This window comes from Pogona vitticeps, chromosome 5 (assembly GCF_051106095.1).
Source record: "Pogona vitticeps strain Pit_001003342236 chromosome 5, PviZW2.1, whole genome shotgun sequence".
NCBI lineage: Eukaryota > Metazoa > Chordata > Lepidosauria > Squamata > Agamidae > Pogona > Pogona vitticeps.
In genome coordinates this window covers 167,993,495-168,065,583 of record NC_135787.1, presented here as the reverse complement: position 1 = coordinate 168,065,583, position 72,089 = coordinate 167,993,495, and the positions used below count along the sequence as shown (strand labels likewise).

General features: G+C 41.7%; 4 long non-coding RNA genes across 4 annotated transcripts; all 4 read right to left on the bottom strand.

The window, feature by feature from the left end:
- Positions 1 to 4,711: 4,711 nt before the first annotated feature.
- LOC140707308 (uncharacterized) lies at positions 4,712 to 16,769 on the bottom strand. Its single transcript, XR_012087252.2, has 3 exons — positions 16,637 to 16,769; positions 6,232 to 6,404; positions 4,712 to 5,094 (listed from the first exon to the last, which is right to left on the bottom strand). It is a non-coding gene; the product is annotated as an uncharacterized LOC140707308 (long non-coding RNA).
- A 429-nt stretch (positions 16,770 to 17,198) lies between these two features.
- On the bottom strand, positions 17,199 to 18,909 carry LOC144583103 (uncharacterized). Its single transcript, XR_013536698.1, has 2 exons — positions 18,813 to 18,909; positions 17,199 to 17,506 (listed from the first exon to the last, which is right to left on the bottom strand). It is a non-coding gene; the product is annotated as an uncharacterized LOC144583103 (long non-coding RNA).
- Positions 18,910 to 33,883: 14,974 nt separating this feature from the next.
- LOC144583102 (uncharacterized) lies at positions 33,884 to 40,233 on the bottom strand. Its single transcript, XR_013536697.1, has 2 exons — positions 40,007 to 40,233; positions 33,884 to 34,030 (listed from the first exon to the last, which is right to left on the bottom strand). It is a non-coding gene; the product is annotated as an uncharacterized LOC144583102 (long non-coding RNA).
- An 8,192-nt stretch (positions 40,234 to 48,425) lies between these two features.
- On the bottom strand, positions 48,426 to 58,021 carry LOC140707702 (uncharacterized). Its single transcript, XR_012087886.2, has 2 exons — positions 57,889 to 58,021; positions 48,426 to 48,465 (listed from the first exon to the last, which is right to left on the bottom strand). It is a non-coding gene; the product is annotated as an uncharacterized LOC140707702 (long non-coding RNA).
- Positions 58,022 to 72,089: the final 14,068 nt, after the last annotated feature.

The following is a 72,089-nucleotide window of genomic DNA, read 5'->3' as shown; positions in this document are numbered from 1 at the left end:
AAAAATGATTAAAGGGACAGAAAGTATTGATTGATGAAGGGAAAAATTAAGAGCACGCTTAGCTCGGATGAACAGCAACTAAGGGGAGATTAGCAGATCACCTTCTCGAAGTGCTTGAAGGGTAAAGATGAGAGAAAAGAGATGTGGTGGATATTGAGGGTTGGTCCATAGCAGCCAAAATGAAGACTAATGAGATTAAACCGAGCAGAAGGGAAATTTAGGCTGGCTATCAAGGAGGGCTGGCTAGCTTTTGACGGCAAGATTGATTAGATTGTGGAGCAATTTCCCAAGAAGAAGGGGCAAGAGCACTTAGGATGAGTTATTAAGACAAGTGCGAAGAATGGGCAGGACAGTCTGGGGTCATAAACCATCCACCACTTGATAAAGGCATTCTCAGCCAAACTTCTCCAGTGTGTTCTCTGCAAGACTTTGATCCAATGCAGATTGCACAGAAGAACGTCCTCTTTACTCACTTTTTCCTCGCTCACTGCCAGATGGAAGTGATTTTGTAAAGTATTCTTTTGTCATGAAGGAGCCTCATGATCTGCAAGTGCAAGGAACTTCCAATCAAATTCCTTCACACTGCCCAAGTTTAATTAAAAAATCACATGGCAAATACCTGCAAACATAAGACCTTCTCTTACCATGTAGTCTGTGTGATTAGGTTCCCTCTGTTGATGTGACAAAGTCCAGGGAAATGCCCATTCTAGCTACACCCCGGGGTCCATACTTTTACATTAAAATACCCAAATAGGAGATTGGACACCTGCCACCTGGTGTGCCCTTTGAGGGTATCCCATAGCAATTTTAAAATCAGCTGTTTTGGCCTCCTCGGATACAATATGTGCTCTGGGGGAGCTTACAGCAACAAAAATTGCAATGAATGGGTGAGAGCTAGAAAGGTATTCCTTTCGTTTCTCTGTGAGCATCTACGTGCAGGTAGAGGCAGGAGTTTGGCTTCAGAGAGAAATGTGAGGATAGAAAACATGAAACACATATGGGTCTTTTATCCTTTAATCCAGTGTTCTATGAAAGACTATGTGACTTCTGTCAATGTAACTTATAACTTGGTTTGTGTGGTTTAGTTTGTAGCTAAAAGTACAAGTGCAGAATTATACATTTTGAAATGTTCAGCTGTCTGTTTTGAAAAGCAAGGTTTTAGCACTTACATCTGTGGTGTTAAGACTGAAAGTTTACTGCATATCTATTTGTGTCTTCCATACTGTTTGTAGAAATGATGCAGAATAAACCCAAAGCATGCTAATATGCTAAACCTGTGTGATTTAGATGGAGGATCTCTGTTTTAAAAGCTTGGTACAAATGTTCGGATACCCATGTGAAAAATTTAGATTTTCTTACATAAAGACTATTAAGGATGTTCTATAACCTGGCCCAATCACCAGTCAAAATGGACATTAAGGCCAAGAAATTCACCAGAAGATTGAGACTTCAAGGGCAGTCCTGACCGAACTGAAAAAAAGATCTTCAGGATGCATCTCTGTAAACCAAGGTCAAGGTAATCCAAACTTCCGTGTCTTTGATTAAGTGGCTAAAATCCAGTTGGCACACCTGCACCACATAAATGGTGATTATGTCATTACCAAGCAACAGAAATCTTTAATTCAATTAAATTTAATACTTGCTTTTCCTCCTGATCAGGTTCCAAAGCTCTCTAAGGATTCTTTTGCCCTAGAGAAGCCTTTGGGGGTCTCAGGACAGAGTACGGAAGCTCACCCATTAGCTGCCTGCCAGCCAGATCCCCAAAGGGGAGAATAAGCCACCCACCAGCTGGAATCTCATTTGGAAGCATCCATTATATGTATGTGCCTTGTTTTTGCTTGAGCAGCTTTTATCCTGTATTTCATTACACATAAAGGAGAAAACTGACAAAAGCAGCCTGAATACAAAGGGTATGCCCCCATACAGAATTTTGATCACATTGAGCTCTAATGATGCAAGACAACACATAATCTTCTAAAGTATACTTAATTATGTCACCATCCTTCTTCTCAACAGACATCTCTTTGCTATTTAAGAGGGCACAATATGGGGAATCAACCTTAATCAACGGAAATGTTCTAGGCCATTCAGAAGAAGGTACAGTGATCAGGGCCAAAAGAAATAACCTGATCAGAACTAAAGAATCAACCACAGTCTTGTTATTTGGGTCTCTAAAGTGTATGCCTTCAGTTAAAATAATTCTGACTTATGGTGATCCTCTTCAGGGTTTTCCAGGTACAGAGTACTCATAAGTGTTTAATATTCCCCTCTTCTGGGGGCATCCTGGGACTGTGCAGCTTGCCCAAGGCCACAAAGACTGGCTCTTCTCCTCAGAGGTTCAGTGGGGAACTGAACTACCAATGTCTGGCTCCAGAACCAGGTACCTAAACCACCAAGCTATTCAGCTGATTATATTTTCAATCATTGGCATTCTCATTTTGAGATAAGATACTGGGGCATGTGATGAGCATCCTTTAAAGCTCCGTTGTGGTCAGCATTCCTTCCATGACATCAAAGTCATACAAAAATTTAGCAGAAGCTAAGATTAATGGAAAGTTTTAGGCTAGCAATCCTTGCTTGGCTTGGTTTTGTCCTGCCATAAAGCAGCACATTAGCCCTAAACAAATTAAGAAGCCAAAAAAGAGCAATGGTGAAAGAGTTGCACCATGCTCTTTTCTAGTTTAGTTTTCTGGAATAAAAAGGATCTCCCCGCTCCCTGCTGTAACAAGCATGGGTTGATTGAAAAAGATCTCGAACAATCCATCTATGTTTGAGGCTAGGTGCTATGGCCACTAGCTCGTCATTACTTTCACAAATGTGCTTATTATGTACTTCTGTGCCCTGGGACTAGCATACATTAAAATCTTGGTACAGCAAAATAAGCTTGGTCAGGAAGCAAAGGTGCTTTTTAGTTTTTAAAATAAAAATAAATATGACTCCTACCTAGAGCCTGATCGTCCACAGAAATGGATCTGTCATTGGGCAGAGTGAAGCTACTGACTCAGGCAGCAGATGTGGGATGTCATGAAAGGGCAATAAACTGTTGCTGAATTTTTAATATTATATTTTTAATTCCTGGTGTTATGGACAGGTGGTTGTGGGATTTCCAGCCTCACATGCAAAAATAACTTGGCTGTCTTTGGATATTTCGTGCAAGGTGCTTCTGCTGCTCACATCAGGAGGCAACATGCTTTCAGCTGACAATGATGCTCAAGCAATTAAGAAATAAATAATTTAGCTTCATTTCTATGTTGCTGGTGATGGCCTAGAGCTTGGGAAACCTACATTTTGGATCAGAGCTCTCTAAATCCCCCAGAACAATGATTTCCAACCATGGGTCTCCAGAGGTTTTAGTCCAAAAACCTTCACCACTAACCATGCTGGCCAGTGTTCCTGGGAGTTGCAGCCCAAGAACATCTGGGAACCCAAGGTTGGAAATCACTGCCCTAGAAAGCTTGGTTTACAAAAGTCTTCAAGAAAGTAACCGCTCAGAAGATACCTGAAATGTTTTTATTATTCTCATCCCACTTGACTGAAAAATCCTGCATGTTTAGTCCTTCCCCAGCTTATTTTCTCTTGAATAGAAGGCTTCTGAGTCTTGACACTTTCTGGCATTCTGCAAGAGGTATACAGGTTGAACACAGGTAGAGGGAGTAGCATAAACTCATTGGCAGCCAAAGTCTCCTTTTCCCACTTTAGGGAACTTCATAGAAACAGCCAGAAGTATCCTCAAAGCCCAAACCGTGAGTTACTGATAGCAGGGGTGAAATTGACTGGTCTTGCCCCCAAACAGCTGTATGTAATACCTCTGGAGGAGAGCCTTTACAATTGAGACTTCCCTATCTCCTAAGAACTACATATACTAGACAAGAGTAAGAACAAGCTGGAGACTGTTATACGGCGAAAGGATTGCTCAAATATGGAAGAGAAGACCGTAGTCCCAGGATGTAGAAAATGTAATGCTCTTTGTTCCAGTATAAAATGCCCAACTCGTTTCGGCCTATCAACCTTCATCATCTTCTTTATTTAACTCAAATATGTCTGTGACTAGCTTCGTTAAATCAGTTATAATACCAGTTTCGGAATGCAAAAAAGGTTTGAAGATAATGCAAGACCAAAAAACTTCCCAGACTACTATATGTTAAAAGAGGCCACTCCAGAACTATGGAGCCCAAAATCATTTTGACATCTAAATGGTAACATTATCAACATCAAATATAGCTGATTGAATGACGTATAATCAATTGGTGAACCCAAATGGCTTAATGACCATTCTAAGCTTCATCCTGCTGCTGCTCCAGAATCCAAAAGATCAGAAGTCCAGTGGACAGCAGCAAAAGAAATCTGGGGCTGGTGACTTTTTTTTTTAGAATGACAAATAGCAGTTCCATTTACTTTTTCCCTCATCCATTTCTTTTTATCCTTTCTTCCTTTTACGTCAATTATCTATTATGGAATTTTTGAGTTAACCATGAGTCTTGCCAATAAATATATCGAAACACACCAGATTCTGAAGCAACATAGCCTTTGGGGGACTATACCATATGCTGTTTCTCCAGGATTAGATCATTGTTGGAGTTTGCCTTGATGAACATTCCCCAAGTCCGAACAATCCTGAAAGTTTCTCGTCCATCATCAGAATACAGCACAGGAAGGAAGGCAACAGCCATTGAAATACCATACATTTCATTATAATGTTTTTTTCTTTACCTTTGTTTGGACTGATAAGCTATTTGTAGGATTATACGAAGTTCCCTTGATGTTCTTACTTTAATTACATCTCCTTGCAAAGTCTTTTGATTCTTTTTTAAAATACTGGTTTCCCCATATGAAAACTTCTTACCATAGGGATTTCAAGAAGTCCTTTCCATCTTAATTTGTGGATTGAAGATAAATGTCAATACACATTTGGTTGTGTTCCCTGATGTCTTCACAGCCATCAAAGAAATGTGGCTTCAGGCAACTCAAAATTGATTTCACATCTTGCATTTCCCCCTTTTTCCCCTTCCCTATCACATCTTCTCATAGCAGACACAGTTGGATTTGCTGTTTTAAGGCTTGTAGTTTCTCAACAAGGCTAAAGTTGAAACATGGCTGTGGGAAAAAGCAGATATAAAATACTTGCAAGCAGATTATCTGTGCAAGGGAAAGTTCAGTCTAATATCACCTTAAACGAGTTGATTGGTTCTGCTGAGTAACGTTAGTATGATGCTGAAATATTTTTAAATACTGCTGCTACAATTTCACATTTATTTAAAGCCAATGTATGCCGAGAGCACTGTGCAATAATCCAAAAGGAGAACAGTTTATCCTCTCTCTTTCTGTAGAAGCTGAGCAGTTACATCCAATTGCATTGATCTCAGGACAGACAAAAACCATCATTTGTTCACCTAGCAATCAGTTATTTTTATGAAGAGTAGTTTCAATGCATGTGTTTTATGTTTGCATTTTTAATATATATTGTGGGCTTCGTAGTCTTTGGGCTTCATAAAATTTTAGGGAGCCAAAAGCTGGAATGAAAAGAATGCTCATTAAATGCTATGTTCTCACTGATTTTGGCTGTCTTTATCCAAGGGCTGAAATCCAGTAGAACAACTTATAATGCATATGTTGATGAGGAGCCTTGTGGTATAGTAGTTAAACTGCAGTACTGCAGACAAGACTCTGCTCACCATCTGAGTTCAATCCCAATGGATTCAAGTAGATATCTTGAGGCTGACTCCATCCTTCGCAGGTTAGTAAATTGAGTATCCAGCTCACTGGGTATGGGCAATGTGTAGCCTGCATAATTATGCTGGAAATCACCCAGAGTTCTTCAAGCACTAAGTGGTAGTATAGAAGTATCATACTTCGCTTTGTTCTGCTCTTTTATGCTGTCATTAGCCACGGCAATTTTTCAGAAATTTAAATGTTCTAATCTCCCCGCAAAAGTCCTAAGTTCCGTTGGGATCCTTTTTATCATAGAGATGCCATTGGGGGCTACAGGATGGCAGGGGAGTCCTCCATTTCAGAAAATCATCAGTGAAAAAATAGCTGCAGCTAATGACTTAATCAGCCTTATGCACTGATATGGTTTATTGGATATCAGCTCAAGACAAATATAGAAAACTTGCGTCTTCTCTGTACTTGGCAATAAATGCCTCAGTGTCCTTTCCTTTTGAGAAACAAAGAATATAAACACAGAGTAAGAACAGGACCACTTGATAGTTGAGAAAGATACAAAGAACCCACCTAGTGTTTCAGATTCTTAAACAAAACAACGTCCTAGTTACAATTTTGTGCAGTTCGCCCAATTGCACATACAAAACTGTGCAATTTTTCCACAAAAAAGGTCATTTCTCTGTTGAGAGCATAGGAAAGTCCTCACCAGCAATGAGAAGAATGTAGGAATTCACAGTCATTGCCTAAAAAGGAGAGACAAATAACAATTTACATCCCTAGCCAAGTTTGCCAGCAAATATGTGAATGTTTATCTCTGATGACTGTGCAACACTTATACCAGGGGTGAGGCACCTCTGGCTCTCTGGCCAAATCTGGCCCTCCTAGGATTATTATCTGGTCCTCTGGCATTCTTCAGAAATCTGTGCCTCCTTTCCTATAGCACCATTATTTGGTGCTTTCCCAGATTTTGAAAAAATCCACCCCTGCAACATTCTGACAGTTTGAAATGTCTGTCCTGAGGCTGTTATATGCAATAAAAAGATGTCAGTTAAAATTGGTTGGCAATTTGGACCTATTTGTTTGCTACCACCCACCAGAGAACAATATTGACATCACATTTGGCCTTCTGGCTGAAAGCAGTTCCTCATCCTTGCATTGCGGATATGGCACATCCAATACTGGGGGAAAGGAAGTTTTCCAAAGCACAGAGTATAACAATTGCCAAAACAAAAGAGCTGTGACACCTTAAAGACTAGTGGATTTATTTCAGTGTGAATAACTAGGGATTATAATCCTCCTTCATGGATTGCTGCCTTGTCGTGGCAAAGGGGCTTGAGTAATTTAGAGAAGCTATGGGCTATGCCGTGCAGGGACACCCAAGACGGACAGGACATAGTGGAGAGTTCCGACTAAACGCAATCCACCTGGAGTAGGAAATGGCAAGCCACTCCAGTATCTTTGCCAAGAACGCCCCATGATCAGAAACAAAAGGCTAAAAGATATGACGCTGGAAGATGGGCCCCTCAGGTCGGAAGGCGTCCAACATGCTACTGAGGAAGAGTGGAGGACAAGTACAAGTAGCTCCAGAGCTAATGAAGTGGTTGGGCCAAAGCCGAAAGGACGCTCAGCTGTGGACGTGCCTGGAAGTGAAAGGAAAATCCAATGCTGCAAAGAAAAATACTGCATAGGAACCTGGAATGTAAGATCTATGAATGTTGGGAAGCTGGAGGTGGTCAAACAGGAGATGGCAAGAATAAACATTGACATCCTGGGCATCAGTGAACTAAAATGGACAGGAATGGGCGAATTCAGCTCAGATGATTATCATATCTACTATTGTGGGCAAGAATCCCATAGAAGGAATGGAGTAGCCCTCATAGTCAACAAAAGAGTGGGAAAAGCTGTAATGGGATACAATCTCAAAAATGATAGAATGATGTCAATACGAATCCAAGGCAGACCATTCAACATCACAATAATCCAAGTTTATGCACTGATGTTACCTGTCTGTCATGGGTTTGGAGGGAAAGTTCCATCCTATGGGGAGTGGAAGGCGGGACATCAGGAGGAGGGGCTGTACTGTATATAAATGTGAAGCCTGTGTGGTGGAGGGAGACGCTGGGATGTGAAGAAGCAGCAGCTGGGAAGAAGAAGCTGGTGTGGGAGTCTGTGTGTCAGACAGGGTACTACTGTGTGTCAGAGTACCAACCTGATAGGTTCAGGTGTCTGTTGGTTAGCCAGAACTGATAGGTTCAGGGTCTGTGCTTCAAGTTAAGGGTTCTGTGTGAACCAAACTGTATGCATGTATGAATGAGAATAAGCCACGTTACTTTATCTTATTCACCTGATTATTTTATTTTCCCTGTGTGTTGTAGTTAAATAAACCTTATTCTTTTATGTGTTTAAAAATCCATCCCTGGTCTGTGTGACTTCTTATAGGGAATGGTTGGTGGCAGCTTAGTTAAAGTGTGGCAGATCCCAGTAGGTCTGGGTTTGTCACATTGATTGGTGTCCAGCGTGTGGGATACGACTGGTCCAGTTGTCCAGCGGTCCAGCAAAGCCTTGGCAAGTGTGCCCAGAGCAAGGGGGGTCTAGTCAGGGACAATCTGAGAGCACGTAGGTAATCTTCTAGGTGTACCTCACGGGGGGGTGCACTAGTGGAAGAACGTGCCAACTGGGGAGACTAGATTAGGGTGCTCTGAGGCGGCCTGGTTTTGGCGGGAAAAAAGCTGAGGCAAAACTGTGTAGTAACAGTGATTTAGCCTGCCTGCTGAGAGGCCTAGCAGAGGGGGGTAGGCTCTGGCTCGCAACTGTTGCAAGTTACAGTAGTGCTGAAGAACAGCAGTAATCTATAGAAAGCTGGTTCTGAGGCAAAAAAAAAAAAGTGGTCGTTTTATTTTGAGGCTTGACTTTTTAAAGCAGCCTGTTCTGAGGGGGGATTATGCCCTTGACTCGAAGCCAAGTGGCAGAAATGGGTGAAGTGAAAGACCCCCAGATTGACCAAGGTTCTGAGGATGAATTTGGCTCAGTGCAAGGTGACAGCACAGGAGAGCAGAACCCAGAACTCAGAAAATTGCTCATAGCCCAACAGCATGAACTGAGGGTGAGGGAAATGGAGGAAAGATTAGAGAGAGAAAGAAGGGAGGAAAGGGAGAAACAGAGACAATTTGAATTGGCATTGGAGAGAGAGAAAATGGCGTTTGAATTAAGAAAACTGGAACTGATGAATCAGAACAATAATAACAATAGGGATTCTGAGGGAGGCCAATTGTCTAAGGCTGACCTGAAGAAATTCCCTGTGTACCACAAGGGAGATTGTCCTGAGGTGTTCTTTTCCTTAGTGGAAAGAGCGTTTGTGGACTTCTCAGTGAGGGAAACTGAGAAGATGACCATCATGCGATCTTTAATCAGTGGTAGCCTGGCTGAGGTCTATGCTGAGATGCCAGAGGAACTGATGAGAGATTTTGCAGAATTTAAAAAACTGGTGTTTGCAAGACATGGGATAAATGCAGAACAGCTGAGACAAAGATTCAGGTCCCTCACAAAAAAACCAGAGCAGACTTTTACCCAAGTGGGGGCCCAATTGGTGAGGCTGCTTGAGAAATGGCTATCTCAGGAGGGGACAGAGACCTTTCAACAGCTTAAAGATTTGATAGCGCTGGAACAGTTCTATTCAGTCCTGCATGGGGAATTGAAATTCCAGGTGAGGGAAAGGAAACCAAAATCTGTGGTGGAAGCTGCCGAGATCGCAGATTTTATTTCGCAAATAAGAAAGCCCTTGGGTGAGGGGAAATCTGTAGGTAAACCCAAAGAAACCTACAGCAAGTACTCTCAGGGACCAGGGAAAAGCCAGCAAGGGGGAGGGGCCCATGGTGAAGGGAAGCCCTCAGACATGAAACCAAGACCTCAGATTTTGGAGGGAAAACCAAAACAAGATGAGAAAGACTCAAAATACACCAAAAAATGTTATTTCTGTCAGGGAAAGGGCCATCTAATCTCAGAGTGTGAGAAATTAAAGCAGCTAAAAGGAATTGTGCCTCAGGATTCTAGTGGAACCAAGCCAAAAGCTGTGTTCTGTGTCCAGAGAGAGCAAGGCTCATTGTCACTGAGGGAGCCTGTTGCCATGGCTGCTCAGTCTGGAACGGCTGCATCTGCTGATCAGGCTGAGGAAGGTGGTCCTCTTGTGGAGGTCAAGCGATGCTTGCTCGTGAGAACAGATTCTCAGTTGTTTGAGACAGCAGGGGTGGACGTAGGAATACTTGACCGTCAGTATAGGGGGCTGCGGGACACTTGTTCCCAGGTGACCCTGTGCCATCCAGATATTATTCCTAGGGAGTATGTAATCCCAAATGAGAGCATGAAGGTGGCAGGGATTGAGGGGCAGATAATCTCACTGCCAGTCGCGGAGGTACCTGTCAACTTTCAAGGCTGGAGGGGAGTTTGGCGGCTAGCAATTTCATCGACTCTGCCAGCAGCCGTGCTCGTGGGAAATGACCTGGCTGAACATGTGAAAAGGGTGCTAGTGATTACACGCTCACAAGCCACCACGGGGACAGTTCAGGGGGGTAATGATGAGCCAGCGACGGAAGCAGAGGGGAGTTCAGAAGCTGTGGTGGAAACCTTAACCACAGACAGCAGATTTGGACAAGAGCAAAAGGCAGACGCCACTCTCCAAAAGTGTTTTGAACAGGTGACTGACGCCCAGCTAACACCTGAAACCCCAGTGAGATTTCTGGAGAAAAAGGGGATTTTATATAGAGAAACCCTGAGGAATATCTCAAAAGGGGGAGATGGGATCAGAAGTCAGCTAGTGGTACCTGAAAAGTATCGCCCCATGATCTTACAAAGGGGGCACTCTGACATGTTTGCTGCACACTTAGGGGTGAACAAAACACAGCAGAGAATCACACAGAATTTTTACTGGCCTGACATAGGGAAGCAGATCAGGGAGTTCTGTAAACAATGTGATGTGTGTCAAAGGCAGGGGAATAACCGCGACAGGACCAAAGCAAAGTTGTGCCCTTTGCCTGTGATTGACACTCCGTTCAAATGCATAGGGGTGGATATTGTGGGACCTTTGCCCAAGGCCACAAAGAGGGGGAACAGGTTCATTCTCACAATTGTGGACCATGCCACAAGGTACCCTGAAGCCATACCCTTGACTAACATTGAAACTAACACAGTGGCAGATGCCTTGGTGGGGTATATGTCCAGGATGGAATTTGCCTCAGAAATAATCACAGATTTGGGCGCATCGTTCACATCAAAGCTCATGAAACGCTTATGGCAAATCTGTGGAATTAAGCACAAGGAAACCACTGCCTATCATCCAGAAAGTAATGGGTTAACTGAGAAGTTCAATGGGACTCTAATGCGCATGATTAGGGCTTACTTGGCAGAGAATCCAAACAATTGGGACCAGAAGCTGCAATCCCTTTTGTTTGCTTATCGATCAGTGCCACAAGCCAGTACCGGGTTCAGTCCATTTGAACTTTTATTTGGGAGAAGGGTGAAAGGGCCCCTTGATTTGATCAAACAAAATTGGGAGCAGATCACCCAGGATGACCCACAAGACGTTGTGACATACATAGACTCTTTAAGGAATGACCTAAAGAGAAACCTAGAGCTAGCAGCAGGGACCCTGCAAGCTCAAAAGGTCAGAAAGAAAGCTTGGGATGACCAGGAAGGCAGGGAGAGGCACTTTAACCCAGGGGAGGGAGTACTTTGGCCTGGGCTCTGTAAAGAGAACAAACTGCAGCTGGGTAGCCCAGAAATAAAATACTTGGGTCACATGGTAGGGGGAGGAGTGATAAAACCCCTAGAGGCCAAAATAGAAGCAGTTCGTGATTGGCCCAGACCCAACACCAAGAAAAAAGTCAAATCATTTCTTGGGTTGGTGGGCTACTACAGAAAGTTCATCCCGAGGTTTAGCGAGATTGCGGCTCCGCTGACCGATCTGACGAGGAAGAAGGCTGATGACCGCATCCCGTGGACCAGCGACTGTGAGGCGGCGTTCCAGAGGTTGAAGGAGGCGCTCGTCCAGTATCCAGTGCTGCGTGCTCCAGACTTCGACCGGGAGTTCATCATCTACACCGATGCGTCTAACAGCGGGGTAGGAGCAGTTCTGTGCCAGGAGGATGAGAATGGTGACCAGCATCCAGTGTCCTACCTGAGTAGGAAACTTCAAAAAGGTGAGAGACATTTGGCAACCGTGGAGAAGGAGTTTTTGGCCATAGTCTACGCGATCCAGAAGGCCAAGCCTTACATCTGGGGAAGACATTTTGTTTTGTGCACTGACCATTCACCACTGCAATGGTTAAAGACAATGAAAACCCACAATAGCAAACTTATGAGGTGGGCTTTAAACCTACAGGACTATGACTTTGAAGTGAAGGTGGTCAGAGGGTCAGTGAACTGTGTTGCTGACGCCTTGTCAAGAAGACCTGAAGAATGAAGACGGCGAAAGAAACATGGACTATGTATATATGTTGATGACAAAAAGCCAAATGTGTCTGTTTATTAAACATGTTGGTTTGTATAAATAAAGGTAACTTGATGTATTGTTAATGGTAAATGTTTAAATGCCTAATAGAGTGTAAGTATAAGTAAGTATGGTATTGTATGTTATTATATGACTGTTTTTGTTCGTTTTGGGACCAGGTTGTTTTTTGGTGAAAAGCACCTTAGCTTTCCCCCTACAAAACAACTTATAAAGAGGGGAGGTGTTACATACAGCACTGATGTTACCTGTCTGTCATGGGTTTGGAGGGAAAGTTCCATCCTATGGGGAGTGGAAGGCGGGACATCAGGAGGAGGGGCTGTACTGTATATAAATGTGAAGCCTGTGTGGTGGAGGGAGACGCTGGGATGTGAAGAAGCAGCAGCTGGGAAGAAGAAGCTGGTGTGGGAGTCTGTGTGTCAGACAGGGTACTACTGTGTGTCAGAGTACCAACCTGATAGGTTCAGGTGTCTGTTGGTTAGCCAGAACTGATAGGTTCAGGGTCTGTGCTTCAAGTTAAGGGTTCTGTGTGAACCAAACTGTATGCATGTATGAATGAGAATAAGCCACGTTACTTTATCTTATTCACCTGATTATTTTATTTTCCCTGTGTGTTGTAGTTAAATAAACCTTATTCTTTTATGTGTTTAAAAATCCATCCCTGGTCTGTGTGACTTCTTATAGGGAATGGTTGGTGGCAGCTTAGTTAAAGTGTGGCAGATCCCAGTAGGTCTGGGTTTGTCACAGCCCTCATAGTCAACAAAAGAGTGGGAAAAGCTGTAATGGGATACAATCTCAAAAATGATAGAATGATGTCAATACGAATCCAAGGCAGACCATTCAACATCACAATAATCCAAGTTTATGCACCAACCAGCATTGCTGAGGAGACTGAAATTGAACAATTCTATGAAGATTTACAACACCTTCTAGAACTGACACCAAAGAAAGATGTTCTTCTCATTCTAGGGGACTGGAATGCTAAAGTAGGGAGCCAAGAGATAAAAGGAACAACAGGGAAGTTTGGCCTTGGAGTTCAGAACGAAGCAGGACAAAGGCTAATAGAGTTTTGTCAAGAGAATAAGCTGGTCATCACAAACACTCTTTTCCAACAACACAAGAGGCGACTCTATACATGGAAATCACCAGATGGGCAATATCGAAATCAGATTGATTATATTCTCTGCAGCCAAAGATGGAGAAGCTCTATACAGTCAGCAAAAACAAGACCTGGAGCTGACTGCGGTTCTGATCATCAGCTTCTCATAGCAAAATTCAAGCTTAGACTGAAGAGATTAGGAAAAACCACTGGGCCACTCAGGTATAATCTAAACCAAATCCCTTATGAATACACAGTGGAAGTAAAGAACAGATTTAAGGAACTAGATTTGGTGGACAGAGTGCCTGAAGAACTTTGGATAGAGGCTCGTAACATTGTCCAGGAGGCAGCAACGAAAACCATCCCAAAGAAAAGGAAATGCAAGAAAGCAAAGTGGCTGTCCAACGAGGCCTTAGAAATAGCAGAGAGGAGAAGGGAAGCAAAATGCAAGGGAGATAGGGAAAGTTACAGAAACTTGAATGCAGACTTCCAAAGAATAGCAAGGAGAGACAAGAGGGCCTTCTTAAATGAACAATGCAAAGAAAAAGAGGAAGATAACAGAAAAGGAAAGACCAGAGATCTGTTCAGGAAAATTGGACATATTAGAGGAACATTTTGCGCAAAGATGAACATGATAAAAGACAAAAATGGGAGGGACCTAACAGAAGCAGAAGACGTCAAGAAGAGGTGGCAAGAATACACAGAGGAATTATATCAGAAAGATTTGGATATCCCGGACAACCCAGACAATGTAGTTGCTGACCTTGAGCCAGACATCCTGGAGAGCGAAGTCAAGTGGGCCTTAGAAAGCCTGGCTAACAACAAGGCCAGTGGAGGTGATGGCATTCCAGTTGAACTATTTAAAATCTTGAAAGACGATGCTGTTAAGGTGCTACATTCAATATGCCAGCAAGTTTGGAAAACCCAACAGTGGCCAGAGGATTGGAAAAGATCAGTCTACATCCCAATCCCAAAGAAAGGCAGTGCCAAAGAATGCTCCAACTACCGTACAATTGCACTCATTTCGCACGCTAGCAAGGTTATGCTCAAAATCCTACAAGGTAGGCTTCAGCAGTATGTGGACCGAGAACTCCCAGAAGTACAAGCTGGATTCCGAAGAGGCAGAGGAACTCGAGACCAAATTGCTAACTTGCGCTGGATTATGGAGAAAGCCAGAGAGTTCCAGAAAAATATCTACTTCTGCTTCATTGACTATGCGAAAGCCTTTGACTGTGTGGACCACAGCAAACTATGGCAAGTTCTTAAAGAAATGGGAGTGCCTGACCACTTTATCTGTCTCCTGTGAAACCTATATGTGGGACAGGAAGCAACAGTTAGAACTGGTCATGGAACAACTGAGTGGTTCAAAATTGGGAAAGGAGTACGGCAAGGCTGTATATTGTCCCCCAGCTTGTTTAACTTATATGCAGAATACATCATGCGGAAGGCTGGACTGGAAGAAACCCAAGCCGGAATTAAGATTGCCGGAAGAAATATCAACAACCTCCGATATGCAGATGATACCACTCTGATGGCAGAAAGTGAGGAGGAATTAAAGAACCTTGTAATGAGAGTGAAAGAGGAGAGTGCAAAAAACAGTCTGAAACTCAACATCAAAAAAACTAAGATCATGGCCACTGGTCCCATCACCTCCTGGGAAATAGAAGGGGAAGATATGGAGGCAGTGTCAAATTTTATCTTCCTGGGCTCCATGATCACTGCAGATGGAGACAGCAGCCCTGAAATTAAAAGGCACCTTCTTCTTGGGAGGAAAGCGATGACAAATCTTGACAGCATCTTGAAAAGCAGAGACATCACCTTGCCAACAAAAGTCCGAATAGTCAAAGCTATGGTTTTTCCTGTCATGATGTATGGAAGTGAGAGCTGGACCATAAAGAAAGCAGACCGCCGAAGAATTGATGCCTTTGAATTGTGGTGCTGGAGGAGGCTCTTGAGAGTCCCCTGGACTGCAAGGAGAACAAACCTATCAGTTCTAAAGGAAATCAACCCTGAATGCTCACTTGAAGGACAGATCCTGAAGCTGAGGCTCCAGTACTTTGGCCATCTCATGAGAAGAAAAGAGTCCTTGGAAAAAACCTTGATGTTAGGAAGGTGTGATGGCAAGAGGAGAAGGGGACGACCGAGGATGAGATGGCTGGACAGTGTCTGCGAAGCAACCAACATGAACCTGACACAACTCCGGGAGGCAGTAGAAGACAGGAGGGCCTGGCGTGCTCGGGTCCATGGGGTCACGAAGAGTCGGACACGACTAAACGACTAAACACACACACAACACATAATCCACTTTCTCAGGAATATCAAGCAGAGGGTTATATACACAGATTTAAAATGGGTATCGCTGCACTGCCAAGAAAGGAGGAAAAATGAGGATTGCCACAAAGGAGGATATTTTCACTAAAGAGGAGGACACTTTTGCCCTAAATTTGCAAACACGGATTTCATCTAATATATATGCTTAGTCAAAAGTGCCCATAACTATTGTAATCGAAGTAAAAATACAATAGTACTTACTAAAGGTGGAAGCAAGTATGGCATGAAACCTTGTAAATACTTAATAGAGTGTAATCCTCATTGAATATACTGGGTTTACTCTGATGTTAACATACATTAAAAGGTGGTATGGCTCATTCATATTGTTTTACACATAAACCAGATGATGCCATCATCCAGGAATGGGAATATTTAATTTAAATTAATGGAAAGCTTCCTATCCCCCCCCCACACACACACACACCTTTTCAGGTTTTGGGGCTCCCTGGGGCTCCCTTTTGCCTTGCAGAAACCTTTGGGTTTCTTTGCAGTCAGAATTCTATTGGTGGTTGTGTAAGATTTGCGTAACGTGTCGAGGCTCATTCACAAGGTGTCATGGAGCATCCACAGGAATGTAAGTACACCTTACATAAATACCATTACGATTCTAGCCATAGTGTGGTTTACAGGTAAATTTGAGGGTTTGCACTTGCAAGTTATTTTGCTTTGCTTTGCTCTTACAGCTCTGATGGGGAGAGCTGAGGAGGGAATTTGGTTTCTCCTGGCAGTTGGCCAGGTCCTTGCAGGAAGTCCATCTCACACTCAGGGAACCACCATGAGGAGGAGCCGGATTTACTGATCTACAGCATTTTAAATACCAGTAAGCATTCACACCTATGGTTTTTCTAAATGTGTTTTTAAAAGCCATTAAAGCTGTTTTATTCCATGCATAAACACCCCCGACACATACAAAACTCCCTAGTACTCTTACAAATAAATATTTTACAAGTCCTTTCTGAAGAGTGCAATGTATTTCTTTTGCATTTTAACAGCTGCCTGCTGCTGGTTAATTTCATATCGTTTCATTTCAAACATTTATACTTAACCTTTAGACAAAAAGTCTGTTGCTGCTTGAAGAGGAAGGATATTCACCAGATTCTTCCTTCTTCTTGATTTTCACTGTTTTAACCCACTGAGACACCTCCACAAGGAATTTGGTGGCCAGTGGAGAATCCTCACCTGTTAAGAGTGAAACAAAGGTCTTTTGTTTTCTTTAGAAGCTGTCTTTTGCAGAATCCTTTCCTTTAGGAAGCAAAGTAAGAACACACTGCAATCACAGAAGGCTGGGCTAATTGGACAGAGAGAGGCAACCAGCCCAATGCAAGGCTTTAAATTGCCTGACATCTCTAAAGCTGAGATGGGGCGCTCCCAAGTTTTTTGACTGTGTAGATGGAGGATTTTGTGCAAAAGATCGTCCTCAGAGTTATGTGGATGATAGCATCTGTTCTCACTGGCAAAGAGAAGCATGCGCTGGTTCTTTATCCTTGTCTGTAAGAATGAGACAAGCGAGAATTTATATTCCTATGCCAGGGCAGCTCACAAAGATAAGTAGCAGAACAGTTCGTGCCCTTTGTTTTATAATCTAAAGCTTATTGTATGACACTAAAGGAGTAAGGGGAGGGAGGAGAGAGGGAAAAACAAGATCAGTTTTTGTGACACAAAGCAGCATTACATCAAATGGAAAAGCGTGGCACATACCTAGATCTGAGATCAGATCCCCATAAACTGATTAGGGCCAATCCAGACTGGCTGTTTTGGATGTGGGTGGATTGAGTTAATAATTATTTTTTACATCACTCATTTCTCCTTCTGTTGGTGTCTGTCACAATTCCACATGGCTCCAGTTTGTTTCACCAAACAAAGGAGCTCACGCTACGTGCCCCTCAGCTGCCACCAGTTAATTTCATCAACAATATCTATCATTAATAATAAAGATCCAGTCCATACATCATTTTAAAAGAACTAAACAGAAATTGTTTATTGATACAGGTGTTGACAGAACAAGCAATGTTGTTAACTCTTAAACAAACATTCTCCTTTATCCACTCTCAACCACCACTCTCCTGCCCAAACTCCGAAACTCTCTCTATCTATCTCCCAAAACCCTATCTCTCCATCTCAAAACTCCCTATCTAAACTCTATCTCCTCCTGCTGAGTCTTTTATCCCTTGTGACTCCACCCCTCCAGCACTTCCATTGATCTATGCAAATAGCATGTGAATATTCATGACCTGGGCAAACGCCACAGTGTCATTTCTTTTTCACCCTTCCACCCTCTCTGCTTCCCTTCCTTCATTCTTCACTCTCTCACTCCTTCTTTGGAATCTGCAGCCATAATGGCAGCAGTTTCTGGAGGCTGCTATCTCCAGGCTAAACAAGGAGCATGCCAAAAAGAATGCATGCCTTACTTCTTTGTCCGAAAAGTGCACGACAGCTCTTAAAGGAGGAGGATGGATCATTCTAAGTAGAAACATTTGTAGACAAGGTCTTTTTTAAAAATCCAAACTGTGCCATCAGAGATCCATATACCATATCTATATGCTAGTGGGGACAGCTCTGTCACTCATGGAAAATGGGGGAAAGCATTCATTGTGCATCCCAGCAAGTTGCAAATAGAAAGTTCAACACCTGTTGCCTACATCTGGCTGCTACAGAGACAAATGTCAATGCACCCAATGAGATTTCTGAACTATATCTTCACCCCCTAATTTTTGCCCATACCATCCAATGCAATATTCTGAAGAACCCAAACATTCATGTCATCTGTCTGCCATTTTTGTTATCCTAGAAAGACTGTTTCCTTAACCCTAAATTTGCTGCCACTTGAGGACCACCCTTCATTCCTTTTCTACAACTAGCAGAGTATGCTCTGCCTGCCAATCAAATATGGGTCAGTTCACTGTAAAATACAGCACATTGGCTGCTCCAAACTAAAAAAAGTGGCATGGTTTTGTCACTTTTCTCCAAACTGGAACCATTCCAGCCGAATCAAGAAAGCAGCACATTCTGTCTTAGGGCCAGGCAGCTTGCTAATCCTAGATGCCTTGCCAAATGTGCAAGATATGAGAAAACAAAGCAATTATGAGAAACAGTATCAAACAAGAAAAGAAGGAAGACCAAGAAGCAAATAATAAAAAAGGTAGTATATGCAACTCCCCAAGGAAGGTGTGATTCTCTACATCTCCACAACACTAATCAAGTCCTGCAGATTCTAATCTTCACCGTAATTAACTTTATCCAAACGAGCAGCAGGCTGAATGGCATTGTTTTGGAATCCTTCTGGCAATTTAATGTGTCTTGAAAATGACTTGGCAACTTCCTGTAGGAAGAAAAGGGAAAGGGTGGAAGATTAATGGAATGCCAAGTGTTTATTCCTACTAATGAAAAGGAACTATGAAGGCGGTTTTATTGCGCTCAAATCCAGAATGAAGCAACAAGAAACTGGGGTGGCAGTAAGCTAGACCTGCACATTTATTAAACTTTGACATGACAAACATTGTGGCAAATGTGTGATTTTGTGGGGTAAATGAAAGAAGTTACTTTTTTTCAGGTCAGAGACAGAGCAGGTCAAAACTCCTGTACAAATCAGTAGTGGGACAGTCCTGATGAATAGCTAGTGCGTTGAAGCCTAAGCAAGATAATGGAAGTTACTTTTCTGGATCATAATTCTTGGAATCCCCCAGCCAATACAGCTGGATTTTTCTTTTAATAAATAGGAAATGCAAAAGAGGTTAGGGGGGTTAAATTGAAATTTGTCATTACAATGATACTTAACTGTGTGAAAGGAAGGTTTGGGACAAAACCTGTAAATAATTCATGGAAAAAGAATATGTCCTATGCTCTGTTTTCCCATCAGCCACAGACAGGCTTCTAATCTAGTTGCTCTTTGGCTCAAATGGGTGAGAGTTCCTCCCCTGAAATTCGGGGATAGGACACAAATGAGAAGCATCTCCTCATTCTGGGTTGCTAACCAGACCAGCAGAGTTTTCAGTCCCCTTGCAAGGTATATGTCCTTAATATCATAACAGGGCATAAGGATACAAAGCCCTTACATGAGTTCAAAAAGCATCGCAGAAGCTGAAGCAGGTAATTGCAGCTAATCAATCTGGGGCCAGGTGTGTGCCAGGTGTGTGACTGAGCACATGATGAGACATGCAACCAATATGCATCCAGCACTTTGTCAATCAGGTGCTGGAACTTCTGGGGATCCTCTTGTGAGCATGTAAAGAGTCTACAGAATTTATATTATAGTCTCTGAGTTAGACTCTACCACTAATTCTGAAATTCTAAAGGCCCCTGAAATGGCAGTGAAGGCTGTGACAAGAAACATTTCCATGTCTTTCTGTCATGAAAGGCCTTAAGCAGATTGCCATCAACCCTTTCAGAATCTCTGAAGAAATTAGTTATTTTTCCTTGAATATGGCATTCATCTGCTGTCTCAAGGATACAAAAATCCTCCATAGCATCCTCTAAACCAGTGGTCCCCAACCTTGGGTCTCCAGATGTTCTTGGACTACAACTCCCAGAAGCCTTCACCATCACCTCTGCTGGCCAGAATTTCTCGGAGTTGAAGTCTAAGAACATCTGGAGGCCCAAGGTTGGGGACCACTGCTCTAATCCAGCCATTCTCACCTCTCTTTTTTTGGCCACGGCCATAAAATTGTTTTCAATCTGTGGCCCCCTTTAAAAGTGCCAGGGCCCCCAGAGGGCCGTATGTGCCCTGTTGAGAATGGCTGCTCTAAACTTCCAAGGTTGCTGGAGCCACACATCCTTGAGGTACTAGTACCCCTCTCTACTCAGCACTGATTGAGCCACATATTGAGTACTGTGTTCAGTTCTGGACACCACACTTCAAGAAGGACGCTGATAAATTGGAACAAGTTCAGAGGCGGGCAACAAAGATGACCAGGGGGCTGGAAACCAAGCCCTATGAGGAAAGGCTGAAAGAACTGGGCGTGTTTGGCCTTCATAAAAGAAGACTGAGCAGAACTATAACAACACTTTTCAAATATGTGAAAGGCTGTCATACAGAGGAGGGGTAGGATCTGTTCTTGATCATCCCAAAGTGCAGAACCTACAACATTGGCTCAGGTTACAGGAAGGGAGATTTTGGTTGAATCTCAGGAAAACTTCCTAACTGTTAGAACAGTATGGCAATGGAACCAATTACCACAGGATGTGGTGAGTGCTCTGCCACTAGAAGCATTCAAGAGAAATTGAGACAACCATCTAGCAACTATCCTTTGATTTCTATTTCTGAATTGAGCAGGGGGTTGGACTTGATGGCCTTATAGGCTGCTTCCAACTTCATTGTTCTATGAAAGCGTGAGAGGGCAATTTCTCTATGCATTGTCTAGCCTGTCTTAGGTCTGGGGGAGTGCTATCTCAAACCCAGAAGGGAATGGAAATCACTTCCATTTTGGGAAAAATAAAAACAAAACAATCCCTCTGGGTCTAAAAGAGTACTGTGAGCAAACACAGCAAATCATTGAGAAAGGTGGGTGTTTAAGATTCTTGGGGCCCACAGATTGTACTTTTTCCCACCTCACGCTAAATTTGTTACTTTAACCTGAAATGCTCCAGATGGCAATCTTCCCCCAGCCAGCATGATTGGTAGGAGTTGTACTTTTATTTTATTGTTTAGCTTTTCCAAGATGTTGTACTAAATCCTATTTCCCAGATGGACCAAACAACAGTAGACAGACGTCTACTCTAAATTTCAGCTTCATTCCTGCAAGCTCATATGTTGCTATTGGCACAGCTGGCTCCTATCACAATGGCCAACAGCAGAAATCTGTCCAACTGATGAGGCAGCAGGGTACCCATAGTGACATTGTCCTTGTCAGGCACACAATGTGTGTGGGGAAAAAGGCTACTGGTGTAAGGCATTGCAAGGGAATGTTCCAATTAAAGCCCATAATTCTGCTTGGCTGGGAGAGGAGTGAATTTATCCTTTGGTCATCACACCAGAAACACACAGATGAATTAGCTCACACAAAGTCTACACAAAGATTGCTACACCTGCTAGCAAATCATAATCTCCAGAATTAATGGGAAATTCTTAGCTGAGTAGCAGAACACATGTTTTGCATGCTAAAGGTTCCAGACTCATCCTCTAGTTCCCCATCTAGGGCAGAGAAACAGCCTGGCTGAGTCAGGTGAACCAGTGTTCTCTGACTCTGTATAAGGAAGCTTTCTAGATTTCTAATGCCTGCAGGGTGATAAGCTATGTTCCTTTACATTTTCTCCCATTTGTGCTATGAACAGAATACATTTATCTTCAACTCTTGAAGTGTCATGTCCATTTGCCTCAGAAACTTAAGGGAACCTTAAAAAAATATAGGCCCAGACATATTCCTTCCAACACATACTGACTATACCGAACTATGAATAGTACCTGGTTCACACATAGGAGTGAAACCATGTCATATTTAAGTGAAGTCAATTCGCACATTCAGCAGCCAGTCAAAATGTGCTAATTTACCAGGGGATGCCCAAGTGGCGCCTTGACTCTCAGAACCTGCAAATGTTCGTTGGAGTGTAGTTCCCAGAAGCCCCCAGCCAGTACATGCTGGCTGGAGGATTTTGGAAACTGGAATTCTAAAATACATCCCAGTTATATATACTTCTATACAAATGTCAAACTGCATTAGAATCTGACAATGCAGATGTTAACCATGCTTCCATAAATAATCCCATGGAAGTATCTTATACAATTCACCACTGTTGTGCAGCATGAATACCAAAAGCACATATTTTTTTTAAATGTTATGTCTTTAGATCCAAGGTGTGGAGAGAGAGAGAGAGAGAGAGAGAGAGAGAGAGAGAGAGAGAGAGAGAGAGAGAAGAGCACAAAATCAAACATATCCCACAAATAATGAGATTTACTGGAAAATAACATCAGGGGGAGAGCTTTTCAAGTTTTGATGACCCTTTTCACATTTTCAAGCTTTGATCAGCAAGTAATGTGCTAAGATCCTTTGAAAAGAAAGCTGAAGTGTCAAGACTCAGGGGCTTGCCTGCAGACCAGTTCATGTCAAAATGTCATTGCTTTCCATTTCCCCTCTATTTGCAGTTCCATAGCGTATGAAATAATAGGTCAGGTTAAGATGCTTTGGCTTTTTGCATGTGTGCTTTCTTTCTTTCATATTATCCTGCCCTGTGGTGTATCTTTCAATAATATTACGTTGGTCACCGTATACTGAATGTACATTATCAGTGCAAAAAGTATTGATATATGTTCAGTTATGCATATGCACACTTCTATCTTGATTTGCAAAGGTCCAAACAACATAATTTTTGTTATACACAAAGTTTTAAAATAAATAAATACATACGTATTTTTGAATAAATAAATATTTTTTCAATAAATAAATAAATATTCAATAAATACTGTGATGTTATTTCTTTCCAGGAAGTAGCCTAAGAAAAGTGGGTCATGGACTTCCTAGGGTCTCTCTTGTTCACAGCATGGCGACCCCAAGTACCCCCTCTTAGCATGACAGCTCCATGATGCAGGTCAGGGAAGGGGTATGTGTATGCGTATCTCTGTGGACATCCTCACTCAGAAGTTTTCAGGCAAGGAGAGGAGGCTACTGTAACTGTAAAAAATTAATGAAAGAAGAGACTCTGTCTGGCTTTGTAATTATGTTTGTGGGAGCATAAGAGGTATCCATGGATTTTGAACCAGTTGGGAGTCCAGCACCCGAATCTTAGTTTTGTTGAAGGAAGAAGTGTATTGAAATTTTATTCCACCTCTCTCCTAAAAATACCACTTTAAGTAGCTCACATGCATCAATAAAAAGTTTCAGACAATAGAACCATTAAAATCTTTATAAGCAAAGCAATTTAAAGGTCAGGTTAGAAATACACATTGCAATGCCTTTTGTGAAAGCAGAGTTTATATTTGTTTATTTGTTTCTTCAAAATATTTTTGCCCTGCCTTTCTCCTTAAAAGGACCCAAGCTTACATCATTAAAAAGACCATTTTGAAAAACTAAAAACAGTAGATATAGAAATATTTTAAAAGAACTAAAGAAGCAATATGTTAAAAATGGTAAATAAAATCAATAGTAAATAACACATTGAAAAATAGCAGAGCAGAACAATCAATTAAAAAAACAACCCTCTCAGACAGCCAGTCACGCAGGGAAAGGCTGCCTAAAGAGAAAGGTCTTCCAGTCACTGTGGAAGCTACTCTCCCCACACACAGTATGAGTTGGGTGGTGAAACATCTTATTTTAGGGAGGACTGCTTTCCGTTGGAAGGTCTGTCAGAGAAGAATGTTCCTTTTAAAGGGGGTTCTTCATTTGAAGGATTATCTGGTCCAAGGCTGACTTAAAAATATAGAACCTTAAGGATAGAGATCGTGCACTCACAGTTAAGCACCTGGCCAGGAGACTCAGCAGTAGACACACATGCAACCTGGTCACTGCCTTTCTTACAAAAATAAAGCCCTAAATGGTTTAGGGCCTCGATATTTGACGGGACGCTTCCTCCCACCCAAATCTACTCATATCACTCGATCTAGTCAAGAGGTGAGGCTGAGGAGCCTAACGCCGAGGGAGGCCCGGAAGGAAAAAACCAAGAAACCGGGCCTTCTCAGCAGTGGCTCCTCACCTTTGGAATAGCCTCTCTTCTGAGATTCATCTGGCCCCTTCGCTGGGCATTTTCAAAGGCCAACTGAAAACCTGGCTATTTCCGTAAGGCTTCCCTCCAGCCACTTCTTGATTTATTTTATTCTTTTATCTTGAGTCCTTGTCTATTGATGTATTATTTGTTTTATATTTTAAATGGTTTATTTTATATGTTGTTAGCCACCCAGAGTAGTCAGTTGACTAAATGGGCGGGGTATAAATTCAATAAATAATAATAATAAAAATAATAATAAGAGGCACTGCAGTTCTGCTTAAATTTACAGACATCATTTGTAATTATGCATCTGTGCATATAGATCAGGACATGTAATTTTATGCAAATCATATCCTCCTTTTTAATAATATATGTGGCTGCCATGGGTCCGAGTGCACTATGTTCCAACATAGTCAATGGTCAGAGATCATGGGAGCACTATGCTAAAACATCTAGGGGGATCCAAGCTGGAGAAAAAGCTACTCTGAAAGATATTTGGATAATCAACTGTATAATCTTTATACATGCCTTTGACCTTTCTTAGTAAAACTGTATGTGTGCTGCCTCTGGTAGAAGGTCACTCTTAAGAATCTTCCTCTTATTTATTTGTACGTTTGCAGACATCTACGTAGACCCAGATGGGCATCGTGACCATCGAAAATGGGCAAGAGCTTTCACTTTAGTTTCCCAAGCCAAAATGCTCTTTTGCTCATTAACAATACTAAGGTTCACTTAGTATTACTAAGGTTGTAGAATTTGGCCCAGCAACTGTGTTTAATCACACTACATATGCCTCCCAGATGCAGTTGCCGACATGTGGCAGATGCTGATCAGTCATTCCTGGAAAGAAGTCCAACGCAAGGACAATAGTAGGACAGTGAAAAGAGAAAGGGGAGAAAAGGGAGGGAATGAGGCACATTGACGTATTCCAAGAATTGGTCTGGCCCCATAGAGAATCAATTTTATTTTCAATTTTGTTTTTTCCCATCGTGTTTACCCTCAAGTACTCTAATTGAATAGCCTTACATTTGACATTTCAAATGGTTTTTGCATTATTTCCCCAGATTACTTTTACATCCACTGAAATCCTATATTTTTGTATTTCACCTGCCTGAGGCTGCACTCAGGTGTAGCAACTGTAAACTAACATAATGTCACTGCTTCTAAAGAAAGTGTTGCTAGGCCCCCTTCAGCACACATAAGACCAGATACAAGAAAATCAGCTGTATGTTATAATTGTTTTCTCACTTCCATGGCAAAGATTTTTTCTTTTCATTTTTTAACCACTCAGCTATTTCTCTAGTTATCATTTCTTCAGGAGGAATATCTTCAATTAATATTAATAAATCCTGATTTATACTGTATTTATTATCCATTATTATACTATTTTACCAGTGCATGGAGATTCTTCACCACATAAACCTGAGGGACTGTTATCATTAGGACTTCATTTTGCTTCCAACCCAAATGCCACAGTACATAACATGAATTCTACAATCTATATATATTATGCAAATATGCATTACGAATTTGCACATTTGGCATCATTTGTTCTGCTGATGAAGAACTCTGCATGACATCCAGAGGAATGAATGAGAATGAGAAAATTTGGGGAATCTACAGTTCCCAGAATTCCACAGCCAGCCATGTGAGCTGTGGGATTCTGCAAGATGTACCTCCCAGCACCACCCAGCAACCTACAGTCATGGACAAAAATATTGGCACCCTTGTTATTCTGTCAGAAAATGCAACCCTTATCTCAGAAAATTGTTGCAGTTGCAAATGTTTTGGTACTCACATGTTCATTTCTTTGGTTTGCAGTGGAACAACAGAAAAAAACAGAAGAAAAATCAAATCTGATACAAATCTGTGTGCGACTGAGTGCTATAATGTCCATCTAGGACTGGGATATCAATATTTAAAGCCCTGTTTAGTCACAATGCTCCATCACTCTCTCCCTTTCTCAGCCAAGCTACCATCCCATCCCACCCCTCCCAGGTTAAAATCAAGGACATTTTTCTTCAGAACATCTGTAAATCTTAAAGGAACGGCGAAGAATGCCAGGAATATAATGTGTGTGTGGGGGGACTACCAATCTCATAAAATGGATGGAACCCAGGAATGTCTAGCCCCTGCTCCCATGGAGAACTGGGCTACTTATAAGTCACTTACTAGGCTTCAGACTAGATTTGGTGGAACCAGAGTGGGCCTAAGAAAATGGAGCCTGTGCATGAATACTGTCCTTTGTGGGTACAGAGAAGAAGAAGCAATGTCACACCTATGTCAATGTACTCTATGCCTCTCAACATGTACCATGGAAAACATGATGTTAGCTGCCCAAAATGCTCCTGATGTTGCCCATCATTGGATGAAAACCATCTGATATATTTATGCATTTTACAGGGATGCTTCTCACACAAAGAAAGAAAGCTTAGCTTACCTTACAGGGTATAATTGTGAAGATAAAATAGAAGTCAGAAGCATGCATGCCAAATGAATTATTTCAAGGAAAGCTCAGGTATAAATTCTATAAATAACAAAGGATGATCTACCATGAGCTGGATTAGCCCAGCCTCCAGTAATGGAAGATCACAGCAGGAGTGTTTAATGATGTGACCTTTTGGAAGTCATTCGAAGGGATTGTCATAAAAAAACAACAACCTGATGGCATGTAAGAATGACAAATAAAACCTACTTTGTATTTTGAATGGTCCAGATTTAGTCCCTGGCATCTCCAACCTAAATCCAACTGTTAGTCCAAACAAGGGAAGATTCACTGAATTAGTGGATCTCACACTGTTGACCTACCGAATCCCCATTGATTCAATAGGCCTGCTTCATTTTCAGCTTCTTTTGGATTTGGAGGAAAGTGTCTCCTCTAAATATTTCTACCACACCGAAACAGTGGAAGACCCTGTCCATGACACCAGTGAACAGCTGCCAACCAGGCTATGATGGGAGAGAACCAAAAGGCAGTGACTACATTGACCAAAAATGCAGAAAATGTTACAAGACTGGGACAAACTGATTTGCATCTTTTTTTTGTTGACCAGATGATGAAACAGGAAATATGAATCAGCCCAGAGATCTTGCCACCAAATGTATAGATTTCCTCCCCTCTACTGCTGGCACTTCTATTTTTTTTTTTTTTTTTTTTTTTTTTTTTTTTGCATTGGATCCATCTGCATCAGTTCAGACAGTGTGACTGCTTGAAATGAGACAGAAAAATGTGTGCTGGTGGTTGGCACAATGGTGGGGTAGCTGGGGTGGGCAAAGATCCATCCTGGATGAGATGCATCTTTGTAAATAATGAATTAACAACAACAGGTTGGTGTCGGCACTGTTGCACTACAGCACCTAGTTCCTTCTCCCAAAAAAAGAGAAAAAGAAATAGCGAACAAGAAAAGGAAACTGCCATGTGATCCTTGTTCACACATTATTATGTAGGTCCTCTGTGATGGCACCTCGTGTAGAACTGCAAGAAAGTTATATCAACAAGCTGCAAACAAGGCTGTCCATTTCCTCCTCTTTCCCTCTGTGGCCAGTCAATTTGAAGTGACCTGGGGAAACGCGAATTCCCCTGTGAATGTTCACAGCAAGTGGCTTTGTGCTTCCCTTGCTGTGCAGTCACAGCCTAAGACAAAGTTTTGATGTTTCTAAGCTCCTTTACAAACAGTGAATGGGATAGAAGCCAGAGGTTACTATATGGATTCAGTTCACAGCTTCAGGGATTTGCTATCTGTTGTCCAGCATCTCTAGAGGGCCCTGAAAAGAGAGTCTCTGCAGGTAACTGCCTTCTTTTGATGACCACACCAAAAGAGGTGAGGGGGGCTGTAATGGCAATTTAAAGCAATCAGGCCCACGTGTGTTAGCTTGGAGAATGGGGGAAGTGTGTGAGCCATTGATTAAAGGAGACATTTTGGACTGTGCTTTTTTCCAGATATAGAAGCTATTTGCTTTGATGAGATTGCATCTGTGGTAAATTCCTTCCATGTTTGGGATAGAATACACAATGCCTTTTCTCCTTAAAACTCAACCTAGAGAGAAAAAGACAGAGGGACAGTATTTTCAAATGGCACTTTTGGGCAACTGACAGCTCAATTCTGTGCGTGTCTATGATGTTAATCCCACTGAATTCAAGGGGAGCCACTGCCTTATAAATATTATAAGATTGCAGCAACATCCTATTGCAGTGATTTATTAATTACACCAGATTCTTTGTACTAAATACTCAGCTCCCTGACAAACTGCACCAGAGCACAGAGTGCTGTCCTCTGAAGATGCCGGCCACAGAGACTGGCAAAACGTCGGGAAGAACAACCTTCAGAACACGGCCAAAAAGCCCGAAAAACCCACAACAACCATCTTTGTACTAGTTTGGCCTAGGTTGGCCTAGGTTAATGGGGTATTTTAAATACTGTAACTGCTGCAGCAGAAACATCGTTGTATTCTCATTTGAGGCAATGTGTAGGGGAATGTTTACATTTTGCACAAAAAGGAAGGGAAAAAATAACACTATAAAATTTATCAGTAGCAATGAAAACTGAAGAGTGGCGAAGCATGAAACACTGAAAACCTGGTGGAGCAAGCCAATCCTTAATGCCCCTCTGAAGCAGAAGGAAGAGGGAAGCTCGGCCAATCTCATCTTAACTCCTTCCTCCCTTGGGAAGGAGTTTCATGATTGGGGCACTGTCTTTGAGTATTTCCACATTAGTCTCACTACTTGATGGGATATATAATATGATCTCCAGTAATGGGCATATATTATAGGCAGGTCCCTATGGAAGAAGAGTTCACAAAACAAGATCTGTGAACTGTGTCTGGAAGCAGCATGAAAGCCAGAGACATTGTTTCCAGACTGATCTCATGAGATCTACACAACACATTCCCAATGAGGCATGAATCACAGTGGCCAGATCCTCCTTTCCCAAAACAGGCTGAAGGTGGTGCATCAGATGAAGGCAGATATAGCTACACCCCAGATCTTTCAATCCCTTAAGTTGCTTTCTCAAGCCTGCAATTCAAATGCTGACTTCTACTGGACTGGTTACTGGTGTCGTGTGCTGTTGGAGCTTCTGAGGGCGGGGGGGGGGGGAGAGAAAGGGACAAATGTGTTTGGTATCACAGGCCAAAGGCTTGTATTATTCATCTGGGTGTGGTTTTTAAGTAACTATTTATGTACTTTGAAGAAATGGAAAGTAACTAATTACTTTTTAAAACTCTATGTATGTTGGTAAACAACTACTTTTGAAAGAATTCTTTGGAAACATAACTAATTCCACTTAAAGTAGATTCTCAAGTCCTGGTTCTACCAGGAAATAAACTAGAACAAAACCAAGCCTCCCCAGTCTGTGGGAACCAGAGTAAAACAAGAGCACCTGACTTCTGTGTTGTGCCGATTTTTGACTTGAAGGTAGTCAGAAGGCCCTTGATGGCAGGAGGGATATGTCACCAATGCAGAAGCAGTATCTCTGGCAAACAATGTAGACATTACATTGCTAGGAACATACTGTAAACGTATGTGCAAGTCTTTTTACTGCACTTCTCCAATTACTGCTATGGCTAAATATATTACTAGCCTTGTGGTCAGAATCACATTGTCTTTTCACTTTATGGGTTTATTGGCATCATTATACTAAAGCCCAAACAGTTCTCAAAAGGCAGCGTCAAGAAGCAGGAAAAGTTATCAAGCCTGGGGATGGGCATAGAGAGGAAAGGTAAAACACAAATGACAAAAGCGTTGGGAGCAAGATATTTTGAATAATCAATAGCTGTTCTCCTATATAGTACATGAATGTCTCACCTAATTCCTTCCTTTGGCTTCTCAGGAGATTTATCAACATTTATACCCATTCGTTCACAGATTTTGGGCTGTTTCTAGTTCTTAGGTAAGACCTATGCCTAAGTTGTATCGGTTCAGAGTCAGACTCATATTAGCATCAATATGGCTGGATGTCCCTTCTGCCACATTTTTTAAAAAAATGGAAAAAATGTCAGGTTACAGCCTAAACTTTTCTATGAGAAACTCATTTTCTATGAACGGTATTTGTTTAAAAAAAATGGAAAAGCATTTGGTCATACCAGACCTCACTATACTATATTCTAGTCCCCCAAGTCCAGCTGGACTAATATGCATATTATTTGCATTTGTTTTGCATCTTATTTGCATACTATGCAAATCATCAGTATTATCATGCAATTTAGATACATTAATCATTGCATTGTTTTTCTACCAATTTGTTATAGCCTTAGCACCATTATACACTAAACACAGATTGGGGAAGGTCAATGTAGCAATGTTCAGAGAGCTGCCGGGCTCATAAAAGGACCGGCACTGCTGCTGAGATATATTTTTTTCCCTTTGTGTTCTGGAATATTCCTCTTCTTCTTCGATCTCTCATTTAGCTGAATTTACCAAGCACTCTGCGCCCCCCCCCTTGACTTGCAGCTATTAGATTTTCACCCCATTCTTGATTGACTGTTTTTAAACCAAATATCGAGAAATGCACCTAGACCAGAAATAGAGCTGGTCTCAGTGTCTCCTTGCAGGGTACAAGGGAGTTCAGCACCAATCTGTATGCCCTCGTTGGTGTTTTTTTGGCAGCCTCACATGCTGCCTTTAGTAGGTTTGGATGCAATGGAGCTTTCTGGGCTGGGTTAACTGTCAATCTATCCAGCAGCAACCAATCCTTCATTCCCTGTCTCTGAATTCAAAGATGGTCCAGCCTCTTTGCTCTTTGTCTTTTTCCCTCTCTTGAGTACATTGAAGTTGGTTCCTAAAAGCAGTCACGTTTGTCAGTTTGTTGCTTGGCCTGTTCAACTGCAAGTAAATGAAACTTTTTTATTCTTTCTGTTACAAATGTCTCAGAGTGAATGGGGTAGGCTACTCTGAGGAACTTGAAGCTATTGTGTACTGTGAATCCCTGCACTTCCACTGTTCAGGTCGAGGAATTTGATGATCCACAGGGTCCCTTCTAGATCTGTAGTTCAAACATTATTAATGTTATTATTAACCAAAAATTCAAAACTCTGCAACATACATCCCAAGCTGATATAAACTGTAAGTGGAATTTTCCCGGGACTCCTGCAGTTTCTTGCCACCAGTTTGTCCCAGGTGGCAAAATAATGCATATCTATGAAAATACTACAAAAAGCCACCATGAATGACATAACAGCTAAAATCCTGTTCCTTAGGGTAGTAAATCACACTAGAGTTAGCCTATGAATCCATGGGGATTTGGTGAATCAACTCCTCTGTAAGTTCCGTTAATTCAAATGGACCTACTCTAATTGCAACTTACTTTAGTGCAGAAAGTAACAGTTAGAGTAGGCTTATATGAATCAATGGGAGTTATGGAGTTGACTTAATAAATAGGGCAGTTTACTATGCTAAGCAACCAGATTTGAACCATTGTCATCTGCAGGAAAAACATGGTGGAAGCTGAGGATGCCTGACTACAGTTGCACAGGAAATACAAGGTATAATTTAATCCAGAAACAGAGATTAAGTATTTGTAACTAGGAAATATTCTCATTGAATGCCGCTCATATGCTAGGCTTTTGAATGGAATAAACTTTGGACTCCTGTGGTCAGAGTATAGTAATAATTTTTTAAAACCCTGCAAACATTAGAGACTCAGCAAAAGAAAGCGAACATTAATGTAAGAGGTTAGGCTGTTCTTTTGTTTTTGTTTTTGTTTTTGCATAATTCTTGACCTTCCTGTATTGTTTATGCTCATACAATAGTGTCACCTAGTGGTCAGTTCAACACACTGATGTCCCAGCCATGACTCGTAGCCAAAGTAGCGTTCACATCATGCTACCACGACCGTATATGATCTCTAAAAGCTGTTAATTACTATAAAGGATTTGTTGGATCTTTCAGAGTCTATTTTGCAAAATCATCATCCTCACCTTCACCACCTTAAGAACAATTGGTTGAACTGTTTGACTTTTTCTTTTTCTTTTAAGAAGCAATGCTGTTTCTTTTTTGGACTGATTTCCTTAGCAATGCGATCTTGCCACATGGTAAAATGCAGCTGCAAATACTGCTGCCCCTGGCACTATGACAACAGATTTGTGACAGTATTTAGCAATGTGCAGCTGATTACTCTGAGGATATAGTGAAGTAGTTTTTTTAAAAAACAACAACTAAGCAGCGACTTCAACTGTCACCTATAAATACTGCTGGACCATAATACCCATCATCTTTTATCAATAGCTATGTTAGTATTCCCCATAACTGGCTGTGCGAACAATTCTGCTGTTTACGCTGAAGACCAGCATATTTGAGTGGTCTGACAAAGAGGTTGGTCCACTATGGATGTCCAATAGCCTTCTGTGATGCTTAAGCTCATTCCATTATTTTGAGGGTGTAAAACAGATACAGATACAATTCTGTGTTTTTCAGTTCCAAGTCTGCTACAGAGATCTGTGGCCTTACCTAAGGAAATTGGCAGGTCTGGGGTGGGTAGAGCAAATGAGGCTTCCGTCTCTAGTAAGATGCCAGCTAGAGACAAGACACTATGAGTAACCCATCATGACTCTAACAACACAGAAAGACTTTACAGGTCACACACATACAACCAGTTTGGCGGTTCATGCTAGTTCGGATGACGGCTGAACAGGTGTTCTGTGATTTGGCACCACGCCCCCTCTGGCAGGTGCCCACTCAGAAGCAGTACCCCAGCTTCCCTGCCTCCTCCAGCAGCCACCTTTGAGTGGGCACCTGCCAGAGGAGGCAGGGTGCCAAACTGCAGAACACCTGTTCAGCTGTCATCTGAACTGGTGTGAACTGCCCATCTCTAATACCACTTGATATATTTGTCACCTCTGTCTCATGTAGAATCAAAAACTCCAGTTTGCATATCTGATCTGCAAGAACCAAGGGCTTCATCTTTTGCCCAATCTTTGGAGTTTCTGCATGAGCACTATGTTTTATATTATGTGTATTTATTTTATTTATTTAAAATATTTTTACCCCACCTTTCTTCTTAAAAAGCACTCAAGGTGGCTCACATCGTTAAAGGACAACCTTTAAAACTGAAGACAAAGAGTATACAATGGTGGTTCACATCATTAAAATCCAATATATAAAGCTAAGATCAATGAGTGCAAAGAGACAGCTTACATCATTAAAAGACATTATTTGCCTCAGTCTGAACAAGTGGCTCTTCAAATTGGAAGAGGCCATGCTGGACCGCCTGCCTCCAAGCAGAATTCTCCATACAGGAGATCTTTTGGAATCTGACGGTCAGCCATTCTCACAACATGCCTGAGCCAACATAGACCTTATAGGCCTTCCAACTCAATTATTCTATGATTTTAACTTTAGGATTTATAGTAAGATTTCCAAGCTGTGGACATAGAACTGGCAGGCTACATTTGGCCTGAAGGATCGCTATCATAAGGGAATATAGATCACAATGCCTCTACTTGGCCACAAACCATATTTCTTTTCCCAAAAAAGAGAAAGGACAAATCTACAAGCACTTTGTACTTGCGTCTGGACTGATTCCTTCCATGTTTCTCATTTGCTGTTGTTGTTTCTTCCTGCGAACGAGCAGCACAGCTTCATCTATTTTTGAAAGTCTATGTTCATCTGAGAACATTATCAATAATTAAAAGATGAAAACAATATGATTATGGAAATCAAAGTACCTCTGGGTCTGTGGGAACATGCAATTTCCTAATGAGCTGCTGGCATCCCGCAATGCGTACTGATCAAGAGCGTAGTTTTTGAGGTACATTGCACGCTTGAAATGAGCCGTCCCTTCTCCCTCCTCGATGGCGTTGTGATGCTGACATTTCTATAATTAAAGAGACAGCATCAAGGTAGTTCTCATAATTTTTCAAAGTAATTTCCCCCCTTCCACTGTTTATATTAGCTACATGACAAATCCATTTTCTTTGCAGTCGTTAGAATACCAAATAGGAACCATCTTGAATGGCAAGAATAATTCATGTTTGTTTCATCTTCCTAAGCCATGATATGCAGCAGCAGCAAATGCTGGCCACAAGAAGTAGGCATACATCAGTAACAAGAGTTGCTGCAGGAAGGTAAACATCCGTGATAATGATAAAGCCAAACATTTATACTGTACTTTAACTCTTGAAAGTGTTTTACAAAACAAGCACCTTAATAATTAAATAAATAAATATTAAGAATACCAGTTCTTATTGAGCATCAGCATACAGTGATGGCAGTTCACTTCTTGGGATGCATGAATGCTGAGGTCCCAAGAAGCTTCTCAATCTTCAAAGTATCTCAAAACTCCAGGATGTTTTGTTTTGCACTCTGATAGCACATTCTAATCTGTAAGCAATGCTCTTGGTATGTGTTACTCTCGTCTTGATTTGTCTGAAGCAGGCTCATAACAGGAACAACAGCTGGTTGTTAAGCAACAGTCTTAGCTCCTCAGACTGTATACATATGACATGGGCTACCTCCAAGGGTGTGAGGGGAGCACATGCCCCTCCTGGAATGTATAGGGCCATACTCTCTCCTGCCTTCCCTCTCAGAAAAAAAAATTATTTGCTTTTTTAAAAAGCACCTTTTTATGACAAAAGCTCCCTTTGCCCCCTAGTGGCCAATTTTCAAAAAATATAAAATGTATGTGGGAATTGGGACATACATTTGGCAGGTGCAAAACATAGCAAAATTGCTTCTTGGGGCCCCCACAGAGTATACGAGAGACTTTATGAGAACTTTTCAAAATTTGGGGTGATGTTTGGGGGAGCTGGGGAATGTTATTAAGCTCTACAAGCTGCATGTGGTCCACAGGGTGTATTTCACGTTCCCTGGTATACATGGACCGTTGTAAACGATACAAAGACATATTCCAGTCCACTCTGTGCTTAAAACATCAGAAGCTAAATCTAATCCAAGGCTATTTTCTTCTTCTTCTTCAGAAATGATATTTCAAACTTAGAAGTAGAGATGAAGAAGAATTTTATTTCTTTTTCTTTTAAACAAGAATTCACCAAAATGTGCACATACCATGATAGGATAGAAAGATACTGAGAAGTTTTAAAAAACATGTAATGATCAAAATTTTATTTTTGATTTACATTTGCATAAATGAAATGACGTAAGTTGTAATTTTAAATTATCACTCATTAATGAGTTGCTTGTTGTACCTTGTTAATAAATAGCAACTTGCTACCAAGACTTACATGATTTTCTTTATGCAAACATAAGATTCTAGACAATGTGCAAAAAGCTGAAACTGACAAAATCGAAATTTGTATTTGGATTCTTGCAAATTTAAACATGCTAATATTGAATTAGGGTTACTAACAGTCTTTTTCTGAAAGTTTCCTATATGGCACGCAGATTACTGGCATATTTCTCTAGTATTATTGTCCTAGGTTATCAGTTACTGCCCCATGCCAGATCTCTGCCAGACTTGTCACATATTTTTTCACCAGATGCTCTGTGGATGTCAAAATGACAAGAAACCCAGCAACAGGAAGACCTCACAGGAGGGATTCATCAAGGGCAGTGGCTCCCAACCTTGGGTAACCCAGATGTTCTAGGACTGCAACTCCCAGAAACCCTGGCTAGCACTACTAGTGCTGAAGGCTTCTGGGAGTTGTAGTCCAAGACCACCCACCTGGGTTACCCAAAGTTGGGAACCACTGATCTTGGGGTTAGGGTGGATGAGTTCAAAAGCCACCAAGGCAACTGAGAAGGAGGGAAGGACATGAGCAGAAGGGCAGTAGCACAAGAAAGAGATGCTGCTATCCCTGGCATGATCAGCTTAGGAGGAACCAAAAAAACAGAATACACTGACAAGGGGTAATCGGAATGCAGAGGCTGCCTCCTCCAAGCCCAGTTGGGAAGGCAATAAATTATGAGGAAGAAGACAGCTCAAATGGAACTATCCTATGGTCTGGAAATGCTGCCGCTTGGGAAAACCCTCTTTCCAACCCTGGCAGGATGACCAGAAAGCCCAGGGATAATGTAGATGAGGGGGTGCCCAACGGATGGAGGGCGATAGAATAGACCTGAGGGCCTGCCAAGGAAGGAAGGCTAGCCCAAAAAGGACAGCCTAACAGCTGTTCTGCGGTTCTGAGTCCCACTCAAGTGCCCACTCAAAGGCAGTACTTGAAGGAGGCAGGGCAGGGAAGCCGAGGTGCTGCCTCTGAATGGGTGCCTACCATAGGAGGCAGGGCTTAGGACCACATCAGAACCGCAGAACCACCAATAGCTATTTCTATAAGGAAAAAAATATGGGATCGCAGCTTATGGGGATGGGAGCAGATGCACCACCCTGGGCACCACCCTGCCTTAACGATGAATGCCTTAATAATTAGCGTATAGCTATATTGTGTGATCTCTAGAATACCTACCCATGCTAGCTTCAGAACTGGGGGATGGAAATGCCTTGTTGGATCAGGACAAGAATGGAATAATCCAATGTCACTCCCTCTGCCTCTAGGGGCACAGAAGGATCCTCCCCAAAGAATGTGGGAACTGTTAACATATTTGGGCATCTGCTACACCAGTGGTTCCCAACCCTGGGTAACTCAGGTGTTTTTGGACTGCAATTCCCAGAATACTTCACCACCAGCTGTGCTGGCTAGGGTTTCTGGGAGCTGCAGTCCAAGAACACCTGGGTTACCCAAGGTTGGGAACTACTGCTCTAGACAATGATGGCACCCTCCCAACTGATCCCTCCAGCGCAGAAGCACCACTGGATTGCTTCTTACTTGAACTCAGTCTGCTCAGAATTTTAAACGGTAAGGTTCTTAGGATACCTATATGTGCTTTTATGCTCTGTAAAGCACTGTGCACACCCGTGGCACTGCAGAGATAGATGATTAGTATCACATGCTATGTGACATTCATCAGGTGTTTTGCGCATGTCCACCACACCTGTGCCAAAATCCACTGCGAGGTGGGCAAGGGAGTAACCCTAGCAGTCTTTTTCACATGACCTACTCACCACAAGAAGGAACCCCAAGTTTGGAGACAACAACTTTTCTCTCTCTTTCTCTCTCTCTCTCTCTCTCTCACACACACACACACACACACACACACACAGTCACACATACACACACAAATCGAGCAGCCAGGCTCACTAGCCCTTCACACCAGCCACTGAAGCCAATGGCCACTCGAAGGAGAGCTATAGGAGAGCTATCTCCCCTCCTTCACTGTCAAGCTGCAACACAGATAGCTGTGACCTACTTTGCTGTAAACATGAAAATATGCAGAATGTTGGCATTTTACTCAAAGGAATTCATTTGTATTAAATGAGCTAAACTCCATTAGCTCGCTCTCTTTTGTTTCTTTTTTTGGGGTGGGATGATGAAGTGATTGCAGCTAATGGCTAAAGTGAACTTTTTTTTCAACATCCCTCTCCTATTAGATTTGCCCTTTGCCAAGATTTAAACTGGCCATTTCTGTGTGGGTAATTTGAGATGAAATTAAAGTCTGTGGGTCAAATGCTGTTCTGTCATGACCAAGGGCTATGGACCAGAAGTCACTGACTAGAGGGCATCGGCGGCAATTCTTTTTCACTTTAGAGGTTCCCACCCACTCCTTTTTTTTAAAGCCTCATTTTTCCCCCTCTTCTTTATATGGAATGACACTCAAGAATGATATCTCCCTAAAGCTACAGTGCAGCCTGCATTTAAAAGAAGGAAAACATACAAGCACAATTCTAGACTTCTATATTTAAAAGTACATCTCCTCATGTTCAATGGTACATTTGCTCCTAGGGAAGTATGCAACACCACACAGGCATCCTTCAGTCTCAAGAAACTATGGTAACGTGCTCTGTATGGAGGACCTGGAACAGCGTCTAGTGTTTCAATGCTGTACGCAAAGCTGGAGTGTCCTCTCCGGGGCATGAAGCCTGGGTAGAATAATATGGAGGATAGGCTGTTACCCAAGCAGCAAATCCCCCCTCTCCATGTCACTGAAATAGTCCAATGGAAAGGCAAGAGCCAATACAACTGGTTCCAGCGACTTCGCAGGAGTTGACAGAACGACACAAACTGCCTCCAGGACTCCGGCTCCAGATTTTGCCTCGAGGTTTACTCCTGAAGCCTTTTCCATCAGTGGATATGGCCACAAGGAGTTTTCCTTCTCCTAGATGGGCTGCCTTCGAAGGCTGACGAGTCCCACCTACCTGGCCTGTTCCCTCACGGCATGTGGGACGATGGTGTCGCGGACAGGAAATGGGGAAATTCTGTCTGGACAATGGATCCTTGCTGGCAATCAGACAGAGCTCCTCTAGACATGGGATATTCATTATTTGGTATGCAACAGCTTGCAGGCAAAAACTTGCATCTTTCTGATCACCTCCTTCATGATAAAGTGAACAAAGAGACATAAAAAAATAGAGCTGTGAAACTGGAGAATCTGCTCGCCTGCAAGTGCCAGATCTCAATAAATCATGCTCAATAAATCTTGCATTCTCTTCTTAAGTGGTTTTTTGTAACTACCTTGAGTCACCATGGTAGGGGAAAGGTAAGATCTGCATATTATACATGCATGAATGCTTATATAAATACATATAAAAGGAGGCCAAATTTCTATTCCTAATAGTGTTACAAATATAATTGAAATATTATTTCCCATTATGACCTGTATCAATGCAGTACGCATAGCCCAACTTAAGGATGTAATGAATACTCACCAATTTTCTAATTCTTATCAAGAAAAGGTTACTACAAACATCAAGACACTCATTAAAACACTCACAACCCCTGATGCAGGATCTATTCCTTTCATGAGAACAAATAGATAAGCGCTAACAAAAAAAGAGCAATGTTAGCAAAAAAAGTGTTCTGCGAATATTTAAGAGTGATCCAAATTGCCATTTTTTAGTTTAGTTAGCAGAACATAAAGTTAAAAAAGCAACAGCAGCAATGGTAGCAGAAAAATGTGTGTGAGAGAGAAGTAGCTCGAATTCTCAGCATCTGTGCCCTTCACAGTAACTGGCACTTTACATAATAAAAATCACTCTAAAATCATCTTCAGTAGAAAAAAAGTATATTTGCTTACCATTGCTATCTTCCGTTACAATCAGAAGTATAAAAGAAAGGAAAAAGAAAGAAATTGCAATCTCAGGCACATGGGAGACTGAGTCCACCATGCAGCTGCATAGTGCGAGATCAAGAGCACAGAATTACATGTATGCCTTGGTTGGAGTTTAGAGAAGAAGGAAGGGAGCAAAGAAACAATGAAAGTGAAGCAAACAAACAGAATGAGAGGAGGGGCAAGCCAAAGGTGGGGAAAAGAACTTTGCTAATTGTTTAGTGGCAGAAGATAGTCACCTTAATGTATTAAAATTCTCTGCTACCACTGAAACCGACTGTTAAGTTGCATGCAAGACTGTAATCTTCCCAACACAGGTTTCAATGGGTTTATATGCACACCATTTCTACTATGGGTTAGGACAGAATGGATAATATCAAGTAGTAAGGCAGCAATACAAATGTGCATGGACAAGCTGATAAATATGCAATGTGATTTTAAAAAGTCTACTCTCTTTATTGAAGTTGAGAGAGATAGAGTGAGCCTCTTTATGCATTCTTGTTCAATGGTTTCCCTTTGGAATCTATCTTTGATGTTCTTCTGTGCATATATGATATTTCTGAGATCAGAAAATGAATCTCCAGGGAGACAGAAGTGTGCATACTGTACAAACCATCAAACTATGGGCCATCCTCTTCCATTTTACTGGACTTCAGCCAAGACCCTTCCCCATCTTGAGCAGGCTCATCTGCTTTTTTATGCTTGAAGGTCCTAGTCATCACCTACCACTTACCTAGGAGTGACTCTTAACCAGCATTGTTAAGATAATCATCTGTCATCTCCAAGGATTGTCAACAACTCCTAAGAGCCACTGATGGCTGACTATCAACATGCCAAATGTCATCCTTTTTCATTATTTTTCAGCCTTCATCCTCCCCACTGGTATGTTATTGATGATGTTCCCATCTTTCATATACATCTGGAATTGGGTTGCAGGGGTGGGAGGCCGACTTGTAACTGCAAAAAGAGAAGAGGAACAAAAGTGAGAGTCATGGGACTATGGGATTCTATTGCTTACTGGCAACTGGAGCATCAGGCAACCTTCCTGGCTCAGCTAGATTAGGCCCCTATAAGTGGCTCAGCCTCAGAGCTGCCAAAGCAAGAGCTAATGCCACATCAGCATCCTTCCTCCGGGCCCATTATGTCATTAGCCCCAATACAGACATTGCATGCTGGAGTGGGTGCATTTATGGTCAATGAAAGAGTCTATAATGCTGCTCTTTGTAGCATTTATTTGCCTTTGGAGAGACAGAATCATAAATTGCAGGCGAGTGCTTTCCTATCCCTTTAGAATATATCCCGGAGAAAGGAAATCGATGCCCCAAGCTTTTCTTTTTAAAATGTCTGCATTACAGCAGGCAGCCCAAGTGCTGACATTTGGGGTGGGGTGCGCCCCAAATTACCCTCCATCTCTAAGCTGCCGGTAGTTAGTCGCATGGAGTCCCCTTCCTATGGAAGAGAATGTTCCCTCTCTCAAAGGCAGAAGTCATCTCTGGTGATACTGCTGCTTTATTGTTCTTTTGAGCACTTACTAGATTTTATTCCACTTTTCAGACAATTGCTTCCCAAAACAGCCCGCATCAATTATGAGAGAAAGCAAGACCCTGCCTTTTTACATACTAAAAAGATAAAACAAGCAAGGGAGATGGGGAAGGAAAGGACGGAAATCAGTTCTTCAAGCCAGAACAAAATGATGAGCTATAAACTGAAATTTAAATAGGAATGGAGAAAAGACGTTCTTTGGATTTCCATTCCAAATTGTTCTGATTTAATTTGCATTTCCTGAGTTAATATGCTCTCTAGAATCCAACGGCCAGAATCAAACTGCTGATTTATGCTTGTGAAAATAATGAAATGGCACAAATCACAGCAGCAACTTGCCACCAATTAACAGGTTGTTGATTGGGTTTCTGGGCAGTGACCTCAGAGAGGAAGGCAAAAGGAAGCCTAAGATTACCAGTCTACATATAAATCTAGAAAATACAAGAAGAGGAAAACACACTGGTTCTACTACTGTAAGTAAGTCGAGCAGAGATGTCCAGCGCTCTGTCTTGCCTGGTAACCCTTGACTCCTTTCAACCTATCACGCCTGATTCTGTGTCCAGAGTGCTTGACCGCTGTCGAGCCACCACCTCCTCCTTGGACCCTTGCCTGGCCTGGCTAATCAAAGCAGCCAGGCCGATAACAACAGAATGGGCCACTGCAATAATAAATGGGTCCTTCCTTGAGGGCAGGTTTCCCTCTGCCCTCAAGGAGACACTCATTAGGCCCATAAGAAAGAAACCTAATTTGGCGGCGGATGAAATTGGCAATTATAGGCCCGTCGCCAATATTTCTTTCATGAGCAAAGTAGTCGAGAGGGTGGTGGCTGACCAGCTTCAGGCACATCTGGATGAAACAGATGCCCTGGATCCTTTTCAGTCGGGCTTCAGGCCGTGCCATGGTACAGAGACGGCATTGGTCGCCCTATACGATGACTTGTTGAGGGAGGCCGACAGCAGTAAAATTTCTTTGTTGGTCCTCCTCGACATCTCAGCGGCCTTCGATACCGTCGACCACAGTATCCTCCTGGGGAGGCTCTCTGAGTTGGGTATTGGTAGCTTAGCTCTGGCCTGGTTCCGTTCCTTCTTGGAGGACCGCCCCCAGAGAGTGCAGCTTGGGGAGAGTATTTCGGCCCCGTGGAGTCTCAATTGTGGAGTTCCACAGGGGTCGATCATCTCCCCAATGCTGTTTAACATCTATATGAGGCCGCTGGGTGGGGTCATCAGGGGATGTGGAGCATCGTGTCATCAATATGCCGATGACACCCAGCTCTATATTTACTTTTCACCAACTGCAGGTGATGCCGTCCTGTCCCTCCAGCACTGCCTGGGGGCCGTACAGCAGTGGATGCAGGAGAAGGGGCTGAGGTTGAACCCAGACAAGACGGACGTTCTGAGGGTGGGTGGCCCTGTGGATGGTGGCTTGGGAAACTCCCTCATGTTTGGGGGGGTGGCCCTGGCCGCGAAGAGTGGGGTCCGCAGCCTGGGGGTACACCTGGACCCGATGCTCACCATGGAAACGCAGGTGGCATCGGTAGTCCGCACCACCTTTTTCCACCTTTGGCGGATTGCCCGGCTGCGACCTTATCTAGACACGGAGGCACTCACTACCTTAGTACTTGCGCTCGTAATTTCTAGATTAGACTACTTAATGCGCTCTACGTGGGGCTTCCTTTGAAGCTGATGCGGAAACTTCAAGTGGTGCAGAGTGCGGCGGCCAGACTCCTTACTGGAGTGAGAAAATACCAGCATATCTCTCCTACTCTGTCCATGCTGCACTGGCTGCCCATCCGTTTCCGCATTGACTTCAAAGTGTTAATGCTTACGTATAAAGCCCTAAACGGTTTAGGACCTCGATACTTGGCGGAACGCTTACTCCCAACTAGTTCTACCCGTGTCACCCGTGCGAGCCAAGAGGTGAGGCTGAGGAGCCTGATGCCAAGGGAGGCCCGGAAAGAAAGAACTAGAAACCGGGCCTTCTCAGCGGTGGCTCCTCGTCTCTGGAATAACCTACCTCTGGAGATTCGCGCTGCACCCTCGCTGGGTACTTTTAAGAACCAACTAAACCATGGATGTTTAGGCAGGCCTTCCCTTCCAGTTAATTCCTGTCCTTTTTCCTTTTTCTTTCTCTCTTTATTTGGTTTATTTTTATTTTTCCCATCTTATAGAATCATCTAATTAATTAATTGTTATAAAATTTTTAGAACTTGTTATCATTTGTTGTAAGCCGCCTAGAGTGGTCGAAATGACTAGATAGGCGGGGTATAAATACAATAAATAAATAAATAAATAAATAAATAAATAAATAAATAAATAAATAAATAAATAAATAAATAAATAAATAAATAAATAAATAAATAAATACTGTCACCAGGCTAGAGCATTCGTTGCAGACTCTATCCCAACATTGCTTCTTCTGCTAGGTACATCTGGGACGCTCTTTCTCCTTGCTTCTGCTCTCATAGGGCAACAGGACAATGGAAATATTTCTGACAGGAAGGCAAGAAGTAAGCCGCATGTTGTTTTATGATGTATTGGGACAAGTTAATCTCTGCCTTGCACTGATGTTCTTTCTGAAAAGCAAGGGGTAGAGCATTGCAGTGCTGAAACTAAAGAAAGGCTTGCCTTTAGAAGATACACCGAATCTTTATGTTCCCTCCTTTGCTGATATTTTGCATAGGCTGAGGCTCGCTTGAAATAATGTCCACATGTAAACCATCTCATGTAGGACCTCATATATATTTCATCAAGCAAATGTTTAAAGTCTTAGACTTTGCATCTCACCCATTCCAGCTTTTGTGACATCATAGCAACACATCCAAGGCAGGGAAGGTCTCAAAATACTCTGTGTTTCCCCTAATTCTGTTTTTCTTGTTTGAGGTCAAATTAAAAATATACGTTTCATCTACACATCAACATACATCTAATGCTCTAACATAATATTTAACTGAATATTTCAAAACTTACTAAGCAGTTTTTGAGTTCCCTCTTTTGAACTCAGTAGATAAATTGAAGGAGGTAGTGGTGGTGGTGATGATGATGATAATGGCAAATGACACTGCACATTTGTTTATATCTTCACCCATTGAGCTAGTGAATATGATATGTTAAACCACAGACACTTTCTAGTTGTGCAGATAAAGTGCACTCATTCACGTACGACCTCAACTTCCATCTACATCAAAGTGTGGTGAGCCAGCTGTGTGCATCTACCATGCATAGCCTCAGGCTTTTGCGCCGCACCGCAAATATTGTCTTTTATCCCTTGACCACCCAGCCCTCCCTCCAACATCTGCACAATGATATCAGAAGCTAAACCCAAACTGCTGCCCTAGCTCTTGGAATATTCCACTCTTATTCTGCATATCCCAATTCTCAGCATGTGCTACTTTCTTCTTTCTACAGCAGCAGTTTAGCTTTACACCCGGCCCCTTTCCCTCTCTCATTTCAGCAACGCACAGATGGTGTGAAGGTAGTTTGAAATGCCCTAGTAAAGTCCCACTGCTAGGAGTATTAATCACTATACATTGCTTAATTGGGTAACCTTTGCTGTGGCTTAAATAGCGATACCAACGTGCAGCAGCACAGATGGTAATCTGTTATTAATTGATTGCTAATAGTAATGAATGGCTCTGCAATATGGGCTTATACTGTTATAAATAAAGAAGCTGACAACTGTATAAATGGCAGGCAGTGTGCAGAAATGGTTTGATGGGAGTGTGGCTCCCTGCCCACATGGAATACAAGCTGGCACCCAGTACCATAAGGGTTATTAGCTCACTTTTTAAAAAAGAAATGTACACATAACTCCATATATTGACGGATATGTTTGCCCCTTTTGGGGTGAGAAGGTGGGTCTCTCTTTGCCCCATGGTGTCTTCCTCCCCACATAATTAAAATGGCTTTTGATGACCTGTATTGAGCCTATGAATTAGGGCTGTGAAAAGGTCTGCAGCCATCCAGATGGCTATGGACTATAGTTCCCATCATCCCTCAGAATCTGGTTGCTTTTTGAGAACATACAGAGGACTGTAGCCTTCCGAGCCCAGCTATGCATTTATCTACAACTACATCAGAAATTTCTCCTGTACATCTGTATAGAAAACACACATGCCTACAGAGAGATGAGGGATGCTGGAGTGATGTGGTGGTGTTGGCTTCACTTCTCTCATCAAGAAAGAGAGAAGTGCATATCATCGTTGATGAGGCTCGGGCCAGCCCAAAACACTTTGCTGCCGTCTTCCCACTCCATGTACAGAAACGAAGCAGACTCATTGCTGAATCCTTTGTCCACAATGGTGATGGGACTAGGGTTGGCACATCAGTAGCATTGCACTGACACCTCAGGGCCAAAATTGAAGATCAAGGCGGCTCCTTATGATGTCATAAGGCAGGACCCATGTGATGTCAGTTGTTTCTGGGCCACCTATGGAGCTTGGAAATATTCCCCTTTTTCAGACTGCCGAAATTGCTCAGCCACCATGGCTAAGATGGGTGATGAATTCAACCAGCTGACCGTGGAAAAGGACAATGAGCACGGAATCTGGATAAAATTCAGCTAATCAGTTAACATGGCAATCAAGAGCTGGATTTAGATACAGAGTGTGTGGCACAGCTAGTTTGCACTCTCAGCCTGTATCCATTGACAAGTTCCACTGACAAGGTGCAACAAGCACAGGCAGACTGTGGGTGCAGCCACCGAGAGGGGTTCCTTTCCTTCGCTTTCAATTTTTTTACACGCACATTATTAAACTATGCTGTGGTAGTGCCAGGGTTTCCAGGGTTCAAGTGCCAGGCCTTCCACATTAGTGGGGACAATGACATTGTCTGCCACATCCACCCTTCAGAACGTAGATGTTATCATCACAGTAACTAGGGCAGATCTGAAGGGGGATGAAATTTTTCAGCAACAATATATTATTATGAGTTACTGGTCCTAAATAGCTTGTGAGACAAGCTATTTGGGGCCAATAACTTTAGCAAAAAACTTTTCTTTATGGGAATACAGAACAATGGCACTGCTTGCATGTTTGGACTCGCTATGGGGGATTATCATGATGAGTACTTGAACTTAAATCCAGCTACTACACCAGAGTCCATACATTACTAATAATGACCCAAAGTATAAATAAATTGGGACCAGCAGTGCAGGCGATGGTAACATGTGGCCAAAGAGGCTGATTTTAACATATCTGACAAGGAAGCCCTCCATTGGCGAAGGAAGCTGCCTCCACCTTGCCATAGCAGTGAATTAAATGTGTCATTTGTTATTGTGCCTCAGTGACGCGCAAAATAGAAGCCCTGGGTTGTAATCTCCACTCATCTGAGTCTGCACAGTAATTGCTGGCAGCCATGGTAACCAACTTTCCATGGTCATTTATAAACTTGACCCTCCTTGCCTCCTTAGTGCTGCATTAAGATCAACTGCTGTTGGGGTTGGGGCTGAGGCAAAAAAAGAGCGGGAGGGTTGAGAACTGTGTTTGCTAACTAATGGCAGGTTTCCTCAGCCTAAATAAAAGAAGGGCTGACCCTTCCCATTAACAGTATGACAGAGGAATGGCACGGCTTCTCTACATAAGCGATGCAGCGGACATAGGAGGAAAAATGTTGCTGAAACTTGTCAGAGCAGGAAAAGTCATTCTTCCCTGTTACTCATTACAGTGTTGAAACAAGAACTCATTGCCTTATTCATTGGTTGCTTGTTATTTTTTTGTTAGATAGGACTGATTAGAGAATGACATAAAACTTGATGAATTCCCTTTCAGTACTAAATAGGTGGTGTTATTATTTATTTATTTATTTATTTATTGGACTTATATACCGCCCCATAGCGCTACAAGCACTCTCCGGGCGGTTTACAATTTTTAATTATACAGGCTACACATTGCCCCCCCAGCAAGCTGGGTACTCATTTTACCGACCTCGGAAGGATGGAAGGCTGAGTCAACCTTGAGCCGGCTACCTGGGATTTGAACCCCAGGTCGTGAGCACAGTTTTAGCTGCAGTACAGCGTTTTAACCACTGCGCCACGAGGCTCATTACTGTTACTGTTGCACCAAAGAAGTAACTATTCTATCACTTACTACATTACCTTGAAATGCAACTTCATTACACCCTTATTACCTCTTCCTCCAATGCAACTACAGTTAACTTACATTTTAGCTCTCAAACTAATAATCAGAAAAGTCTCATTTTGCTGTCCTGACCATGCTGTTATCCCAGCAATTCATGTTAGGATATATAGATAGTTGCCTAATATTTTGAGGCCCTGAAATAACAGGTAGCAGCTTTTCTGTACAGTACCTTCCCATCCTGGACTGAATCTACCCATGTAGGCTGCCCATAGGAATGTCATGCATAACAAAGAGATTTGTTTTCAGTAAAACCTTTCTTGAGCAACAAAGTTTTTCTGAGCTCTGGTTCTATATTCTTGATTGTTCTTTGGGTCTGTCTTCTTAATTGTTTGTCAACCATATGCTCTGTTATTGAAGAGATGAAAAGATGAAATAATTTGAGGAAGAACTTGCAATTTTAGAAAGTGAAAGCAAAGCTGCTATTAAAGCAATTGGAAGGAATAAAGCACCAGGAGTAGATGGGATACCAGTAGAGTTATTTCTAATGTTGAGCCTGAGTCCATCAAAATCTTAACAAGAATAGAGTGGTCTGGTAGTCCAGATAGGCGGGGTATAAATCAAATAAATAAAATAAATAAATACACCAACAAATATGGAAATCAATGCAATGGCCCAGAGAATGTTAACATCCAATATACATTCCTATACCAAAGAAAGGAAACATCAAAGATTGTAGAAACAAATGTTCCATACAAACAAAGTGATGATCAAGGTTTTACAACATAGACTTCTACCATATTTGCACTGAGAACTACCAGACATATAAGTGGATTCCCAAAAAGATGAGGTATTAAAAATCATCTTACAAATATATGTTGGCTACTTAAATGTACAAAAGAATTTCACAATGTGTTTTACAGACTATGCCAAAGCATTTGACTACATGGATGCTGAAAAGCTATGGATCATTCTAAAATAAATGTTAAAATCAAAATCTTTAGATGCAAAAATAATTCATCTGAGTCTATCATACTCTCGACATATCATGAAAGAACAAGACTCAAGGGGAATAGCAGTAGTACGAGCAAGGCAGTGGGAAGAGAGGAAAACATAACATGAAATGGATGAGTCAATAAAGGAAGCCATGGCCTCTAACTTGCAAGATTTAAGCAAGGCTGCTAATCATAGGACCTTTTGGTCATAATTAATTCATTGATCAGCATAGGTTGAGAACAACCTGACAGCAGAGCATGCGTGCACATGCATTTACTCACACAAACACACATACATACATACCTGTTTTCTGGTTTGCTCTGTGACACTCAAAATCTGCTATTTGAGGCAGTTGTCTCACACTGCCTAATGGCAGGGCTGGTTTCATCTGAAAGATAACTGGTTATATAATCAACATTCAAATGTTAAGTAGCTGAGGAACAGGATGGATACATGGAAACAGCTGAAGAATTTTGTGGCATTGTGATGTTATTTCAGAGGCACACATTTACTGGAGAAAGAGGGAAATGCATACCTTAAATTTATGGGCTTTTGGTCCTGGGTGAACCATTCTTCCTTTGTACCTTCACAAAGAAATTTAATTTTTTTATAAGCATGCTTTCTTGAACACACACAGACACTTGTGATTAAGTAGTAGAATGTAACAAGGAAAACAGACATCTATAATTCAAATCCAATTTCAAATGTACACAGGGATTTAGTCTGAAGATGTGTATTATCATTCTGAGGATCACTTTGGGGGAAAAAATCAAATCAAATTGAGCATTCCAGCTTCCTTCCTTTGACAAAATAACTTTTCACATAGATAAAATTATGGTACACATTTATAAGGAATTTTTATGCTAAAAAACTGAATGCTGAAAAAGCTATAGCCCTGTTCTTGCTGCTGTTAATGCTTCTATTGTGTGCAGTGGCATCATCAATATCAAGAGTGATTGAGATAATGGTACTTGAAGTATTATGGTCAGAATACCAGCATTCTGATGATTCTCAAGACATTAGAGCATGAATATATGACTCACAACTTACAGGACACAAACAACTTACAGACTGTATTATCTATCCTGTGCGGTCTCACTGCTGCAAGATGTAAAACTAGGTTAATATCCGGCATGCAAGAGGGCAACAGATGTCAATACAGGGTGTTGGGGAGAAGAACTGCCAAATTATAAGCTCATGGTTTGTGACTATCTGGGGATGTTTTGGCCCCGGATCTCAGGTTTCACATCTGTGGGTCGAGACATCTTGCCATTGCTAGATATGGCTTGGAGCAGAGCTCAGAATGGTGCAGTGTAAAAGGAACTCACAAGATTACCCATAACTCAGTGTTATTCATTACATTTAATTAACTTAGATGTTACTTGTTACACCTAAAAAGTAACTTTGTAACTCCAGATTACATTACTCATTACTCCAAAAGTAATGTTACTTGTAAGCAAAGCTTGAAAGTATCTAGTGACAGGTAACATAAATATATAAATAAAATCTCAAGTCAATTCTGACTTATGCCAACCCTTCCCATTGTTTTCTAGGTATAAGTGATTTATAAATCCCTCTTTCTACTGGCACTCTATACCATGGGTCACTGGGACTTCTCAGGCTCCTCTCTTCCTCTCTCTTTTCCTCCTCCTCCTTTCCTTCTCTCTCTCTCTCTCTCTCTCTCTCTCTCTGGTCCCCTAGGTGCCCTATTGCAATATTAATCCAGTACTGGCATCAAACCAACTGACATCCCCACAACTGCCCCTTTGCTTCCTCTCTCCCCATTCTGCCAACCACTAGCATCTCTGCACAGGCTTTGATACATCAGTTCAAGTAATCACACTACCCAAACAGATTCAAATTCATTTGACTAGAAAAAAGTAGAAGCCCCAGCAGAAGAAGGGGAAAACTATAGTTGAGGGGTGGGCTTCAGGGCTGATTCATATTGATTTGTATGTATAATCAATGGAAAACAATATAAATCAGATTGACCCATTCTCAAAAGCATTTCTTCATTATTTGTATTACCTTCTTAGCAGAACAGGAAACAACTATAAATATCATTGTTGGTTCTGAGTAAGTGGGTCTCTGTCAGAATGGTAGGGCTATTCGTGGATTATTCAGTGGTTCTTAACGTGGGCGATAATGCCCCCCAGGGGGCAATTTCATTTTTCAGGGGGGCGGTAGAACGAAAAGGGGCGGTGTGGGGGTGAAAGAACAGAAGGGGGTGGTAGGGGGGCGCTGGAGCGAGCCAAACCTGTGAAGGTGACTGCAGCTGCAGTGCTGGCAGTAGATCCGGTGCTGCTGCTGCCGCCAGATGATCCAGCTCTTTCTATCTGCCACGTCTCACCTTTCTCCTTTAGGGGAGCACTGAGTGTGGATCGGGTGGAAGGAAAGGGTCTCTTGGGTCCTCTTCCTCGCCCCGTGAAGCGCTGCTTTGCACCCAGGTGGGGAGGGAGACAAGGTAGGTAGGCAGGCAGGCAGGCAGGCAGGCAGGCAGGCAGGCAGGCAGGCAGGCAGGCAGGCAGGCAGGCAGGCAGGCAGGCAGGCAGGCAGGAAGGAAGGAAGGAAGGAAGGAAGGAAGGAAGGAAGGAAGGAAGGAAGGAAGGAAGGAAGGAAGGAAGGAAGGAAGGAAGGAAGGAAGGAAGGAAGGAAGGAAGGAAGGAAGGAAGGAAGGATATCACCTCAGGGAGGGGGGCGATGATAATTTCCTCAATGGCTCAAGGGGGTGTTTCTTTCAAAAAGGTTAAGAACCACTGGATTAGATTATGCAAAATGCCTAGCAGACAATCTACAGTCTTGAAACCATCTCCCAAGACTGGAATTATGACTGGTGAACCTTGTCATTTAGCTTACTTGCTTGCAAGAAGCCTCTGAGAACCCAAGGAGAGCCCTTGACTGAATAGCGAGAAGCATCAGTGATGGACGACTGACAGAAGCAATTCCATTTAATTTAATTCAATCATACTTGGGTTTCCCTGACAAGCAGAAGCCTCACAAAAGGACATCCCCTCGGGTCTCTGTCAAGGGTGTGCAAAACCTCTCCTGGATGGGGTCATATTTGTTCGGTTTGAGGTTTGATCTCCTGAGCCTATTTGTCATCTGTATCAATTCCGGATCTGATGGCAGGTTGTTATATAGCACATTGCCCTCTCTGCTGTCTCGTTCTACAAAGGTCAAATGCAATTTTCTCCAGTTCCTTTTGACAAGGCATCATAATAGAATGCCTGATAAATTGAGGACGCTGTCATCCTTGCCATAGCTCAGATTTGGACCACTGGAATAGAAGCCCTTTACCCACAAAAAGTGCTTCCAAAAACCAACCACCCCTGTAAGTTATTCATACGAAGGTCCTCCATATTAGCTTGACAGGCCTCTGTGTACCAGCTGAAATTTCATGAAATTGCTTGCTTCCTTAGATCTCCAGAAAGGGAGACAAATCTCAGGTTAGGTGGTCCTGAGAATATGAGAAAACTTGATTTTGTTGAGTGAGTGAGAAAGTGAGAGAGAAAATGTGTATGTTGTACATGTATTTGTTCAGGACATGGCACCACCAATCTACATTTTATGTCTCACTTTCTCACAGGTTATGTGCACATCCACATTATATTGCTGTTGTTACAGAAGTGCCTACTCTTTTGTCACCACAAAGGTCCACACCCTAGTGTCAGGTTTTGGTCCTGAAATCTCAAGGATAGGAAGGCAAAAAGCTGGCAGCCAACTCCTACAAGGCTGGCCCCATCTTTAGGCAAAACGAAGTAATTGACTCATGTGGAAAATGATGGAGACATCCCTTCTAGTTATCTGGAAGTTGAGTCATGGCAACTGGACCTCTTTCTTATTAGGGTGAAACATTTCACTACTCATCCAAGTAGCTTCTTCAGTCTTTACTGCAGACTGCAGATGTGAGATTTTCACTCACCCCCCAATCAACCGCATCCAAAGCCTCTTCATTACTGAAGTCAACTCCTTTGATTTCGAACAAATGCAAAAGGCTGATAGAATTGGAATCTACAGTGGGGTCTTGACTTGAGAACTTAATCCGTATTGGAAGGCAGTTCTCAAGTCAAAAAGTCTGTAGGTCAAGTCTCCATTGACCTACAGTGCATTGAAAACCGATTAATCCCGTAACAGGCCGTTTTTGTTCCATTTTGGTCTTTTTCTGGTCTGTAAGTCAATTCTCAGGCTGCAAGTCAAACCTAAATTTTGCGGCCAGAGAAGTCTGTAACTCAAAAAGTCTGTAAGTCAAGCCGTCTGTAAGTCAAGGGTCCACTGTACCCTGATTAAGAAAGCCGAGCCAAAGCAGAAGCCCAAGTCATCGAAGCGTAAGTCTTTGCAATTGAAAAAGGCTGTGGATGAACTCTCAGTAATCAGATCTCCTTCAAAATCTGTGGAGAAAGAACAGGAGGAGCTTGTATGCTTTGAATCTGTTTCAGAGAAGGAAACCTCATATCTCCAAGCTTCATCACTGCTGTCAGTCAACCCCAGAGTGGAGCAGGCACACCCAAGATGTGTTCAGGATGCTTTTTTCTCTCCAAGAAATTCCATCCCAGGAACTGGAACCCCATCTAAGTTGTAGGCACCAATCTCATGGTTCGTCTTCTGCATCAGTCTCTACTGTTTGAGAAAAGTCCATGTCAAACAGGACCCAATATACACACCTCCATATTTCTATGGGTCAATGCTCCATTGCTATCTGGGATCCAAGTTGCATTTCCTCCCACCCATGTATGAATATTCTGGGCATCAAAGAGAGAAACCTCTGAGAGCTCTACTGGTTATAGGTGGCATCATATTCAATTAAAAAACCTCTGGTGCTAAGACAATTTTAACCCGTGAAATTTTCTCACTCCCTCATTATCTGCCATCCTCCAATGCTGCTCCTGCAGTGAGGATACGAGACCCAGTAAATCCCATCTTTGGACATAATCAAACAATACGATATAGACCAAGCTTCATCTGAGAAGCCCTCTTTGCTCTTGTGAATTCCTGAAGAAGTAGAAGACATATCCCCTTCCACGTCTCCCTTACAAAAATTTCTGGAAGACACACCTTTACTCCCTTATTTGCAAAATATTTGTGAATAGGTCATCCTGAAGGAAGCCACGGCTGACTGGAAGACTAAGAAAGAGTATTTTCACTGTAACATTTTTCTGCAGATCGCATTGTTATTGTTGCTGGTGGCAATGTTATTTTTATTGCCATTTTAAAGTCACCCAAAATGGTATATAGGGTAACCGTAAAATCATGCAATATCATAATTAAAAATATACCTAGCAATCAATTTCTAAAAGCTATAACAATGAACATATAATAACACCAGCCAGACTGAAAGCTGTTACAAATTAAAACTGGCAGCAATAAAAAAATTGCTTTTAGACAGCAAAAGCCAGTTAAGATACAGAGTATCTTCAATTCCTAGTGAAAGACACAACTGACAGATCCCATTTCAAAGAACATTCCACAGCTGTCTTAACATGGCTGTTTTGTTCTATACATTCTATTCTGGTTGTTTTGAGATTTTTATTTGACTGAAAGCTTCTACAAGTTCTAAATAAATAGAATTCATGTTCGGCCATAAAACTCACTGGACCAGTCATTCTCTTTCTTTGGGACAGGAGCCATTGCTTGGTGTGCGAACACATGCTTTGCATGCAAACAAACAACCTCCGGCATTTCTGAATAAGCCTTGAAAAAAAAAAACTGTTCTCCCAGACTGTGGACTTGTCATTGGAAAGTAGAGGTGGGTGATCTCCACAGGTCTGGGAGCTTCATCCACACATCCTTGAACCTCGGAGGGCCATATCTGATCCTACAACCTCATCCCCAGTTTTTTTTCCCTTGCATTCTTTAGATCCAAAAATGGCAAAAACATATTCTTTTAAAAGGTGACCCTCAAACTACAGCTAAATTGCCCCCTACATCTCCTAAACGGCACAGGAAGACTTCTGAATCCAAAATGTTTTTTGGTGGATGAGAACTTAAAGGGGGTCATGACATGTAACATGTAGATCACATGTTGTCCAGCTTTGATGTAAAGACAATATTGAGCTAAGTGGACTGCTGGGCACTTCCTGTATTTTACAACCTAAGCTACTGTCCAGGAGCCAGAATCCTATGACAGGTCCCAACTAGAGTGCACCCACTGAATCAGTTATCTGATACTGTATAATTCTATAAATCCCATCAGTTTAATGAGTCTACCCCAACTGACACTGCCAATAGGATTCTCACCAGGGCTGTCGAGAGAACAAAATTAAGAGGAGATTTAATCTGCCCCTTCGAGCTCCTTGGAAGCAGAAAGCAGAAAGAGCTCAAAACAGAACAATACTTTTCTTCAAGATTCCTGATCCTGGATAACAACCGGTCTTACAGTCAAGGAATCCACATTCCCTATTCTTGCCTTCTTACTTCAATAGCCTTGCATTGGCTTTCCTTCCATACCCATGTTAGTGTGTTACACTACAGTTGGGATGGACAATTACTGTCCTTCAAGATGTTGTTGGTTGCAACTCCCATCTGCTCTAGCCAGGATAGCCAAGTTTGAGGGATTATAGGAAACAAATCTGAACTAGAGATGGCCATGAATTGACAGTTCAGAGGTTTGTGTTGGTTTGTTTAGTGGACAAACAGGTGTCTGGTGCTGGTAGGCATCCATTCAGAGGCAGTGCCCCAGCTTCCCTGCCTCACCTCCTCTGGGTGTTGCCTATGAGTGGGTGCCTGCCAGCAGAGGTGGGACTAGGAAGTGTCAAACACTTGTTCGGCCATTAAACGAACCAGCACAAAACTGCCAAACTGACAGCTTGTGCCCATCTCTAGTCTGAACAGATCTTAGAAGCCATCATGGTCACCAGCCATGCTGGTGAGGATCCTCCAAAAAAATTAACCTTTCCAAGTTCAGTAACTCTGGGGTGCCACATGGGGTACACCTTTGCACTGGAGTCTGATGGAAACCTAGGAAACAGGTCTGAAATAAAGATACTTTGGAATGTCAAACTCCATTTTATTCTATGTTTCGGTATAGTAGATGGAATATGTGTTGTTTCTTTTAAAAATAAAATAAAATAAAATACATGAGATAGAAAAACTTGTCACTATGGAAAAAGTATACCAAGCTATTTTTAGAAGGCAAATCTGAGGTGGGGTAACAAGGTCTTGGCCTGCTCTGTTCCCATCTGCCACCAAACATTGCAAGCCATTAGCTGGGTTATTTCATCATGGAAAGACGGCTGCCTTACTCAGCAACAACGTGCAAATGCCACTTAAGTGTTATTATCTCTTGTCAGGTTGTGTTTGGCTACATCTGTTACACTTTAGAATGTGGCCTGCTGGAATGGACTTAATGATGACAGGCCAGTCACCCAGGGACAACAAGTTCCAGTCAGATAATTTCGGGATAAACAAAGTAACCACCACATGCAACTCTTTCTTTTTCTGATCCATAGAGGCCAATTAAGGTATGCAAGAACTAGTTCATTTCTCACGATAGGTTGTATTTTTGTCCCCTTCTTTTTCCAGTCTCAGAACAGAAGTGATCCGTCTGGGTTCTACAACTATCTACGTGAATGTTCTCTAATTATTCCCCATTTTCAACAGGGCTTTGCTAAACGTTGGCATGAGCTACAGACTTGAGATCAAAAGCTGTACTCTCCCTTGGATGTTTTGATTTGTTTTGTTTTCTCTTCCGCTTATTAATGCTGACTATTTGTCACAAAGAAACATCCTTAGTAGGGGCCATAAGGGCTCATTGTCCAGTCTCCTAGGGCAAAGCTGTAGTGGCCACCAGTCATGCTGGGGCTGACAAATCTAGGGCAAGGAGTGGGCCAGATACAGTTCATGTGCTGAGTTGTTGTTTAGTCGTGTCTGACTCTTCGTGACCCCATGGACCAGAGCACACCAGGCCCTTCTGTCTTCCACTGCCTCCCGGAGTTGGGTCAAATTCATGTTGGCCTCACCCATTTCCTTAGTTCCTGCTCCCTCTGATTGTGCTGTGGCGGCAGCAAATATTGGTAGCTTTGGAGACCACATTTTACCTTTGAAACAAAGAAGGAGGTTCTTTTTTATCTTCAAACCAAATCACAAGTGTGAGCTACTACTGTAGGTGTGGTTCAACTTGAAAACAAGCCAAACATTCCAGCATGTCTTGTTTTAAGGATCGTATGCAGATTTCCTACACAGCTCCAGCCATGCTATCAGGGTTCAGCAAAATTGCGGCAAATTTTGTATTGGGAGAGGAAAAGTGTAGCTCTTGCTGGGTTTAGGGAGCAATAAGTTCTCCACAGTCCTGAAGCTGTCCATCTCATTTAAAACTTTGGATTAGGATTGGGAATAGTTGTTTTTTGGGGTACAGTTCCCAGAATCCCAGTATAGCAAGTGGTGGCTGAAGAATCCTGGCACTTGTAACCCTAAAAAAGGATTTCCCCCCTATGTTTTGCAGTGGATACACAAATAAAATCACATCTGGAGATTGTGCCAGTTTGATAAACAGTCTAGCATTCCTCAGTCTGCCATGTCCAATATCCACATCATTCTATGACTTTAAGCTGCATGAAAATTCTATTTATATGCAGTTTTCCCTAACATGCAGATATTGTATGCACCTTCCCCTAGTATAATTCCTGCATGTAACCTTTCCTGATATTCATACTTTCTATGCACTCTTTCTCACACACCCATGCACAGACACAATTGTTGATCCAAGAACTCCATTGCCACCCATACACAGAAAGTACCAAGCAGAGGATGTGTCTGTCTTAGTACCATAACTCGCAATAAGTATAGAAATAGTCAATAGACTTGAGCCTATGATGATGAGCTAACACTTATGTAAATCCCATTGATCTAATGGATATACTCTAGCTGAGATGACCAACAGGAATTTGGCTGTTGTGAAAATTTGGCTTGTTTTCACATATAAAGCCCTAAACGGCTTGGGCCCTGGATACTTGAAGGACCGCCTCCTTCCATATGAGCCTACCCAGCAGTTAAGATCTAGCCAGGGGGCCCTTTTGAAAGAGCCATCCCTCAAGGAGGTTAGAGGGATGGCTTGTAGACAAAGGGCCTTCTCGGCAGCTGCCCACAGACTATGGAACGCCCTCCTGACTGAGATTCATCTGGCACCAACGTTGATGACATTTTGGCGCCAGGTCAAAACCTTCCTGTTCCAGAAGGTTTTTAATTGAAATAACATCAACTGTGGGTCCTGATGATGGCAATTTTAATTGTATTTTGTATTCGCGAAGGCTTTCACGGCTGGGATCTAATGGTTGTTGTGGGTTTTTCGGGCTTCTTGGCCGTGTTCTGAACACGGCCAAGAAGCCCGAAAAACCCACAACAACCATTAATTGTATTTTAATTGTATTTTAATCATTTTATTTTTATTGTATTAAATTTTAATTATTGTAAGCCGTCCAGAGACCTCTGGGCAGAGTGGGCGGCATATTAATTAATTAATTAATTAATTAATTAATTAATTAATTAATTAATTAAATCAATCAATCAATCAATCAATCAATCAATCAATCAATCAATCAATCAATCAATCAGATGGAGACTCCATCTGTCACTGTGAGCTCCTTGGAAGAAGGACAGGCTAAGAATGCATCAATATTCATTTTCAAGATTACCAGTCCCAGACAGCAACTTCTTTTACTGAACTCTGGGCTACTGACAAGAAAACCAAGTTTCCCAGTCTCCTATCCTTGCCTGAATAGCCATACACTGGCTTTCACCCCTGGATTATTCTAGCATGTTATGCTAGAGTTGGGGTGGACAATTGGTGGCCTGCCAGATACTGTTGGCTGCAACTCCCATCTGCTCTAGCCAGGTTAGCCAAGACTTTAATTCCCATAAAATACTCTGTATTTCAAGGGGGTATAATAAAGAAAGGTGACTTTCTGAAGGGATTAACATGCTAATATGGGACCCTTGAAAGGCGGAGTCCTTGGACCACAACTGCAACTAATTACTTTTTGGAAATAATTTTCTAGACTCATAGGGGAACATACCAGAGGGAGACCATCCAAAGGCTCACATCTTGCTGTGGCTGCAAGAAGGGAAATATACGGGCAATGTAACTGAAGCACTGTTTCTCTGCTTATCTGCCCAAGAAGGAATTTGAATTGCAGATTGTCAGACCTGTAAAAATGAATATAATTTTCAGAATCAGGAAACCAGATAAAGCTGCACTGGATGAGGAAGGAGAGAGAAACCTGGAGGGAAGTTGACTAAATTATAACCACAAAACTTCACTTCAAAAAGAATCAGCAGAATAGTCCCACCTGAAACATTTTATTTCTGGAAGGGCATCTGAATAGGAGCAACATTGAATAAGGTTTTTTAGAACTAGCTGGCAAGTTTGAAAGCAGCAAGGCTGGCACATCTGGGCGGAATTCACAAAGAACTCAGATATGGAAAGGCTAAGAGAGGAAGAAGCATGGATTGGAAGGAGCAACGCTGGGCTGATTTGCATTTACTTGTATGTCATGTTGTCAGTGGAAAATAACGTGAATCTAATTGTCCCAATCCTGAAATATTCCTCACATTATTTGCCAATGTAGTCATCTCCTTAGTTAGATTTGAATGGTATGACTTCGAACTGGGGTGGCTTAGGCATCACTTCATCTGCTGCCTCAGGTAACAAAAATGTCTTCAGCCACCCATAGACTGAGACCCTTTCATTTGCCCCACCAAAGAGATGTTTAGATAGCAGTCTACATGACATTAGGCAACTGTCTTCACCCAGACTTTCATAAAAATCATACCTCGTGGCATGGAAGAAACCAGCTAGTTTGCTATTGTATGACAAAAGATGCTTGCATGGAAGCATTTAAAGCAGCCTCTCTGTGCAATTATAAATTATGTTCCTGCATTCATCAACATATGTTTCTTCCATCTCAAGTGTCAACATTAGACTATAACAGGATGCTAGTGGGCTCATCAGATGGAGCATTCATACTGTGAATTGTACCTACTCCAGCGCTAATGTTATTGCCATTTTTCATGCCATCTATATGATAAAATCTGTGACTTTCTCTGCTTCTTTTGTATCTTCTGCAGACCTAGGGCTGTTTGTTGGGGGGGGGGGCAGAGTTTAGCATTATGGCATTTCCTACTGAAGTCCAATTCTGCAGCCAGAAGCTTTTAACTCACTTCCAGTTATTTACAGACCTTTTAAAAATATCATTCCAGGACAGAAGCTGCTGCAGTGAGTAGATTTCTTTTCCTTTTTCCTTTTTTAATTTTTGAAAAGATTTCAAGATTTCCTGAGGACAACCTGTTTTTGGAGACATGTCTTTGGTAACAGAGGTTTGGGTGTGATTCCCAGAAAGCAAGGCAATCCTTTGGGGCTGAGTGTCAGAAAGGAGGGCGGAATTTCCCCCTCACCTGGAAGAGTCCAATATGATTTACAAGGAGACAATCTGCCCTCCTTTTAAGCAGTCAAGGCAAATCAATATGTCAAATCAAGCCCTACAGAGGTGGATGCTTCTCGTAAAGAAATCTTAGTTGAGCTAAGGAACATGCAGGTGATTTTATTGCATGAGGGGGACGTGTTAAAAGTCAAGCCAAACCTTTAATTCCCATAACCATGATGAATAAAAGACTCCATACATCAAGGGTGTATATTAAAGAAAGGTGGGTTTTCTAAAGCCATTAACTTCCTAACATGCACCAACGTGGACCTGAAAAAAAGGTGCTAGGTTGATGGATGTACTTGTCATATTTATGGTTTGTAGCAGAGTGATTAATGGGCTTTGTGGTTTATAATGCAATGCTCATTTAACTCTCCTTTTAAAGTTTGCAATGATTTATTAAATCCTGCACCGCACTAGCATTCCAATGGGATGGAGCTATATTATTATATCACTCAGGCTTATCAATTAGGCTGATGCAACTGACTGGGTACCATGATAAAGTCTTTCTTCAATGGGAGAGTTTTAATCCTGATTAAAATGGAATTTGTACAGACAAACACAAACACAAATCATCCTAATTTGCCTGCCCACCTCCACCCCTCCCAATACAGTACTCTTCAATCTAGTACTGGGTTTCTTCAGATAGAAAGATATCAGGTAAAATATTTGCCCAATATTATGACTTTCCCCTCTCTTGGAGGTAGCCCGTTATACACTGCCAAAAAGAAGGAACACATTGCTGAGAGAAAGATTTGCATAAAATATGGAAATTCTAATTATATGTGTGATGAAAAAGGAAAAATAATTATTAAACTGCATAACTCAAGTGGTTAATTCCTTAAAATCTGAGTTGGCAAACATAGGCATTCAACCACAATAGTGCTGCATTATGGGAACCATACTGGTAGCTTCCAAAATGCACCTGATCTTTAATACACATGTAGAAGACACGTACAACTTGATCCTTTCTTTGCTGGCGATCACTGTGCTTTATGTAGCCGAGGCACATATCAAAATTCAAATTCAAAATTCACTAATCACACCTTTGGAGTAGAAAGAACTTAAAATTCAAATACCTAGAAATCAAAACTGATCCCCCCCCAATTAAATGTGTAGGAAACAGACAAACTTTTTGCAAGAGAAAGCTTCAGGGCTGGCGTATTGCAACAAAAAAAATGCCCCACCACATTTTGGATAATAGGGACATTTGCAAGATAAATATCAGATGATCATAGAATTGTCAGGTTGGAGAGGATACCCTTGCCATTAAGTTCAATATCTTGTCAACAGAGATGGGCATGAACCGGTTCGTCCCAGTTCATAAAGGCGGCAGCACAGGTACTGTTTCTCCCCTCCCCCACCTTTTCTGGCTCAAACACCCTCTAATCAGGCCTAGCTTGCTTGGTTTTTTCCACCTCCTCAGCTAATCTCCCAGTAACTAGCAAGAACACAGACTTCCCTACCCCACCATTTTGCCTGAGTGGGAGATCAGCCAAGAGGGTGGGGTAGAGGAGCCTGAGCTATTGCCAAGACTGGAAGATCAATTGAGGTGAGAGGAAAAACAAACAAGCTGGGTCTGGTGAATGGATGTTTGAGCCAGAGGAGGTGGGCGAGGGAAGCAGCAGCACCTGTGCTGCCGCCTATACGAACTGGGACGAACTGGTTCATGCCCATCTCTCCTTGCCAATGCAGGAGTCCACAGCTAAAGCACCCCAAAACACTCAGCTACCCAACCTTTGTTAAGGAAAAACAAAAATACTCCAGCAAAGAGAAATCCATCATCTTGCACAAAATTAAGCAGGAAATGTTTTCAAGCACATATGTAGGTTGGATACAAGAGTAGGCATTCTGCCATGTATCTGCCCCAGGTAATGAATGGTACTGTTATTAGTTTCAGAAATTTGAATTAAAGTCTAAAATGAACCAGACGTCAGTGGAGGTCCTTCTTTCCCAACCAACCGTCCCATGGCCCTCCAACAGCTACATTCTGCATTAATGGAGGTTTCTAGACCATCTTCAATGATAGCCACAAGTATGACACCTCACTATGCTTTTTATTGGAACACTAAATAAAGGCAACCTGCCCTTCACAGATCCAGATATCAACACATTCTAGAACAAACAGGCAAACTTATCTTATGGGTAGCAGACCCTTCCTTCTCTTACTGGTGAGGACAGCTGTGGCTTAACATCACCTGCACTCTCTTTATTTAAGAGACCAAAATCCTTCTTAGCCAGTAATAAGTTTCCAGCCTTTCATTGAATTCCCCCTTAGCCAAGAAAGGGGAAAAATTAACTTTTAAAGAGCACCAACAGGCTTCTAGAAATAAAAGACTTATGTCAAGGTTAATTGCCTGATAACTTTGGAATAGAACCAATCTAGGCCTTCTGCTAGCCTGACAGCAGAGACAGAAATGTCAGTGCTGGCTCATTATCCTAATATAAGGAGAGCCATGGGATCATCTATCATTCAGTAAAGTAGGGGATTGGCCAGGCAAAAAAAACCAGCACAGTGTGCCTCTGCCTATTGATTTACTCTTCTCTGGAAAATCAGTCCTCGGAAGAAGGCTAAAACAATGTACAACACTTAGGGCTTTCTTGTAGGCGTACATTTTAGATACAAGGCCCATTGTTGGTGAAATGAGATTCTGTACTGCTCTGTGCACATCTCTGCCAATTGCCTTTTTCCCTCAAAGTAGATCAGCATTTCTCTGCTTCCAGTAGAAACAGACCACCTAAACTATGAAGCAGCAGCTCACAGCTGAAGATGGACAAATGAAATATGTCAGCATATTTTTTTTATTTATTTTATTTTATTTATATCCCGCCTATCTGGTCGGATCAGGACCACTCATTTTGGTGAGTTTCTCAGATAAAACAGAATCCTCTCCCTTTGTGACTACTCAAATTCAATCCCTATTATCAAGAAGGAGACATGCATTTCACATCACTTGTCACATAGGTTTTATAGAGAAGGGATCTCTTTGAAAATGAAAGAGATGGAAGCTGTAATTCAGCACCACAAATGTGGTTAAACCTACAGGGATTTTAACCCAGATTTTAAAAGGCAAAGAACTCATAATCTTTGGATGGATCTGTCACTTTCTCCCACATCTGAAACCTCAAGTTACTGTATTTTTTGCACCATAAGACTCACTTTTTTCCCACAAAACAGGGGGGTGGAAAGTCTGTGCATCTTATGGAGCGAAGAAAACAGATTATATTTTCCTGTTTTCTTCTCCTAAAAAATTGGTGCGTCTTATGGAAAGGTGCGTCTTATGGAGCGAAAAATACGGTATTTCCTTCCCATTTAGAAATAACTGGCAAACTGTAGTAAGGTTCCATTTTTAAAAACTGTTTTTACTTGAGATTCCTCACTCACTGCTGTTCTTATACCCACTGCTGGGAACACAGGGAGGCCTCCAGCTGGTTGCACTGGGCAGCATTTTGAGCTTACAAAATTACAGAGCTGAAAGGTTCTCAAAGGACATCTTTTTCAAATCACTGCTGATACATGAATCCCTTTCAGTGCCTCTGATGGATGGCCAGTCAGCCTTGGTAAAAAATAACTTTAAGAACTGTTAGTTCACCACCACCACCACTTGCAGCTGTCTTATAAACGGTCTGAGGTATCAAGACATTTCAGCCAACCTCCTACCATTTCCTCTTCCATACAACAAACAAAGGTACAAAAGCCCTGCCTCCCAGAAACCATAATGGCAGGTAGAGGCTGTAAGGGGCACCTGTACATGTAGCAGGACATTGGTAAGATGATCACAACACAGAGAAGAAACAAGGAAGAACATACCATGAAGTAGGTCCTACAGCCATTGTAATCATCATAGATCACAAGCTGAATATGAGCCAACAATGTGATGTGGCTACAAAAAAAGGTAAATGCTATTTTAGGCTGCAGTAATAGAAGAATAGTTTCCAAATCCCACGAGGTGCTAGTCCCCCTCTATTCAGCACTGATTAGGCCTCACCTTGAGTATTGTGTCCAGTTTTGAACACCCCACTTCAAGAAGGATGCTGACGAATTGGAACAATTTCAGAGGAGGGCAACAAGAATGATCCAGGGACTGGAAACCAAGCCCTATGAAAAAAGACTGAAAGAACTGGGTACTTTTAGCCTTCAGAAAAAAAGACTGAGGGGAGATATGACAGCACTTTTCAAATACTTGAAAGGCTGTCATATAGAGGAGGGGCAAGATCTGTTCACGATCATCCCAGGGTGCAGGATACACAATAGTGGGCTCAAGTTACAGGAAGCCAGATTTCAGTTGAATATCAGGGAAAACTTCCTAATTGTATGGCAATGGAACCAATTATCTCGAGAGGTGGTGAGAGGTAACAATAGTAAAACTACTCCCTACATATCTCATGTACTCTACCACGACCTGTGAAGGTCACGGTATGTTGGATGCAACTTGGTGACACATAACAAGCAGCTATAAATAGGACAAGAACCTTGTCTTCTTCTACATAATCTAAGATTATCTTGGCTAAAATTCAGAGCACCCATGAAGTAGGATATCCACATGAAAAAGATGGAGATCATAACACTTTGAGCAAAGGGAGGGAAATTTGAGGTATAGCCTTCATGACAAATTACACGCACTTACATTCCTTTTTTACACAGCTATTAAATATCATAGGAAGTGTCTCATCTTTTTCCTATGGCCCTCCAATACTGATGACAGACCTTTCTGGCTCTGTGTCTTAGGACTCATTTAATAGAATCTAGCTGCCCATTTAATTTATTCTCTAGCTGTAAATACAGGATGGTTGTGTTTTTTTAGTTATCCATTAATATTTTAGAGGAGGATTCTAATATAACAAGAAACTGCAAAAACTTTGTGAAGGTTTGTTTTTTATTTTACCTTATTTCATCACTTTTTGTACTTTGGATGCCAATCTGCTGCACTGCTTGAAAAAGTTACTATTGGGAGTTACAACCCCAGAACTGGAAGCTGCAGTCTCCCCTCTTCCTTAAATAACCCTTCTAACCTCTGGCATGCTTTCACATTACTATCTCAACTCCTTGCCCAAGCAATATAAATGAGACGATATTCCAACGATGCTCATCTTTGACAGCATCGATAGTCCATTTTCCTTCTCTGCAAATAAAGGTTATGCTGGTCCAATTATTCCAGTAAGGTAATATCAATAAGACAGCTAATTACGGCAATTGCATAATGGATCATTAAGTAGCAATTATGACTTTGTCAAGTGCTTGGCAATTTTATGCAAGAATCACTCAGCACGTTGTGGGGAAAAAATTATCCTCTTGGCATCACTGTCTTTCTGGCTGCAAACAACAACCCCAAAAGTTGGGAATGGGGAATGCAGAAGTTTAATAGATATGTGGAAAACGAAGCACATTGTAAAATAACATCTTTATGGGGATGTGCCATGTGGAAAAGATTTCCATAATTACAGCAATCATTGGCACACTTCTAAGGCTACTGTATCAACAGGGCAATTTATGCATGCATAACTTAATAATTGCTAGGAAAATTTCAAGGCAATAGGCAAAGAGGAAGCCCTAACATAAAATGGATTGGCTCAATAAAGGAAACCACAGTCTTTAATTTGGAAGGCCAGAGCAGGTTTTGGACCTTTTCAAGATTATGAATTCATGGAGTTGCCACAAGTTAGAATTGACAGCACATAATTGCAACATACTTAGCAATAAGCCTCACTAAGTGTATTGGATGTTGCTCTCACGTAAGCACAAACTATTTGAGCCTTCAAGATCTTAATCCTCATATAGCTGGATGGAATATGTTAGGCCTCCAGAACTAGATCTACAAAGCAGGCAGTTTGAGGCACTTGCGATGTATAGATTTTATTTTTAATTTTTTTTTGTACACAAAAAACTGCTGGGGCAGAACATTCTCCCAGCAAATATATTGTTTTTGCCATTGCAGTACTTTTTTTATTCCAGACAATGTAATATATTGGGACAAAAACATACCATGTCATGTTTTGGCAAATCATGATGCATGAACCAAACACAATGTGCTACTAAATCACATGCCCCCATTCAGGGAGAGGACACCAACATTCTCTATGAGTTGAAGCGCCAAAAGATTAACTGCTGGATAGCTCAGTGGTTTAGGCTGGGAGATAGAATCCCCACTGTACTTCTTTGACAGGGCTGGACTTGATGATCTATAGGGTCCCTTCAGCGCTGCAGTTGCATTATTGTTGTTGTTGTTAAACATATCAGGCACAGTCAAAATTATAAAAACATTGACTGGTACTATGTGATAGATACAAGTTTTAACCAAAAACCTATCTGTTAAATATCAGTGTGGTATATATGCTGTTCTTAATATTGCCGGGTTTTGTAGCTCTGTTGATGTTATTTCTGTAACCTGCAACTGCTTATAATACTGTATGAAATTTTTTGATATTGTTCCCAAAGCCCCAATGATGATGGGGATTTATTATTACTATTAATAGTAGTCGTCATCATTGTAATAGTAATCATAGCAGTCGTAGACTTGTAGTACATGAAAAACAATCCACTACCCTAAACCTTTTCTTCTTTCTATTCTACCAGAGTTAGCAAATACTAGAAGGAGCTCAATGGAAGTCTCCCCACCAACCCCCACATCTCCTGACACATGACAGTTATAGAACCAGCCACCCACACAGACAAAATGACCTGAAATTAAAGCAGACATTTAAACATCCCTTTATTAACAGATGGCATTATCGTTTTTATGGCTTCCCTGGAGAGTCTCAGCGTGTCTCATTTCATTTGAATAAATTATTAATTTCACTTAATTAGGATCATTCACCAGCCGGAAGACACATTTTGTTTTTCTTGTTCGTTATGTGAGTGGGGAACCAGGTATGTGTGTGGTATCTGCAAGGACTTTGGTTTCATACAGGGCCAGGTGACAACCCATTTTTTTCCAGAAGAAGGAGCTGCTGCCTGGCCGCACTTCCAGGTGGCAAAGCAATAAAAGCAAAAGCAAAGGAGAATGTAGCCTGTACAAACTGCACTTATGAATGGCCAGAACAATTTAAAGCAGGGCCAGACCAACCAACCATTAGGCAGACCTCTTCAGGCAACAGAAGCTGGAAGGGATAAACCACTACTCTAAATTCCACCACCACCACCCCGAATCCTCTGGATGTTCCCATATATTGGAGGATAGTGCTCAGTATGCCACTTTTCCTGGACCCTTGAACTTGTTGGAGTTTTTGCAACCATGCATGCTGCCTTTAGTAGGCTTGGCTGGGAGGGGCTTTCTGGGCTGGGGTGACTGACAGTCTATCCAGCACTAGCCAATTCTCTGCCTCTAAATTCAAAGAGTTTTTTTCTCTCTCTCTTGTCTGTTAGAGTCAGTCTATTAAAGGCAGTCTGTTAAGGCCTGCTGCTGAAAGTCAGACAGACATGTCAGTTTGCTATTTGATCTGTTCTATTGTAAATAAACAGATCTTTTTTTTCTGTTGCTGTTCCCAGACTCTGGAAAATCTCTCCCACAGGAGGCTAGGCTGGTCCAATTTTTATTGTCTTTATACAAGCAGGCAAAGACCTTTCTCTTCAGAGCAGCTTTCCCTTAGTGAACGGCAGCCTTAGTAGGTTTTTTGAATGGATTGTTGTACCATTCTGCTCTGAATGTTTTAGTGTTGCTTAAGTTTTTTAATATAGTATTTGTTTGGCCCTTTTTAGTATTTGCATACTCACTGTTGTTGTTAAATACTGTTTTCTAATTATGTAAGCTGCCTTGGGTCCTTTATAAGGAGAAAGGCAGGAAAAATATTTTAAATAAAATAAATAATGAAACCATTATTCTATCTCTTAATAATGTCTCAGAGTGAGTTATTGAGACTCTAAGTGCCAGTTGATGAGAAAAGGGGGTGGACTACTCTGGGGAACTTGAAGCTAATTCTGCTCTTTGAATCCCTGCACTCCTGCTGCACAGCTCGCAGAATTTTACCAAAAGTCAAAACTCTGCAACAGAACTATCTGTTGTCTCTGATGTGGTAGAAGATGCTGTAATTGTATAGAAAGAAGTGTGTTTCTATTGCCAGTTCAATTAGCTTCTGTACATGTGGTTGAAAAGGGATGCCATCTTGTCCTTTGCCCCAACCATTTTGAGCCAGCCTTGATCCTAAATTTATAGGAGAGAGAGTTTTGCAAAGGATGACCTGCCGCTCCCAATGTCTTCGCTAGCTTTCACTGGCTATGTCTGGAGAAGACCCCCTTCTCCAAAGGATCAGTGTCCACTGATTCACTCATCCACAGTCTGAAAAATGATAAAAGTATTAAAAGAAAAAAATCTAGAAAAAAACTATTTTCACATATACTACCACAACTAGCCACTAGACAGAGCCAGACACCATGCTATGAATACTTGTTAGTGATGAATACATAGTGTGGTCTCTGGTCCTCTTGTGGCTAGTTCTGGTAATGCATGTGATTTTTTTTCAGTCCCCCCCCCCTTTTAACATGAGGGGGAGAGAGTGTGTGTGTGTGTGCATTAGTCATTATCAGTTTCCGGTATTGGGGGGCGGGCTTGGAACCAATCCCCAGCAGATTTGGGGGGGGGGGTCCTACTGTATTCTTATTTTCATTAACCCATGACCCATGGAGCTGCTTCTCCTTCTGTTTTCCCTTCTGTTTCTCTTTCTCTACTCCCTGTTTATTCTAATCCTTCTCTTTTTCTTGTCATTCTCTTCCTGCTGCTTTTCCTTATACTTGGCCTCCCATTGAAACAATTTCAATTTCCAATGCAGCACAAGGCTGCTATAGTGAGGGACCCCATCAGGGGCCTCACAAGGGGCCTTGGAATCCCATGGATCCAAGACATCTGCCCCTAAACATCCCATTTGAGGGTCTCCTACCAGTGGAAATGTCCGCGGTAATCTTGAAATTACAAGTTTTCTGCAGGCATACCTGATACCTTTTTGGGGTATGACGGGCAGCCCAGCTAATCAAGCTCTCAGTTAACCTCTATCTTTTTCAAAAAGAATGCAACTTTAGCATTCTGTATTCTGCCTGTGATTTAGATCTCTCCTGTTTTCTGTGGATTGGCTCCAACCAACCTCACCCTGGCTGTGGGTTCAGGTCTCCTGTTTCCCAGGCCGCTGCTGAAGACCTCCAGCAACTCATGAATTGTTTATCAAGGCCTGCCAAGACTTTGGACTAACAATCAGCCTGAAGAAAACACAAGTCATGGGCTAGGGCATGGACTCACCTCCCTCTATTACAATCTCCATGCAAGAATTGGAGGTTATTCATGACTTTGTGTACCTTGGCTCAACGATCTCTGACACTCTAGCTGGATAAACACACTGGCAAAGCAACTACCAAGTTCTCTAGCTCACAAAGAGTAGACTTTGTCTAGAGGGGCAGGGTATAAGTCCAAATAAAGTAAAAAGTAAAGCAAAAGTACAGTGATTCATACACGAGAATGGCTTCAAGTTCCCCAGATAATCCACCCCTTCTCATTAACTGGCACTTACAGTCTCAGTAACTCATACTGAGACATTTGTAGGAGAAAGAATAGACATTCTATTACTTATACTCCTTCTTTAATGTCTGATGAAGTGTACTTTCCATGAAAGCTCACATTAAAAATTATAAAAGTTAGTCTTTAAGGTGCCACTACATTTTTGTATTTATTTACTTCGTATTTTTATTTTGTTTTCACCTATGATGTTCCATTACTTACACTTGCAAACAGATCAACAGCAAACTAACAAGCTGACTTCAACAGACTAAAGAGAGGGACTGGACACATTAGAAAGGTGGGGCTCTTTTGAATTCAGAGACAGGAGGGAACAATTGGTTAGTGCTGGATAGATTGACATTCATCCCAGCCTAGAATGGTCCATCCCAGCCACACCTACTAGAGGCAGCATGTGATGATGTAAAATTTCTTACACAACTACTGTACCTTCTCATGTCCTAAAATTACCATATATTTTTTAAAAGTCTTTAAAAACACGTAGAGGCCCGACATCTTGTTTTAGAAGTGAACTCTGCTTCCTATTGACACAATTTTCCCATTGTACCAAAAAATTAAATATTCTTGGGGGTAATTTGTTTTCCTTATAGTGGCCTCTAGGGGCTCAAGAAATGACTCACTAGCTATGGTCCATGAACCACAGAATTACCAGCCTTGAGATAAAGTAAGAAAAGCTTCCCTGAACCTATTATGTAACGGACACCAGTTTGTGGCACACATTTTTTTTTTCAACATAAACTTGTGCTGACATGACTGAAAGCAATCTTTCAATATCAGCAGGCCAAGCTCTTTAACAGACAGGGGGGTAATAATGGCAAGGTAATAATGATTTGCTTGCAGAACCGGTATGAATCCTTTTGCCAAATCAGCACCTAGGCCCTTCTTCTCTTTTGATGTGAAGTTATGCAAATAATTAAAAACAAACAGACATGCACCTCACACCACCTTTCAAGTACCATCATTACGCCAGCCGGACCCACATGAAAGGGAGTCAAACCAAGGAAAAGGGAGAGAGAGCACCTCCATTTTCATTTGACAAGAATAGATTAATTATGATGGCACACAGCTTTGGGAAAATCCTGGCTGTTTGTTCTCTGCGGTCAGCATCGATTTACCCTCACTTGAACTGAGAAGCTATTTAAGCAGTAATTTCAGTTTCCTCCAACTCAGAAGGAATAAATGGATTCTCACTTCAGCTGGACACATTTTACTGAGCACATTTATCGAGAAGGCGACTGTTGATTATCTCCCAGAACATTTGAAATAATACTTGCGATAACAAAATGTCACTAATGTGCATAGTGGGACAAGAGATTGCTAACATTTCTTTATGCAAACTCTGCCCTGCTTATTTCTTCCAAAGAGAAATAATAATAATCTTGTGCTCCTTTATTATAGACTATGATCAAACACCCAGCACAAGATACTTCTCTTTGTGGTCTTCAGAGGAAGAGCTAAAACAACCGCAACATCTAGACAAAGCTTGCAGTCCTCACATAATTGAGAAAACTACTTCCAGAAAGTAATGAGCTGTAATTACAGCTCCGGGGATGTGTGTGTACACCTGTAGTTGTAATTTTACAAAACAAGCTCTTTTCTTTCCTGCTGTTCAGAAGTAACTGAATTACTTCAGGTTTTCATTGGTTAGAATTGTATTGTTTACATAAAGTTCACAGAACTTTCAGCTAATGGAATAAGTGCCAGAGCATGTTTCTGTTGCGTACCTAGTCACGCACTGAAGTGCACAATGGAAGCTGTAAACTACCAGCCTGGGATACAAAGCCCAAGTTTGTAATGTTACTTTTTTCAGAAGCAACCCATTCATTTCTCATAACTTCATGGCAGCAAAGTTATTGCTCTCATTATAGTTGCTGCACCTGCAAAAGTAATTATTGCATTTCAAAGCATTGGCACATTACATTGCCATTATCTGCATGCTAAAACAGCCCATTCTGACACTGCACCTTGAAAATACAAAAGATGACAGAAAACAATAATTTCCTTGCCAGTTAGGATTGATAAGAGGACGCACATGGCTTGAAAAATTCCTCTGTAAATACCTTAAAATACACCTTCAAAATACTTTTCACAAGAAACCTTTGGAAATAACTGGAAAATATTACTTGATATACCACAGGGATAATTTTGTCAGTACTTTTTATGTTACTTAGAAAACTAACATTCCGACCCATCCAGAAGTATATCAAGAGGTGCTAGAACATAATGAACAAAATAAGCTTATACACAATAAAACCCATCCACCCACTCCATGGATAGCAAACCCTCAGACAGTGGCTAAAATTGATGAAAAGTTTTCTGCACACAACTCAAGATCTAAATATTTAACCAGAGGAGGCTAGGCTAAATCTATGGAGAATAAAAACAACACGCCATGCCAAGTGGATGAATGCTGAAGAGCGTCTTCCACCAGGTCAAGACTCTATTTGAACCATCTGGAAGTCATTTAATAGACTTTGAAGCAAAATAGAAAGATCAAAGAATAATCAAAATGGGGCTACTTGGATGCAGAACAAATTTTCTGTGAATGTGGAGAAATTCTTTTGTTTATTTATTTATTTATTTATTTATTTATTTATTTATTTATTTATTTATTTATTTATTTATTTATTTATTTGATTTGATTTGATTTGATTTGATTTGATTTGATTTGATTTGATTTGATTTGATTTTTATCCCGCCCTTCTAGACATATGTCTACTCAGAGTGGCTCACAATAAATTATTCATAAAAACAATTAAAACAACGAATTACCTTGACAATATTAGTATTAATCAAGATGGAAAATATGAAACCAAAGATTAAGTAGAAAGTACTGTAAAAGTCAAGTATTGACTGGAGCGAAGGCCTGCCTAAAGAGCCAAGTCGTCTTCTTCTTCTTCTTCTTCTTCTTCTTCTTCTTCTTCTTCTTCTTCTTCTTCTTCTTCTTCTTCTTCTTCTTCTTCTTCTTCTTCTTCTATTATTGTTGTTGTTGTTGTTGTTGTTATTGTTATTAAATAAAAGAAATGGTCAATCAAAAATTTAAGAACATTGATATTATATAACAGATACAGGTTTTAAACAAAAGCCTAAGTATCTGTTAAATATCTGTTAAATATCTTCCTAATACTGCCATTTTTGGTAGCTCTGATGCTGCTATTTCTGAAATCTGCGACTGCTTATAATACTGTGTGAAATTTCTTGATATTGTTCCCAAAGTGCTATTGGATTCAAGTGTGGTGAATAATGCTATTCAGTGGCCAATCAGGTTTGACTTCAATATATAAAATGGAAGCAGTGCCA